The sequence below is a fragment of the Oncorhynchus keta genome, chromosome 31 (assembly GCF_023373465.1).
Source record: "Oncorhynchus keta strain PuntledgeMale-10-30-2019 chromosome 31, Oket_V2, whole genome shotgun sequence".
In the NCBI taxonomy this organism is placed as follows: Eukaryota; Metazoa; Chordata; class Actinopteri; order Salmoniformes; family Salmonidae; genus Oncorhynchus; species Oncorhynchus keta.
The window spans coordinates 18016621-18086193 of NC_068451.1; the positions used below are offsets into that span (position 1 = coordinate 18016621).

Genomic DNA, 69573 nt, shown 5'->3' on the forward strand with positions numbered 1-69573 from the left:
TTGAAACGCAGTCTGTCTAGCTGTGGTAAACAGTGGTGTGATGTGAAGTTGTTGTTGTTTTGCAGTAGATGACTCCAATCCTGTGACGTACTGTATGACGCACTCAGGTGGATTCCTACTAGTTTCTTCTTGTAATCACACTGAGGTTGGGTTAGGTCAGCATTTCCCAAACTCGGTCCTCAGGACCCCAAGGGGTGCTAATTTTGTTTTGTTGCTGTAACACTAAACAGCTAATTCAAATGATCAAGGCTTGATTATTAGTTGATTATTTGAATCAGCTGGGGGTGGAACTGGATCAGCTGCATATACAGTGCCCACATACAGAAAGTGTCTGGAGTTATACGTGCCTTCAGAAAGTATTCATACCCCTTGACTTATTCCACATTTTGTTGTGTTACAGCCTGAATTAAAAATGGATAAAAGTATCTAATTTACATAAGTATTCACACCCCTGAGTCAATACATGTTAGAATCACCTTTGGCAGCAATTATAGCTGTGTGGGTGTTTTGGGGCAAGTCTCTGACAGCTTTAAACACCTGGATTGTACAATATTTGCACATTACTTTTTTTTATTTTTATTCAAGCTCTGTCAAGTTGGTTGTCGATCATTGCTAGTCAGCCATTATCAAGTGTTACCATAGATTCCCAAGATTTAAGTCAAAACTGTAACTGGGTCACTCCGGAACAATGTCATCTTAGTAAGCAACTCCAGTGTATATTTGGCCTTGTGTTTTAGGTTATTGTCCTGCTGAAAGGTGAATTTGTCTCCCAATGTCTGTTGGAAAGCAGACTGAACCAGTTTTTTAATCTAGTAATTTGCCTGTGCTTAGCTCTATTCTGTTTATTTTTACCAACAAATAACTCCCTAGTCATTGCCAATGACAAGCATACCCATAACATGATGCAACCACAACCACCGTGAAAATATGAAGAGTGGTACTTAGTGGTGTTGTGTTGGATTTGCCCCAAACATAACGCTTTGTATGGAGGACAAAGTTAATTTCTTTGCAAACATTTTGTAGTTTTACTTTAGTGCGTTATCGCAAACAGAATGCATGTTTTGGAATAATTGTATCCTGTACACGCTTCCTTTTTTTTCACTCTGTCATTTAGGTTAGTATTATTGAGTAGCTACAATGTTGTTGATCCATCCTCAGTTTTCTCCTATAACAGCCATTAAACTTTGTAACTATTTTAAAGTCACCATTGTCCTGAGCGGTTCCTTAATCTTTGGCAAATGAGTTAGGAAAGATGCCTGTATCTTTGTGGTGACTGGGTGTATTGATACTTCCAGCAGTCACACATAGGACTAATGCCTCCATGTAGTGTATGCACTGTTACCGCAGACAAAGATGCTCTGATAACAGGGCCAGGACCAGACTTCTAAAATCAGCTGCAGTCAGACTCCCTACTATTCCCCCTTAAGAACTGTAACAGGCTAGACAAAGTCTATTGTAAGATCACGTGTGTTTCATTCATAAGAATTGAACAGACAAGTTCCTATGAATTTTTCTTTAAGACAAAACCCCCAATATTCCAGTCGACAAGAGGCCTTGTGTAACAGATCATTGTATTTCTTTATTCTTCATTATTTTACAGTCAACTCCATATTAACCCCTCAAAGGAGAGCCAGACAACAGCTCCATGAGTAACACAGAGAGGAGCTGTTTAGTCCAGCTTCACACACAGCCCTCTGTGGTCCATTGGATTAAAGGAAACAACCAATGGCGGCATGATATGGTAACCACCTAGAGAATTCTGGACAGAATACCACAGCAGTCCTTATAGCCTCTGTATTAGAGCCAAAACAATTCCCAAATGGGGAAAAATAAATCAACCTAAAACATAAAAATAATATATCATCCAATCGTACAAACATAAGAAATATTAGAAAACTATACACAATTTTTTTATGTGCATGACAAAATGTAGCACTACAAACTGTTTCCATCTCACGTAAATATATATAATTTCCAAGGCCTAAGATCAATTAATATGGTACTCAAAATGTATACAGCATCTTCAATTTCCAAAAATGTAACACGCCAAAAGTAAAGCGCCAGGATTCAGGAGTGATGAGTTTAAAACTAAAAGAAAAGTAGAATGCTGAAATACTTGTAGTCACACACTAATAAAGGCTCAGCAGTTCAGTTTAGCCAGGTTGGGTTTCCTTCACCAATCAAGAGTTCATATAATTTTCTATAAAAAAAAAGTTTTTAAAAAATGTAAGGAGTCCTTAACAAAACATGTTCTAGAAGCAGTTTTAAAACAAAACATGTTCTAGAAGCAGTTTTAAAACAAAACATGTTCTAGAAGCAGTTTTAAAACAAAACATGTTCTAGAAGCAGTTTTAAAACAAAACATGTTCTAGAAGCAGTTTTAAAACAAAACATGTTCTAGAAGCAGTTTTAAAACAAAACATGTTCTAGAAGCAGTTTTAAAACAAAACATGTTCTAGAAGCAGTTTTAAAACAAAACATGTTCTCGAAGCAGTTGTAAAGGTGAGGGGAACCAGGAAACAAACACATACCCAACAAAAGATCAGAATAAAGCAGCAACAGGTAAGTGTGCAAAGATTCAACAATTAAGTACAACATTGCATTTCTCAGTCAGAAAACACATTATACTGCAATTAATAAATCACCCCTTCCAATTAGTAGGTATTTTTTCCCCCATATAATTTCTTACATGTATATATAATATACAAAGCACTCGAGTTCAACTGAGCATTTTATATCAACGTCCAATAGCGTTAAGTCCAATGTAAGGTTAACCACCACCGATAAATAAAAAAAAAAGACTCCAGCAAAACAAATAAGTCATGACATCATAATAACTCATGGTGAGATGACGGGAAAAAACACAACTACAAAAGAACTCTGAGAGCCTGTGTTTTTATTCACCTGGAGATTGTTACAGACAGACACTGCATCACACAACAGATACTAGTCACTGAACCTAACCCGTCTGGCACTGTACTGTGGCTGGCTGGGGCGCTTCAATAAGGAGCACGCACACAAGCAGAACACTCCTCAACGTTACCCTAACGTTGTGTCAATCCTACCGTAACGTTGTTACAGATAAGCATAAGCCTGGCTGAACGCTATGCTGACTAATGCAGCAAGTGACATGCAGTGTTTCCCTACACAATGCATCTACATTACTGCGGTCAGTACGATGCAACTGGTGTTCTGTTATTCTAAAGTTAATATTGCAGCCAGGGTCAAGGAACTGAAAGACATTTCAACAGAATAAATAAGATTCGGAATCTCCAGGTCAACCATTGTCAATGTTATCATTGAAGAGAGACCCCAGAGAAAGATGTCCACCTGCTTTCCAACTTAAATAATAATGTCACTGGATACACACATCATCTTGACACAATGTACATCCTCCAACGAAAACAGTAGGCTGTCTGTAGCCAACTGTTCTCTCAGCTCTGGTCAAAGGGTACAAGAAGCTAGGAAATGAGCTGATACAGTCACTAAACCTCTTCAGGACACTAGTTGGGATATGAGTTTTACTTTGACTATCTGGTGAAATCCAGAGAATCCTCAGTCAAAATGCTTCATATCTTTTGTTTTCTTTTTGAAGACTGAAGAGGTAGTTTCACATTTAAAAAGGAGATATGGAGGGTGATTGAGACACCAGTGTCGTAATAATAATAATATCACAGGAAATTATAAAATAAAAAACATTTTAGGGAGTAAGACAAAATATCAGCCAACTCTTTCTTTCCTATGCCTACCATGTTAGGAGGCTGGCCACTGCACAGACGGTATAGTCTACCACTGCACAGACGGTATAGTCTACAATAGAAAGAAACAACCCACACGCTGCATACAGCTCCAGGAAGTCTCAAACACTAAGAATGAGCTGTCCTCAGTCAGTTTTTCAGTCAGTCAGGTTCTCTCTCTCTCATGCTCCCTCTCTCGCCCTTTCCAGATAGGGTGCTGTGGCAGGGCAAGGCTAGCCTTGCAGGAGAGGAAGATTTGGAGAGAGAGGTAGAGCAGGTGGGTCCAGTGAGAGAGGCGAGATGGGGTAGTGTCATCAGTTCAGGTCTAAACAGCCCTATGGAGACTGGACTCCCCTGGGGGGGAGTGGTAGATACTCAGAGGGGTGAAGGTCAAGGTGTGGTTAGAGCTGGAAGCCCTCCATGGGCCCGTCCTGTTGCTGGAAGATAAACTGGCCTTGGTTCTGGTCCACCAGCGGGGCGATGCTAGCATCCTCCTCCTCCACACCAAAGTAGTGCTCGATCAGGTCAAAAGCCTTCTGGTAGATCTCCTGATTCTCATGGCTCTGCAAGAACTCGATCTTGTCCAGACCTGACGTGGACATTTTTACATTTAGCAGATGTTATTATCCAGAGCAACTTACAGTCAGTGCATTCAACGAAAGTAGGTACGACATCTACACAGTCATTGCAAATACAACTTTCTCAAATAAAGCAGCCATAAGCTAAAATCAGTGCTTGTAAAAAAAAGCCAGCGGATACACATACGCACACAAATTAATATCAGGCCTCAATGACTCACATGACAATACTGAGTCATAAATCACTAACGAATGGCTGTTTAAATTTGGCAGCACGTGTCCTTGCATCTCATTAGATAAGAACTACAGAGTACACTATTCACTTCACAGCAACATTTCTACTGCCATCTAGTGGAACAGTGTGTGCATTCCACTGGCTAAGTGATTATCCATAGCCTAATGACATTTCTCCTTCTCCCTAAAGAGTGCAATTGTTCCCTTTGCCTCCTTACATCAGTACATTCCTTATAAATCCACGAGAAATTTGCAATTTCAGGGAAAAGGTGGAGAAACAGAATTGAGCGTACATCTATGGGTTGATGCCTGTCCCATTCTCTGATGGTGTGTGAATGTGTAACATACCATAGGCTTCCTCTATGAGGGCACAGTAAGGATTGATGCCGGTGCCGTTCTGCTTGGCCTCCTGCTCTCCCAGTCTCAGGATGTTCTCCAGGCCGTTCAGTGACACCTGCACTATCTTACTGTCCATCACTGTCAGCAGGTCACACATGGGCTTGATAGTGTTCAGACTAACCAGGTACCTACAGGGACAGCAAGACAGACAGATTTACTAAAATTTGTTACATTTGGTTTAGCAGATATAGGGTTATACAGGCCTGCTACACTGGGACAAAACTAGTCGAGCATGAGACTACTCACATTCATTTCATGAATTCTTGGTGTAAGCAACAAGTCTCCAAAATGATAGCCCCGGTTCTATTTTCAAGAATTTGACGTGCGTTATTACCTGATCTGCTCAGGAGTGCCCCCAGAGGTAGCGTTGGTTATAGCCCACGCTGCTTCCTTCCTGGTACGGAACTCTGCCTTCTGAAGAATCTCTATCAGCACTGGGAAGATGTTGGCATCTATCACCGTCTGACCAAGACAGAGAGATAGAACAGTGAGATGACATATTATATAGACCCCCCTCCCCCAGAACTACACAGTTCAGATTATTCCACATTCAGCTCTATCATCAGAGTTATAAAGCATGTAACTACATGCTTTTCATGATCAGTAATCATAAATTGATCATGGAATTTCAGATACGTGAAGGTAGACTCACAATATCGGCCACCATTAAGGGGATGATATAACAACCAAATAGTTAACATTATTTAACAATCCCTTGAAAACAGCATGTAGTTGTCAATGGTTTTTCCAGAGCTGGGAGTCTCCTTGACCCCAGGAGGCAAATTGAACGCTCTGCACCTTGTGACATTTTAGCAATAATGACCTACAGAGTGTACAAAACATTATGAACACCTGCTCTTTCCATGACAGACTGACCAGGTGAAAGCTAGGATCCCTTATTGATGTCACCTGTTAAAGGGGAGGAGACACGTTAAAGAAGGATTTTTAAGCCTTGAGCCCTGGATTGAACAAGACAAATGGGCAAAAGTATGGGCAAGACAAACGATGGGCAAAAGTATAGGCAAGACAAAAGATTGAAGTGCCTTTGAACAGGGAATGCTAGCAGGTGACAGGCGTACCAGTTTGTGTCAACAACTGCAACACTGCTGGGTTTTTCACGCTGAACAGTTTCCCGTGTGTATCAAGAATGGTCCAACACCCAAAGAACATCCAGTCAACTTGACACAACTGTGCGACGCAATGGAGTCATCATGGGCCAGCATCCCTGTGGAACGCTTTCGACACCTTGTAATGTGCATGCCCCAACGTATTGCTGTTGTTTTGAGGGCAAAAGGGGGTGCAACTCAAAATTAGGAAGGTGTTTAATGTTCTGTACACTCAGTGTATAACTCAATGATAAAAGCCCTCAGACAACTACTTAAAACACTGTGCTACCATCAAGCACAGGTACACACACACACACCTGGATCTGTGCTCTGTTCCCAGCTGTAATGTTAGACACAGTCCAGCAGGCCTCCTTCTTGATGGACTCCTTGGGACTGCTGAGCAGGTGTAATAGGCATGGCAACGCCGAGCAGTTCAGAATCACCTGGAACAATCAATGCACACAGCTAGGACCATGTGAAGGATCAAAACTTCACACACATCAGGGTGAAGAAACAAAGCCATTGGGGAGGTAGCAAGAAAATAAAAACTAGTTCTACCTGAGTCTGAATGTCATCTCCTGTCACTATGTTTCCCACAGCACGCAGCGCAGGAGAGACCACCTTATAATCACTGTGCCTGGGGAAGACCAAAAACACCAGTCAGTGTGCACCAACATCTCAATTTCTTGTGTGGTTTTGTGTCTAGTAGTACTTACATTAGTAGCTCCACCAGTCTGCGGCAGACCCCAGAGTCGATGACCGTCTGTATCTTGTCATTGGGTCCGTCAGACAGGTAAGAGAGGGCCCAGCAGGCATCAGCCAACACATCTGGGTCACTACTGAACAGCAGCCTGGACAGCACACTCAGACAGGGAGACACCTGGGAAGGAGAGCAAATAAGAAGAAAAGAGTGAAGGGAGGAAGACAGACAGAGGGATAATGGTGAAAGGAGAACATTAACTTTTTGCTAAGAGAATGGCTTTGAGAGAAACTAGTCAAAATCCCAGAGTGGTTTGTGCAATTGACAGGTGAGATCTGTTGGACTGTTAGAACTGCCCTCTGATTGGGCAGTGTGGGAATAGACCCTATTACCTTGGTGAAGTCTGGAGGGGGGTTCTTCCCTCTACATAGGTTAGACAGAGCCCATACAGCATTCCTAGTTGTGGTGAGACGGTTGGATTTAGCCAGCAGCCTGCGGGAGCAGAGAACAGTTTAGTACACCTTGTTTCTCTGACCACAATTAAACTGTTAAACCTGACTAATTGGATTATACAATGTATTAGGTAATGGTATGAAACTCTACTTCTCCTTGTTAAAACGGCATTGGCCTACAGATTGATAAAACCAAGTGTGCGCACACACACATACTGTTGTAATGAGGGCAGGATGCCACAGTTGAGAACGTAGTCTCTGCACTCTGCGTTGTCCCCGGCGATGTTCCCCAGGGCCCACACGGCCTGAAACACACCAATCACTCGTCACCTCTAACTCAGCAGCCATGCATATTGCCATTCTGTAACAGTGCAGCTATATTTGCATGCAGCTAGGAGCCATAGTATACAGTGCTGCAGCTAAGCTATATTTCCACACAAACATCAGCACCATATAGAGCTGGGCTTGGATGGCCATACCATATACTGCTACATAACCACACAGCTAGGACCATACTGGGCTGGGATTGCTTAGTGTTTGGCTACGTTAAAACCCATGGAAGGAGAGTGAATAAGAGAACACTTCAGGGAGAACGGTAGAAAATCAGAATGCAGCCACAGCGTTTATATTTAGGGAACGCAAACATAGCTGGTTTACTATTCAGATAGAATCTTCTTGGCGGGACAAATTCCATGACATCTTATTCCCATTCCTGCTAGCTATCACTGTGACCCATGTGTTAGTGTCCCATCCTGCTGCAACCCTGCCCCAAGGGCTTCAGCCCCCCCCAATCCTGCTGCAACCCTGCCCCAAGGGCTTCAGCCCCCCCAGGCTGTTCAGTCACCTGCTCCTGGACGTCCTCGTAGTCAGAGTTGAGCAACTCGATGAAGATGGGCACAGCTCCCGTCTCGATAACCACCTTGGTGTGCAGGAAGGTCCCAGAGGCAATGTTGGTCAGGGCCCAGGCTGCCTCAAACTGTGTCACACACACAGTTCACACCATGGTCACATGGGGAGCATAGTACAAGCCCTCATAGACAGATACACAGGCTGAAGAGTTATGATTGAAAGTGTCATAAAGAGTCAGAGGAAAGTTAACTAGCTATGTCTTTTGGCAGGGAGCAATACAATGCAGATGTCATGCAGACTGACTAATGCCAACAGGATGCGATATAACATTAAAGAATCTGACTTCATTTCATATATTCCAACAGCTTTCTGTTAGTGTCATTTTGTGTAGTGAATACATTTTACGATTTCTAACAGACCAAACCAAGAATTCCCAGCACTTCCAAATGACAGACAGACAGAGACCCAGCCACCTGACCCACCTGAAGAGTGCAGTTCTCACTCCTCTTGAGGAACTCCACAAACTTATTGACGACCCCTGGGGTGAGGATGACCTCATCGATGGGGGGGTTGGGCTCTGATGAGGAGGGAGAAGAGTGCATGACAATGACATCACACTACTAGCTTAAATACTTCCTGGTTCATGGCTGAAAACGTGTGATGCTAAAACACTCCAATACGATGTTGAGGGAATAGCATCAGGTCCAACAAAGGCATTACTTGCAGGCATTTGGAACGAACAACCCATCTTTGTTGTTGAGAAAACATACTATACAAGACCAAACTATGAGTCTGTCCCAAATGGAACCCTATTCCCTATATAGTGGGTCCAGGTCAAAAGTAGTGCACTAAATAGGGAATTGTGTCCCATCGGGGAATCAACCTAGATAATACAGGTGGCATGAGCCCTGCATTGGGGGTGTTATGAATTGAATGATTCACACAGACCTTTGGAGAGTAACTTCCTGAATTTCTGTGTGGCAATCAGCTGCTGGTCTGGATCCTCAGAGAAGATCATCTGGATCATGTCTGGAGTTATGACACCTTCCTACACACACACACAAGTCAACATACATAAAGATGTGAATGACATACAAAACCATGTACTCTGACACTACATACACATATTGCAGGGCAAGCGATGTAGGGCTACACCTGACAGGTTGATCACGTAAAGTGCACTTAGGACTAAAGACCTTCATCTAGTTTTAATCGCAGATTGCTTTGAAAACCAAAAATTCTTGTCTTGTTTGGATACTGAAGAGAAAAGACAAGTAACCATGTGTTTAAGAATATTTTGTTTCCCCAACATTCTTTGTACTTATTTTATGGTGTAATGGCATTGTCTTTCAACAGGTAACTAGTCCCTCGGTGCAGAGTGTAGACCACGAGAGTAAGAAAATGGGGCAATTGGAGTACTGGTCACTTACACCTGAGACTGGTGCAGTGGAGCTGATGTCAGGGTCCTGGACAGGGCATTCCAACATGGACTCATCGCCCGAGGGCACACACACATTCCTTCTCTTGAACAGCTGGGGGAAGAGGGAGAGGTAAGTGTTAGTCGGACACTGACTCACTACAACACAAACAAACCAAAGACAACTATAACAGGTCAATAAAAAAATTACTTATATCTGGAGAAGATTTACCATTCAAAAGGCATTTACATTGTCAAATTGAATGAGACTAGGTTTGTCTCCACAGAATCGCACGGCAGGCAGCCTAGTGGTTAGAGCGTTGGGCCAGTAACCGAAAGGTTGCTAGATCGAATCTCCGAGCTGACAACGTAAAAATCTGTCGTTCTGCCTCTGAACAAGGCAGTTAACCCAGTGTTCCTAGGCCTTCATTGTAAATAAGATTTTGTTCTTAACTGACTTGCCTAGTTAAATAAATAAAAATGGAGAGTAGCTGATTCAGTGGTCCAAGAACTAGAAGCACCCTACCTGCTCTTCTCTCTTCTGTTTGCGGAGTTGGATCCCCTCCTCCTCTCTCCTCCGGCGCATCTCCTGTGGGTTCAGCGCTTTGTTCTTGTAACTCTTCATTCGGTCATTCCCTGGGCTTGCCATCTCATCTGGGGAAATAAGGATAAACATAAAGTTATCCTAAACAATCAAATATACGGAACTTGTGAATTCACAGCAGCCACAGGCAGGCAAACTTGTTAACATAGGTGCTTAATGGAAATTTAAATAAATTAAATAACTCTCGATGTGAATTTGGATTGGTTGGCCAAAAGGGGATTTGAAGACAAACCCTGCCATGCACATCTTCACACGAAAACAGCAGTTGGGGTGAGTTTGATAGCTGAAGAAGACTGGTGATCAAAGAAATACAATATCAAATGTTTCTCTCTCGCTGTCATCATAATATAATCAACGTTAGATTAGTCAAGTTAAAACCAAAATAGCGTTCGATGATCTCATCTATTAGTAATCTTTGTGTTAGCTAGCGAGTCAAATAATGCCATTCCTGGCTATCTAGTTAGCTAGATAAAGATGACATGCGCATCAGCCAGCTAATGAATGTTAGCTAACATTAACCACTGTCTTGCTGCAGCGTCACATTGACATTGTTAATTGTATTTTCTGGGGGAATCAGTCGTCTTCGAGGCTGGATATCTCCAATCGCAAGAAACCGGGTTCCTCTCTAGCAAGTAGTACAGTACGGCCTAGTACAGTGGTTCCAAACCAGCGGTACTACCTAGTAGGACCCCTGGCCTGGGGAGGGGTACCTGGCCTATCCACAGGGGGTACTTGAGAAGGCTCACGAGACCTTAGGCTTATTGGTAAAATGCACATGGTGGGGTACTTCAGGGGTACTCCGGGCAGAGCAAAATTCAGTTGGTGGTACAAAACCCAAAAAGGTTGGAAGCCACTGGCCTAGCACACAGCAACTAGTAGTAGCATGCTGGCTACCTAGCTAATACATTATTAGTATTAATTTAATTAAATTACATGGTGTTCAAAAACCTAACGTATTCGTATCGTTAGCAAAATAATACTTAAAACAGCTGTAAAATCAATTTATAATAGGCAACGGTATCCAAAACTGCATTTAGACCCAAACCACACCTTTTTAAGAGAGTGTTCTTGCTAATAACACAGCAAGCGATAGCTAGCTATATCGTTAGCTCGCTAGCTCCTTTACACCCCTCTCCGGTCCCCTCGTTTAGAAACCATCGTCATGCCAAGTTACCAGATAATTCGTGATAAAAAAAGAAAACAACAATAAAAAGGTTGTGACGATTGTATTGCTCTTACCCATTTAAGATGAATAATGTCAGAAACTCCTAGGTATAGCTAGGTATTATTATTCCCTTCACGCAAACTCCCGAGTCCAGCTGAGAGCAATATGGCGTCTTGTATCGCTTAAAATTTCCCAGTAACCCTCCTTGGATCAACAACCAGTGACGTCAAATCCATCAGCTCAAACTGAAGGAGGAGAAGCCAACTGGGCCAGTAAAGTCAAGTTGTTAGCTAGCGAGCTAGCGTTGCTAAGATGGCATATGAATGAAAAGTGAAACAGAAACACATATATTTTGAAAGTAGTCACATAAGTCAAGCATTAGTACGGCACATCGTCGATATTCTTGAAATCGGTGAGTAATATGATGGTTAGATAGTTAGCAATCTTTCAGCGTTTTGAAGTCATGTTTTAGTCCATAGACTGACATGTTGACTAGCTAGACAAATTCAGAATAAATTATAATAGCCGAGTTAGAATTTGGCTAGCTATCTTAGCTTACAAAGATGGGAATTGCGTTGTTGCGTCTTGGCTGACAAAGCTGGGCATTGCGTTGTTTCGTTATTGGGTATATTTGGCGTAATTTGGATTGATATCCTTCCTGTTCATTCCTATTTATTTACTGACAATTAATGTTATCTTCGTTTATCTTCATTTCAGTGTTAGTGTGACAGCTGAGCACCAGAAACAACAAGCCATGCTGACGTGTGAGATTTGTGGCGAGGAATTGGTGTTGGACAAGGACATGAAGACCCATCTTCTCCTGAGCCACATGGAGAATAACATGGGCTGCCCCCTCTGTTCCTGGTCCGGAGTCGCCTACAACGAACTCCGCTTCCACATCAATACCACACACAAAGAGAAGCAGGACCATGACCGAGCAGAGGATAGAGGTGGTCACAGTCTTGTCAGGCCCAGCTTAAGTCCTACTCCCTCTACCACCATAGTGGACAGTCACTGCAAACAAGCCATTGGTTTGTCTAGGTCTGAGGGTTCTGAAAAAGGAGTAGCCAATGGGAACAGGTTTGACACCATTGGAAGAGGGGTCTCACTCAGGACATCCAATAGCACACTGGAGTCTAAGGAGCGAATGACTGTATCCCCCCAAACTTTTAATAGGGGGGACCCTGGTGGAGGGCGAGCAGTGGCCATTGTTGAACCCACCTCTTCAGTGTCTACGGGCTTTCTGAGATCAGCTCAGGACTCCAGTAGGCCTACTAGCAGACACTGTAATGCTGAGGACTCTGTGGGAGTGGGATCCGCAGAGCACACCACAGTCAAACAGAAGCGTTTCTCCTCCCCACTTAAAGGTTTATTTTAGAGGGTGTTGTTATATCTGTCCTGGTTTGTTGTACTGACTGATATTAGGTGGTTTGTCGTACTGACTGATATTAGGTGGTTTGTCGTACTGACTGATATTAGGTGGTTTGTCGTACTGACTAATAATAGGTGGTTTGTCGTACTGACTGATATTAGTTGGTTTGTCGTACTGACTGGTATTAGGTTTGTCGTACTGACTGATATTAGTTGGTTTGTCGTACTGACTGAAATTAGGTGGTTTGTCGTACTGACTGATATTAGGTGGTTTGTCGTACTGACTGATATTAGGTGGTTTGTCGTACTGACTGATATTAGGTGGTTTGTCGTACTGACTGATATTAGTTGGTTTGTCGTACTGACTGATATTAGGTGGTTTGTCGTACTGACTGATATTAGGTGGTTTGTCGTACTGACTAATATTAGGGGGTTTGTCGTACTGACTGATATTAGTTGGTTTGTCGTACTGACTGGTATTAGGTTTGTCGTACTGACTGATATTAGTTGGTTTGTCGTACTGACTGATATTAGGTGGTTTGTCGTACTGACTGATATTAGGTGGTTTGTCGTACTGACTGATATTAGGTGGTTTGTCGTACTGACTGATATTAGTTGGTTTGTCGTACTGACTGATATTAGGTGGTTTGTCGTACTGACTGATATTAGGTGGTTTGTCGTACTGACTAATATTAGGGGGTTTGTCGTACTGACTGATATTAGGTGGTTTGTCGTACTGACTGATATTAGGTGGTTTGTCGTACTGACTGATATTAGTTGGTTTGTCGTACTGACTGATATTAGGTGGTTTGTCGTACTGACTGATATTAGGTGGTTTGTCGTACTGACTGATATTAGGTGGTTTGTCGTACTGACTGATATTAGTTGGTTTGTCGTACTGACTGATATTAGGTGGTTTGTCGTACTGACTGATATTAGGTGGTTTGTCGTACTGACTGATATTAGGTGGTTTGTCGTACTGACTGATATTAGGTGGTTTGTCGTACTGACTGATATTAGGTGGTTTGTCGTACTGACTGATATTAGGTGGTTTGTCGTACTGACTGATATTAGGTGGTTTGTCGTACTGACTGATATTAGGTGGTTTGTCGTACTGACTGATATTAGGTGGTTTGTCGTACTGACTGATATTAGGTGGTTTGTCGTACTGACTGATATTAGGTGGTTTGTCGTACTGACTGATATTAGGTGGTTTGTCGTACTGACTGATATTAGGTGGTTTGTGTCGTACTGACTGATATTAGGTGGTTTGTCGTACTGACTGATATTAGGTGGTTTGTCGTACTGACTGATATTAGGTGGTTTGTCGTACTGACTGATATTAGGTGGTTTGTCGTACTGACTGATATTAGGTGGTTTGTCGTACTGACTGATATTAGGTGGTTTGTCGTACTGACTGATATTAGGTGGTTTGTCGTACTGACTGATATTAGGTGGTTTGTCGTACTGGCTGATATTAGGTGGTTTGTCGTACTGACTGATATTAGGTGGTTTGTCGTACTGACTGATATTAGGTGGTTTGTCGTACTGACTGATATTAGGTGGTTTGTCGTACTGACTGATATTAGGTGGTTTGTCGTACTGACTGATATTAGGTGGTTTGATAGCCCATTGATGAATTATCAATGCATCCCATTAACAGTCCATGCTATCTGGTGCTCGCGGGCTCTGCCTGCACTTTAATCCGTCTTCAATTGCAACACGTTTTTGTAAACCTCATCAGTTTCTGAGTGTACTGACATAAGTAGGACACATGACATCATTGTCACTTGAGAACAAACACTATCTCAGAGATGACTATGCATATTCAAGGGATGAGGCTAGCAGCATCTCTCGCATTGAATACAGGCGGTTAACGTCAACAACCCTTGTCGAATATTCAAAAAATTATTACAATAATCCACCAATCCAAAGAAAAGAGAGGCAGGAGCTAGACAGTCTGCCTTGCCGCTTTGTGGACAACGACTCCCATCGTTAGGGCAGGGAGACGTGTATTGTCAGTATATAATCTTTGATTTGAGTAGAGTAGCACTTTACTGATCCCAACTTGGGAAATAGTTTTCACTCAGCATCACTAATAAATTACAAAGACAATGACAAACACATGATAAAAATGAATTAGAAGACACCTAAGAATGCACCTGCATGGTAATAGCCATAAAAGATGGAGACAAGTTTAAGATCAATACTATTGTCTATCCTACTGCTGGGAAACCAGCAATAACAACATTCCTTTTAAGAAGGCACCATAAATGAGTCATTTACACTCGTTAAAAAGCCTCATGGCTGTGGGTAAAAATGTCCTTCTGAACTGCTCTGTGGAGCTTCTGGGGAGGATGAACCTGCTACCGAAGCTGCTCCTGTGCGGCATTCAAGTGCTGTGTGGAGTGGGTTGAAAAACTCCTCGCTATGGATTGCATTAGTCTTGTCATCATCCTGTGTCTCATTGTTATGTACAATATGTGTGTCTTTTGTAGAGAAGCAGTTTTCCTGTCCTATGTGTGCTCTGGTCTGCACAGATGCCTTCATCCTACAGGAACATGTTGAATTGCACTTGCTAGAAGAGAGCCCAGCTGAAGGTACAGTATCTACAGTTAGACCACACAGTTCAGCACAGAACACACTGTGACTGTAGAAACTCATGACAGTCCGAGTCTACACAGTTCAGCACAGACAGAACATGAGGCACAATCCATTGTGTTAAGTCTCTGACTCTGACATAATCTGTATCTGTCTTTTCAGAGGCTGTCCTGGGGGCCACATCATCAACCGAGGCAGCATCATCCAGCAACAGCTCAGGTTTGTCTCATGCTTTTCTTCATAGGAACAAACATAGTTCAACCAAACAGAGGAAGAAGCCTGCCTATGGCAGATCTACATAGGTTGAGGCTCTCTCTCTGCCCATGTCTTACTGATTCAGGTATAATATTTCCCCAAAAATCTAAATGAATTACAAGAGAGGTTTTATCTCAACAAGAATAACCTGGATGAATAATGATTTAAATACAAATGCCCCGTTGATATCCCTTTTAACCGCTGTGTGTGTCCCTGACCTCGTCCTCAGGTGGGAAGAGTTATGAGTGTCCCCTGTGTTCTGTGGTGTGTGGAGACTGCTACTCCCTACAGGAACATGTGGAGCTGCATCTTGACTATGGCACAGTTACTAGTGCAGGTATGGCTTGATTTAAACAATCATATGTGATGGGAACACAGGTTTAATTGGGATTTTGTGTTTACACTTGTGGGAATTGTCCTATAGGGTTGAATTGGAAGTGTATCTTAAGGAAAAAATATGAAAAGCAGATGAATAACCATGGTAGCAGTTGAAGGGGAACAGTTTGGCGATTATGGGGAAATTATTAGACCAAAGGTGAGTACACAACAGTTCACAGACTAAATCCAAACATTAGTGTTGTTTGCATGTGCATTTTACATTTACTTTCGCTGCATTTGTAGATAACGAAATCTGAATATACTCTGGATACATTCAGTAACATGATAAGAATATTCCTGGAAAATGTGGGCATAGGTGCAACATAAGACAAAATAAATACAAAAGTTTGAGTGAGAGGACTAAGTGGTGTCTCCTAGTGGCCACACACCTCTCCAAAGTGTGCAAATTTCCTAAGTAATTTCAATGCACTTTTGACTCATTGCACGCAGAGTCAGGGTATATGCAACAGTTTGGGCCGCCTGGCTCATTGCGAACTAATTTGCCTGAATTTTACGTAATTATGACATAACATTGAAGGTTATGTAAATGTAAATGTAATGTAAATGTAAATGTTATGCAATGCAGCAAGAATATTTAGACTTAGGGATGCCACCCGTTAGATAAAATACCGAACGGTTCCGTATTTCACTGAAATAATAAACGTTTTGTTTTCGAAATGATAGTTTCCGGATTCGACAATATTAATGACCAAAGGCTCGTATTTCTGTGTGTTATGTTATAATTAAGTCTATGATTTGATAGAGCACTCTGACTGAGCGATGGTAGGCAGCAGCAGGCTCGTAAGCATTCATTCAAACAGCACTTTCGTGCGTTTTGCCAGCAGCTCTTCGCAAGCACAGCGCTGCCTATCGGCCTAATGGCTGGTGTAACCGATGTGAAATGGCTAGCTAGTTAGCTGGGTGCACGCAAATAACGTTTCAAATGTCACTTGCTCTGAGACTTGGAGTAGTTATTCTCCTTGCTCTGCAAGGGCCGCGGCTTTTGTGGAGCGATGAGTAACGCTGCTTCGAGTGTGGCTGTTGTCGATGTGTTCCTGGTTCGAGCCCAGGTAGGGGCGAGGAGAGGGACGGAAGCTATACTGTTACACTGGCAATGCTATAGTGCCTGTAAGAACATCCAATAGTCAAAGGTATATGAAATACAAATGGTATAGAGAGAAATAGTCCTATAAATACTATATTAACGACAACCTAAAACCTCTTACCTTGGTATATTGAAGTCTCATGTTAAAAGTAACCACCAACTATGTTCTCATGTTCTGAGCAAGGAACTCAAACATTAGCTTTTTTACATGGCACATATTGCACTTTTACTTCTCCAACACTTTGTTTTTGAATTATTTAAACCAAATTGAACATGTTTCATTATTTATTTGAGGCGATATTGATTTTTATTGATGTATTATATTAAGTTAAAATAAGTGTTCATCAGCGCCAGCTGTGCCACCAGAGACCCTGGGTTCGCGCCCAGGCTCTGTCGTAACCGGCCGCGACCGGGAGGTCCGTGGGGCAACGCACAATTGGCCTAGTGTCGTCCGGGTTAGGGAGGGCTTGGCCGGTAGGGATATCCTTGTCTCATCGCGCACCAGCGACCCCTGTGGCGGGCCGGGCGCAGAGCGAGCTAACCAAGGTTGCCAGGTGCACGGTATTTCCTCCGACACATTGGTGTGGCTTCCGGGCTGGATGCGCGCTGTGTTAAGAAGCAGTGCGGCTTGGTTGTGTATCGGAAGACGCATGACTTTCAACTTTCGTCTCTCCCGAGCCCGTACAGGAGTAGCGATGAGACAAGATAGTAGCTACTAAAACAATTGGATACCACGAAATTGGGGAGAAAAAGGGGTAAAATTCAACAACAACAAAAATAATAATAAAAATAAGTGTTCATTCAGTATTGTTGTAATTGTCAAAAAAAACAGCAGATTAATCGGTTTTGGCTTTTTTTTGTGTCCTCGAATAATCGGTATCGGCGTTGAAAAATCATAATCGGTCGTCAAATCAAATCAAATCAAATTTATTTATATAGCCCTTCGTACATCAGCTGATATCTCAAAGTGCTGTACAGAACCCCAGCCTAAATCCCCAAACAGCAAACAATGCAGGTGTAGAAGCACGGTGGCTAGGAAAAACTCCCTAGAAAGGCCAAAACCTAGGAAGAAACCTAGAGAGGAACCAGGCTATGAGGGGTGGCCAGTCCTCTTCTGGCTGTGCCGGTTGGAGATTATAACAGAACATGGCCGAGATGTTCAAATGTTCATAAATGACCAGCATGATCAAATAATAATAATCACAGTAGTTGTCAAGGGTGCAGCAAGTCAGCACCTCAGGAGTAAATGTCAGTTGGCTTTTCATAGCCGATCATTAAGAGTATCTCTACCGCTCCTGCTGTCTCTAGAGAGTTGAAAACTGCTACCTGGGACAGGTAGCACATCCGGTGAAGAGGTCAGGGCTCCATAGCCGCAGGCAGAACAGTTGAAACTGGAGCAGCAGCACGGCCAGGTGGACTGGGGACGGCAAGGAGTCATCATGCCAGGTAGTCCTGAGGCATGGTCCTAGGGCTCATGTCCTCCGAGAGAGAGAGAGAAAGAAAGAGAGAATTAGAGAGAGCATACTTAAATTCACACAGGACACTGGATAAGACAGGAGAAGTTCTCTAGATATAACAGCCTGACCGTAGCCCCCGACACATAAACTACTGCAGCATAAATACTGGAGGCTGAGACCGGAGGGGTCAGGAGACACTGTGGCCCCATCCGATGATACCCCCAGACAGGGCCAAACAGGCAGGATATAACCCCACCCACTTTGCCAAAGCACAGCCCCCACACCACTACAGGGATATCTTCAACCACCAACTTACCATCCTGAGACAAGGCCGATATAGCCTACAAAGATCTCCGCCATGGCACAACCCAAGGGGGGATACCAACCCAGACAGGAAGATCACGTCAGTGACTCAACCCACTCAAATGACGCATACCTCCTAGCGACGGCATGGAAGAGCACCAGTAAGCCAGTGACTCAGCCCCTGTAATAGGGTTAGAGGCAGAGAATCCCAGTGGAGAGAGGGGAACCGGCCAGGCAGAGACAGCAAGGGCGGTTCGTTGCTCCATAGCCTTTCCATTCACCTTCAAACTCCTGAGCCAGACTACACTAAATCATATGACCCACTGAAGAGATGAGTCTTCAGTAAAGACTTAAAGGTTGAGACCGAGTCTGCGTCTCTCGCCCTGCCTCCAGCTGTTTGCTTAGAAATTCTAGGGACAATTAGGAGGCCTGCATCTTGTGACCGTAGCGTACGTGTAGGTATGTACGGCAGGACCAAATCGGAAGATGGGTAGGCGCAAGCCCATGTAATGTTTTGTAGGTTAGCAGTAAAACCTTGAAATCAGCCTTTGCCTTAAAAGGAATCCAGTGTAGGGAGGCTAGCACTGGAGTAATATGATCACATTTATTGGTTCTAGTCAGGATTCTAGCAGTCGTATTTAGCACTAACTGAAGTTTATTTAGTGCTTTATCCGGGTAGCCGGAATGTAGAGCATTGCAGTAGTCTAACCTAGAAGTAACAAAAACATGGATACATTTTTCTGCATCATTTTTGGACAGAAAGTTTCAGATTTTTGCAATGTTACGTAGATGGGAAAAAAGCTGTCCTTGAAACAGTTTTAATATGTTTGTCAAAAGAGAGATCGGGGTCCAGAGTAACGCAGAGGTCCTTCAGTTTTATTTGAGACGACTGTACAACCATCAACATTAATTGTCAGATTCAACAGAAGATCTCTTTGTTTCTTGGGACCTAGAACAAGCATCTCTGTTTTGTCCGAGTTTAAAAGTATAAAGTTTGCAGCCATCCACTTCCTTATGTCTGAAACACAGGCTTCTAGCGAGGGCAATTTTGGGGCTTCACCATGTTTCACTGAAATGTACAGCTGTGTGTCATCCGCATAGCAGTGAAAGTTAACATTATGTTTTCGTTTGACATCCCCAAGAGGTAAAAATAAATAGTGAAAACAATAGTGGTCCTAAAACTGAACCTTGAGGAACACCGAAATTTACAGTTGATTTGTCAGAGGACAAACCATTCACAGAGACAAACTGATATCTTTCCGACAGATAAGATCTAAACCAGGCCAGAACTTGTCTGTGTAGACCAATTTGGGTTTCCAATCTCTACAAAAGAATGATCGATGGTATCAAAAGCAGGACTAAGGTCTAGGAGCATGAGGACGATGCAGAGCCTCGGTCTGACGCCATTAAAAGGTAATTTACCACTTTCACAAGTGCAGTCTCAGTGCTATGAAGGGGTCTAACACCAGACTGAAGCATTTCGTATACATTGTTTGTCTTCAGGAAGGCAGTGAGTTGCTGCGCAACAGCTTTTTCTAAAATTTTTGAGAGGAATGGAAGAGTCGACATAGGCCGATAGTTTTTTTTATATTTTCTGGGTCTAGGTTGGGCTTTTTCAAGAGAGGCTTTATTACTGCCACTTTTAGTGAGTTTGGTACACATCCGGTGGATAGAGACCCGTTTATTATGTTCAACATAGGAGGGCCAAGCACAGGAAGCAGCTCTTTCAGTAGTTTAGTTGGAATAGGGTCCAGTATGCAGCTTGAAGGTTTAGAGGCCATGATTACTTTCATCATTGTGTCAAGAGAGATATAGTAAAACACTTGAGTGTCTCTCTTGATCCTAGGTCCTGGCAGAGTTGTGCAGTCTCAGGACAACTGAGCTTAGAAGGAATACACAGATTTAAAGAGGAGTCTGTAATTTGCTTTCTAATAATCATTATATTTTCCTCAAAGAAGTTCATGAATTTATTACTGCTGAAGTGAAAGCCATCCTCACTTTGGGAATGCTGCTTTTTAATTAGCTTTGCGACAGTATCAAAAATAAATTTTGGATTGTTCTTATTTTCCTCAATTAAGTTGGAAAAATAGGATGATCGAGCAGCAGTAAGGGCTCTTCGATACTGCACGGTAAATGTCTTTCCAAGCTAGTCAGAAGACTTCCAGTTTGGTGTGGCGCCATTTCCGTTCCAATTTTCTGGAAGCTTGGGTATTTTCTGTATACCAGGGAGCTAGTTTCTTGTGACAAATGTTTTTAGTTTTTAGGGGTGCAACTGCATCTAGGGTATTGCACAATGTTAAAATGCGCAATAATCAGTTAGGTGGTTAACTGATGTTTGTCCTCTGACGTCCTTGGGTAGGCAGAGGGAGTCTGGAAGGTCATCAAGGAATCTTTAGGTTGTCTGAGAATTTATAGCACGACTTTTGATGCTCCTTGGTTGGGGTCTGAGCAGATTATTTGTTGCGATTGCAAACGTAATAAAATGGTGGTCCGATAGTCCAGGATTATGAGGAAAAACATTAAGATCCACAACATTTATTCCATGGGACAAAACTAGGTCCAGAGTATGACTGTGACAGTGAGTAGGTCCAGAGACATGTTGGACAAAACCCACTGAGTCGAAAACCCACATGGCTCCGAAAGCCTTTTGGAGAGGGTCTGTGGACTTTTCCATGTGAATATTAAAATCACCAAAAATGTGAATATTATCTGCTATGACTACAAGGTCGGATAGGAATTCAGGGAACTCAGTGAGGAACGCTGTATATATGGCCCAGGAGGCCTGTAAACAGTATAAACAGTAACCAACATCGTTGGTGCCGACGTGGATAACAATATCCCTATACTCTCGACACTCGCCAGTTTTAGATTTAGCCAGCACCATCTTCAGATTAGCCTTAACGTCGGTAGCCCTGCCCCCTGGTAAACAGTAGAGATATACTTCTCAGGTAAACAAATTCCCGGATCGCTGGATGATTCGTTTTAATTATAATCCTGCGTGTAATGGAGTCGCCAATGACTAGTGTTTTCAATTTGTCAGAGCTAATGCTGGGAGGCTTCGGCATCTCAGACCCCGTAACAGGAGGAGTAGAGACCAGAGAAGGCTCGGCCTCAGAGTCCGACTCGCTGCTTAATGGGGAAAACCTGTTGAAAGTTTCTGTCGGCTGAATGAGCGACACCGGTTGAGCATTCCTACAGCATTTCCCTCCAGAAACCATGAGAAAGTTGTCCGGCTGCGGGGACCGTGTGAAGGGATTTATACTACTATCTGTACTTACTGGTGGCACAGACGCTGTTTCATCCTTTCCTACACTGAAATCACCCTTGCCTAACGATTGTGTCTGAAGCTGGGCTTGCAGCACAGCTATCCTCGCCGTAAGGCGATCGTTCTCCTGTATATTATGAGTACAGCGACTGCAATTAGAAGGCATCATGTTAATGTTACTACTTAGCTTCGGCTGGTGGACGTCCTGATGAACCACGTCCAGATAAAGTGTCCGGAGTGAAAAAGTTTAATGAAAAAAAGTTGAGTGAGGGAAAAACAAAAAATATAAACGGTAATTAAAAAGTAAAAACCGTAAAGTTGTCAGGTAGCAAAGTAAGGTTGGCAACAAAACGCACAGCAACACGTAAACAAGTCTGCAAGTTGTGCTTCCAACATGTTTTATCTCCTGCTTAGATGTAGCCACGTTATAACAACGGGTCTCGGTAGAGATAGAGGATGGTGTAGTACCCCGTATTTGATTTGCACATGCACTTTATTGCCAGCCAGCTCCTGATGTTGCAATATAATGATGTGTAATTTGTCCTTTGTGTGATCGGTTTTGAACTATGAATTTCCCTCTGGGGACTATAAAGTTTGAACTGAACGGAACTTATACAACCTGCCAGCACATGCTGCTGAGCTCTCACATGCAGCTGTCTTCACATCAGTTTTGTGACTACAAGATTGATTCCCATGGTGTGTGAGAGAGAGGGAATTGTGACTGACCCTGTATGTGTTGCAGTGAGCCCTGGCTCAGACCTGAGGCTGGCCAGACGGCTGCAGGAGGAGGAGAAGCAGAGGAGGAAGGAGCAGGAGGCCAAGAGGGAGGCAGAGGAGTTCAAGAAGCTGCAGGTTCTTATAAAGCACAACCATAATAACACTGGAGTAGTGGATTTGACCTTGCTGCATGTTGCACCATTTGACGCGTCTGTGATTTGTCACAGGGCTTATGTAGGAGTGTGTGGTTTATTTGTGTTTCTGCACGTAAGCCAGCATGATTTACAGTATATGTGTGTCTGCTTATGTATGCTGAGTGTGGTGGTGACCTCACCCTGACCCCTTGTTGTGTGTGTGTGTGTGTGTGTGTGTGTGTGTGTGTGTGTGTGTCTGTTTAGAGGCAGTTTGGTGTGGATGGGAGGGGGGGCTACCGCAAACAGATGGAGAGGACCATGGAGAAAGCCGTGTCTCGAGGTGTCATGTTGCCTGCTGACTTCCACAACAAGAGAGCAGAGATGATGGAGGCTCTGGCCTCAGGGGTCGACGATGGCAGGACCAGAACGCAGGGTGTGTGTGATTAAATTTCTTACCCGGATTTTGACTAACATAGCTCCCTCATTATTTACTATGTTCTCAAACTGAGTTGTTTAGATCACATCACGCTATCTGTTTATACAGCTGTCTATATACCATCTCTCAGGAAATTAAACCCTGTTTTAGAAATGTTTTTCCTTCATTTTATTTAGCCTGTCATTAATAACTGTCTTCTTTCAATTGAGGGGGGGCATCTCCACCTTAGCCCCCCCTTTCTCTTTCTCTCTGTCTTTGTCATTCTCTTTGTTTATTGTATTCCTCTCATTCTGTCAGGTGTGCTGGGTGCTTTGTATGTTTACTACCAGAGGGAGGTCAGAGACTGTGTCCACGTGTGGCTGAGTGCTGACACAGACCACTTCTGCTCATCAGAGGGGGATATGGGCTGGGGATGTGGCTACAGAAACTTCCAGATGCTCCTGTCTTCTCTGCAAAGAATGGAGCCCTACACTACCCGTCTCTCAGGTACACAGAGACAGAGACACATATTCCAAAACCTCACATTCCACAATTGTTTACCATTCTCTCAAATCCAGTAGCTGTCTGGATCACTTAATGAAACAGTTGAATGCAGCCCTCTCAAAAAGCCTTTTTACCATGTAATCTCCTAAACTAACTTTCTCTTAAATCTTCTATCATGTCATCTTTTCCTTGCCCCCCTCTCCCTCCTCACCCAGAGGGGTCAGTACCCAGCATCCCCCGGGTGCAGGTGTTGATAGAGGGGGCGTGGCGGGAGGGGTTAGACCCACAGGGTGCCACCCACTTTAACCAGCGACTACAGGGCACGCGGGCCTGGATAGGAGCTACGGAGATCTACGCTCTCTGCACCTCTCTCAGAGTCAGGTTAGAGCCCAGAGAGTCACACACAGAACGATAACATACTACACGCATTAGAACATAACACATTTGTGTAGCCAGCTATATTTGAATTAGATACACCTGAATGGACACACAGACCTGAGTATACAAAATAAAAATAATACCTACTCTTTCCATGACATGGACTGACCAGGTGAAAGCTATGATCCCTTATTGATGTCACTTGTTAAATCCACTTCAATCAGTGTAGATGAAGAGGAGGAGACAGGTTAAAGAAGGATTGTTAAGATTTGAGGCAGTTAAGACATGGATTGTGTGTGTGTGCCATTCAGAGGGGGAATGGGCAAGACAAAATATTGAATTGCCTTTGAATGGGGTATTGTAGTAGGTGCCAGGAACACCGGCATGTGTCAAGAAATGCGGAGGTTTACATACACCTTAGCCAAAAACATTTAAACAATTCCTGACATTTAATCCTACAAAATATTCTCTGTTTTAGGTCAGTTAGAATCACCACTTTATTTTAAGAATGTGAAATGTCAGAATAATAGTAGAGAGAATGATTTATTTAAGCTTTTATTTCATTCATCATATTTCCAGTGGGTCAGAAGTTTACATACACTCAATTAGTATTTGGTAGCATTGTCTTTAAATTGTTTAACTTGGGTCAAACGTTTCAGGTAGCCTTCCACAAGCTTCACACAGGCCTCCTTGCTCGCACACACTTTTTCAGTTGTGCCCACAAATATTCTATGGGATTGAGGTCAGGGCTTTGTGATGGCCACTCCAATACCTTGACTTTGTTGTCCTTAAGCCATTTTGCCACAACTTTGGAAGTATGCTTGGGGTCATTGTTCATTTGGAAGACCCATCTGTGACCAAGCTTTAACTTCCTGACTGATGTCTTGCTTCAATATATCCACATAATTTTCCTACCTCATGATGCCATCTATTTTGTGAAGTGCACCAGTCCCTCCTGTAGCAAAGCACCCCCACAACATGATGGTGTTCTTCGGCTTGCAAGCCTCCCCCTTTTTCCTCCAAACACAATGATGTTCATTATGGCCAAACAGTTCTATTTTTGTTTCATCACATCAGAGGACATTTCTCCAAAAAGTATGATCTTTATCCCCATTTGCAGTTGCAAACCGTAGTCTTGCTTTTTTATGGCGGTTTTGGAGCAGTCACTTCTTCCTTGCTGTGTGGCCTTTCAGGTTATGTCAATATACGACTCGTTTTACTGTGGATATAGATACTTTTGCACCTGTTTCCTCCAGCATCTTCACAAGGTCCTTTGCTGCTGTTCTGGGATTGATTTGCACTTTTCGCGCCAAAGTACATTCATCTCTAGGAGACAGAACGCGTTTCCTTCCTGAGCAGTATGACGGCTGCGTGGTCTCATGGTGTTTATACTTGCGTACTATTGTTTGTACAGATGAACGTGGTACCTTCAGGCGTTTGGAAATTGCTCCCAAGGATGAACCAGACTTGTGGAGGTCTACAATTTTTAGAGTCCATGCCCTAGCGAATTGAAGCTGTTCTGAGGGAGAAGGAAGGGGGGCTCAATATTAGGTGTTCCTAATGTGTTTTGTATACTCAGTGTACACACACACAGAGTCACTATAGAATGTACATGGTTGAAAATGGAGTCTGTTCTCAGTCAGTTACCTCTAACCTGTGTCCCCACAGTGCCCGTGTTCTAGACTTCCACCAGCCCACGGGCCCCGGGGACACCCACCCCCGCCTCTTTGACTGGGTGAAGCAGTACTTCTCCCAGACTGGTGGCGCCAGACTACCGCCCCGGGTGGTGCAGACCACACAGCCGCCCCTCTACCTCCAGCACCAAGGTAGTCTTAACATGGGTTTAGTGGATTGGATGGATTAGGTGATGATGGGTTACTGATATCCAATGTAGAATTTGTTTATGGCGTGTGTCTACTTTATGTTTTCTTGTGTCGTTTAGTGCTGAGTGATTAGTGCTTTTGAGGTCGGTTGTGTTTTGGTTCGATCATTCAAAAATAATCACGGATTTCGGTTTCAATATTTTTTTATATTAAATGCACTATACATTTTGTGGGTTGAATGCTGTAACAACACATACAAAAAACAATAAGTCCCATGATGGTAGTGACTGCCCATTACTGCTTATCACTTAACTGTCACTTATTCACATTTAATAAAATATTTCAGTTATTGTGTATATTACATTTGTTTAAATTGATGACTTTATTATTTAATTCTAAGTCATCTCGATAGAGCTGCTGCCTATGCTGTCTGCCAAAATCACTATTTTAGTGGTTCTTCAAAGTATATAAGACATACTTTAATGACTGCTGAATAGCAACTATCAATCACTTAGATCATGTATTTTCAGGTAGAGATACCTCTCGAAGTAACTACTTTCTATCTCACTTGATCACGCGTGCTCCATACAGACCGGACAAGTAGGCGGGCGCGCAATGGATTATAGTCATTGTAGTTAATTACCATGTCTGCTCCACACAGACCGGACAAGTAGGTGGGCGTGCAGTGGATTATAGTCATTGTAGTTAATTACCACGTTTTCTGCATTTAACTATGTTGAAAAATGACCTGGTGGAAGCTTAAACTCCCCACTACATCACACAGTTTGGGCTTGATCTGATTTATCGCTAGAGAAACTGCACATCGAGCTCACAGAACAGAAACGAATTAAATGGAATTAAAATAACTGAATCTGTCGGTCAATTAGTTGATTAAAAACTGAAATATAACTGAAATGTTAGTTAATCGCTCAGTACTAGTGTGTTTGAGATTTTGTTTTGTCTGTGTGTACAGTCGTGGCCAAAAGTTGAGAATGACACAAATATTAATTTTCACAAAGTCTGCTGCCTCAGTTTGTATGATGGCAATTTGCATATACTCCAGAATGTTATGAAGAGTGATCAAATTAATTGCAAAATTATTATTTGCCATGCAAATTAACCAAATCCCCCCCAAAAAAAACATTTCCACTGCATTTCAGCCCTGCCATAAAAGGACCAGCTGACATCATGTCAGTGATTCTCTCGTTAACACAGGTGAGAGTGTTGACGAGGACAAGGCTGGAGATCACTCTGTCATGCTGATTGAGTTCGAATAACAGACTGGAAGCTTCAAAAGGAGGGTGGTGCCTGGAATCATTGTTCTTCCTCTGTCAACCATGGTTACCTGCAAGGAAAGACGTGCCATCATCATTGCTTTGCACAAAAAGGGCTTCACAGGCAAGGACATTGCTGCCAGTAAGATTGCACCTAAATCAACTATTTATCAGATCATCAAAAACTTCAAGGAGAGCGGTTCAATTGTTGTGAAGAAGGCTTCAGGGCGCCCAAGAAAGTCCAGCAAGCGCCAAGACTGTCTCCTAAAGTTGATTCAGCTGCAGGATCGGGGCACCACCTGTGCAGAGCTTGCTCAGGAATGGCAGCAGGCAGGTGTGAGTGCATCTGCACGCACAGTGAGGCGAAGACTTTTGGAGGATGGCCTGGTGTCAAGAAGGGCAGCAAAGAAGCCACTTATCTCGAGGAAAAACATCAGGGACAGACTGATATTCTGCAAAATGTACAGGGATTGGACTGCTGAGGACTGGGGTAAAGTAATTTTCTCTGATGAATCCTCTTTCCGATTGTTTGGGACATTGGAAAAAAACTTGTCCGGAGAAGACAAGGTGAGTGCTACCATCAATCCTGTGTCATGCCAACAGTAAAGCATCCTGAGACCATTCATGTGTGGGGTTTCTTCTCAGCCAAGGGAGTGGGCTCACTCACAATTTTGTCTATGAACATAGCCATGAATAAAGAATGGTACCAACACATCTCGAGAGCAACTTCTCCCAATCATTCAGGAACAGTTTGGTGACGAACAATGTATTTTCCAGCATGATGGAGCACCTTGCCATAAGACAAAAGTGATAAATAAGTGGCTCGGGGAACAAAACATAAATATTTTGGGTCTATGGCCAGGAAACTCCCCAGACCTTAATCCCATTAAGAACTTGTGGTCAACCCTCAAGAGGCGGGTGGACAAACAAAAACCCACAAATTCTGACAAACTCCAAGCATTGACTATGCAGGAATAGGCTGCCATCAGTCAGGATGTGGCCCAGAAGTTAATTGACAGCATGCCAGGGTGGATTGCAAAGGTCTTGAAAAAGAAGGGTCAACACTGCAAGTATTGACTCTTTGCATCAACTTCATGTAATTGTCAATAAAAGCCATTGACAAATATGAAATACTTGTAATTATATTTCAGTATTCCATAGTAACATCTGACAAAAATATCTAAAGACACTGAAGCAGCAAACCTTGTGGAAATGAATTGTGTCATTCTCAAAACTTTTGGCCACGACTGTACATCTGGTGTCTACGTTATCTCTAAAGCCGTGTTCACATTAGCAGTTTGCTGTGACTCAAATCCTATTTATTTGCATATCCGATTCAAATCTGTTCTGTTTCCTGCGGTCTGAACTGCCAAAAAGCACATGGAATCTGATATTTCAAGCCACATTTCAAACCACCATCATAGGTGTTTTTAAAGTCCGATACAAATCTGATTCCCGGCCGTGTGACTTGTGTGAATGGTCAAACCAGATTTATTTGCCCTCAAGTGTTTGTTTTTTTTAGACTTTTTTGGTATATCTTGTTGGTTGCTAGCTACTCCGTTGACAGTTTGACAAGAACATGTGGTAGTAACTTGCTTGTTAATTGTTTACAAACAAATGAGTGAATATGCTAGAAAGCTAAACTGCTAGCTAGTTGACTGCTGTGGCTATCCAGATGATTCCATTTGAAAGTTGGATCATCTTATCCTTTTGAGGCTTTAAGTGTTCTTACACTATGATTTTTGAACATACAAAGCAACTGGGGAAACATCCATGGCAGGCATTGTTATTACCTTAGCTTGATACATAACTTCTGAGTGATGGGAAGCATGAGCACCACCACCAATCAGCCTACAGCACTGTGCACACACCCGTTGTTACTATGATAACTAGCATAGCCATGTCAGCAAAGGAATGCTATCTGAACACACACAAATCCGATTTGGTCACTTGTAACATGCTGTGTGGAAAGTCAGTAGTCCAAAATGCATTTGAAAAACAAAACTGATTTGGGCATTAAGGCCTGCAGTGTGAACAAGGCTTTAGTGTGTTTCCTCCATGTCTTCTATCGACATCCTCAGGCCATAGCCGCTCTATAGTAGGAGTGGAACAGAAGAAGAATGGCAGCCTGTGCCTGTTGCTCTTGGACCCTGGCTGTTCACCTGGAGATGTGAGGAAACTGATGAGCCAAGATGGCTCCACTGTTAGCACAGCTGTCCGCCGCATGAGGAAGTTCTCTGGCAACCTGAAACATAGGCAGTACCAGGTTGTGGTTGTAGATGGCGTGCTCTCTCCCGAGGAGAAACAGGTGAGTCCGAGTGGCTCTTAACTGCATACAGGTACAGTATTTGGTCATCTGGATGGTGTTCCGTAAGGATAAAACCCTTTGAAATGAAGTGAAACAGGAAGGTTGTACCTGAAATTCTCCAATAAGAACACAGGTTTTGACTTTAAATTGTGAAGTGTTTTGCTATGATGTGCACTGAACTGGGAATCAACTATTCGATTTCGATATTGATTTGTTTTTTGTTTGTCAGACCCGCGTTCTCAACTCAAGAACACTGCAAGCTGAGAGGATCCCTTGATGCTGGAATGCAGTTGTCGCATTCATTTTACTGTTAATGTAAATTTGTACCTGTCAAAAACATTTCATGTTGAATTTTCTTTTTATTAAGGTAATAAATGATGTATTTTTAATATCGCCTTTTTCTCTGTTCTGTTCAAATCCTCAACATATTCCTGTGTATAGATTTGGGACCTTGTAGAAGGCATAAGGACACACTGAGAATGGAACATCTATTCAAATATTTATTGAACTACCAGAAATGACTGTAACCAAACATTGTAGATTACTGGTAAATGACAAGAATTAACTGTTAAAAAAATTGTTTAAACACACACACACTAAGTTTGGGGTCACTTAGAAATGTCCTTGTTTTTGAAAGAAAAGCAAATTTTTTTTTGTCCATTAAAATAAATTGATCAGAAATACAGTGTAGACATTGTTAATGTTGTAAATGACTATTGTAGCTGGAAACGGATGATTTTTAATGAAATATCTGCAAAGGGACCAGGACGACTGATCCGTGTAAAGGAAAGAATGAATGGGGCCATGTATCGTGAGATTTTGAGTGAAAACCTCCTTCCATCAGCAAGGTCATTGAAGATGAAACGTGGCTGGGTTTTTCAGCATTACAATGATCCCAAACACACAGCCCGGGCAACGAAGGAGTGGCTTCGTAAGAAGCATTTCAAGGTCCTGGAGTGGCCTAGCCAGTCTCCAGATCTCAACCCCATAGAAAATCTTTGGAGGGAGTTGAAACTCCGTGTTGCCCAGCAACAGCCCCAAAACATCACTACTCTAGAGGAGATCTGCATGGAGGAATGGGCCAAAATACCAGCAACAGTGTGTGAAAACCTTGTGAAGACTTACGGCAAACGTTTGACCTCTGTCATTGCCAACAAAGGTTATATAACAAAGTATTGAGATAAGTATTTGGTCAATAACAAAAGTTTATTTTCCACCATCATTTGCAAATAAATTCATTAAAAATCCTACAATGTGATTTTCTGGAGAAAAAAAATCTAATTTTCTCTGTCATAGTTGAAGTGTACCTATGTTGAAAATTACAGGCCTCTCATCTTTTTAAGTGGGAGAACATGCACAATTGGTGGCTGACTAAATACTTTTTTGCCCCACTATATATATATATATATATATATATGTAATAAACTCATCAAAAAAAGAAACATCCCTTTTTCAGGACCCTGTCTTTCAAAGATTAGTAAAAATCCAAATAACTTCACAGATCTTCATTGTAAAGGGTTTAAACATTGTTAGCCATGCTTGTTCAATGAACCATAAACAATTGATGAGCATGCACCTGTGGAGCGGTCGTTAAGACACTAACAGCTTACAGACGGTAGGCAATTAAGGTCACAGTTATGAAAACTTAGGACACTAAAGAGGCCTTTCTACTGACTGAAAAACACAAAAAGAAAGATGCCCAGGGTCCCTGCTCATCTGTGTGAATGTGCCTTAGGCATGCTGCAAGGAGGCATGAGGACTGCAGATGTCGCCAGGGCAATAAATTGCCATTGCAACAGCTGATCATCCTCGCAGTGGCAGATCACATGTAACACCTGCACAAGATCGGTACATCCGAACATCACACCTACGGGACAGGTACAGGATGGCAACAGCAACTGCCTGAGTTACACCAGGAACACACAATCCCTCCATCAGTGCTCAGACTGTCCGCAATAGGCTGAGAGAGGATGGACTGAGTGCTTGTAGGCCCGTTGTCAGGCAGGTTCTCACCAGGCAACATCGCCTATGGGCACAAACCCACCGTCGCTGGACCAGACAGGACTGGCAAAAAGTGCTCTTCACTGGATTCGTGGTTTTGTTTCACCAGTGGTGATGGTCGGTTTCACGTTTATTGTCGAAAGGATTGAGCGTTACACCGAGGCCTGTACTCTAGAGCGGGATCGATTTGGGGGTGGTCTTTCATGGTCTGGGGCGGTGTGTTACAGCATCATCGGACTGAGCTTTTTGTCATTGCAGGCAATCTCAACGCTGAGTGTTACAGGGAAAACATCCTCATGTGGTACCCTTCCTGCAGGCTCATCCTGACATGACCTTCCAGCATGACAATGCCACCAGCCATACTGCTCATTCTGTGCTTGATTTCCTGCAAGACAGGAATGTCAGTGTTCTGCCATGGCCAGTGATGAGCCAGGATCTCAATCCCGTTTAGCACATCTGGGACCTGTTGGATCAGAGAATGAGGGCTAGGGCCATTCCCCCCAGAAACGTCCAGGAACTTTCAGGTGCCTTGTTGGAAGAGTGGGGTGACATCTCAGCAAGAGCTGGCAAATCTGGTGCAGTCCATGAGGAGTAGATGCACTGCAGTACTTAATGCAGCTGGTGGCCACACCAGATACTGACTGTTACTTTTGATTTTGACCCTCCCATTTGTTCAGGGACACATTATTCCATTTATGTTAGTCACGCCTGTGTCAAGTCTGTGGAACTTGTTCAGTTCATGTCTGTTGTTGAATCTTATGTTCATACAAATATTTACACATGTTAAGTTGACATTGAGGGGACATTTATTTTTTGCTGAGTTACACATACACACACACACACACACACACACACACACACACACACACACACACACACACACACACACACACACACACACACACACACACAAACATAAACGGAGTGCATTCATGGAGAGACATGCCTGGTGCATCTTTGTCCCACACTGTCTTTCACTAGAAGTAGGAATAGACCAGCCCCTCCTCATGTATTGTCAAATCAGAAAACAAGACAAGTAGTTCTCCCCTTTCTCAAACATGAGTCAGGTTACATGGGGAGATAGAGACCACTGATGATTTAGTGTTGAGTCACACTTTAACCTTCTGTCCTGTTCCAATTGAGGAGGAACATTCCGGCAACCTCAGCTTTTATCTTCTTATAGTATCTGGGGGCCGGGGCACTCTAGGTACGTGCGGCTTCGGTGGAACCGATACACACACATACACTGACATTCACTCACACACACATATACTCTCTCACAAACACAGATGACACACACCCTCCTGGCAAGTCACCTGGCAACACGATCACTACTGTGAGAATAGGACAGATAAATAAATAAAAAGTTGCTGGTGAGAAGGACTTTCTGTAATACATATTATTCCCAGGCCACCGACTGGAATGCTCTAATTACTATTGAACTGTTAGGACCGCAGTCTGTGGGTTGGTTGGAGGAACTTCTTTGGTACATTCTTTCCTCCACGCCTCTGTCCTGATTCCTGTCCATACCCTCTCAGCAATGTGACAGCTCACTGATAACTGACAGATGTGTGGATTGCGACTACCTATGTCCTTATCAGTTCTACAGAGAATAAATATGTATTGGACATATTACTGTCATATTAGAGAAATTTCACGAACTGGTGAAAGGTTATGCTTTGTTGCCCTCTAACAAAATATGAATCCATCAGAAGTATTAGGGTCCATGCATGACAGGGCCTGGCCAGAAAACGTGGAGAAATTACATTTGCCATTGACAATCACCATTTTTTATTCAGTTTAATAAAATATATCAACGCAAAACGTTAAAAAGAGGGGGAAAGTTTTGTATTTTAGACCGATTTGCCTCATGATTTGTCAACTCGGAAGACAAGATCTCTTCCAGTCACACTGGAGCGCTGCTACAGGCTCTTTACATGCCTTATTAACCAATCAGGTTCACAGAAATTGCAGGTCACGCGGGCTGGGCACAATGCACAAAGTTTAAGGCAGTCTCCACTTTCCGCTGGTACTTATTTAGCAAGCCTGATAACACATCACACCAGACAGACACAAAAAATAACTCCTCCGTAAATGTATCCGCCTATGCACTTAAACATTAGCGATCTGACATGCTGTATTGCATGGAAACAATATAATTGTTCAGTCTGATCACTACTATGTGCCCTGGCCAGGGTGAAGGAAGCAGTAACTTGGTGTATTTATAGCCAATTTGTTTGTGAGAAAATGTGAATTGGATGAAATTTGGTTTATATTCAAACTTTGACTGACTCGACTACCTAGGATTTTTCAATCCAAAAATGATTTACTAGAATTAATCAATAAACACAATAGCTAACAGGCTAAACCCGCATACAGAATGCTTTGTCCAATCATGTTGCTTTTCTCTGCTTTCTGTGTAAACAACCCAAGTCCTAATATAATTAATATGTAAACCACAAGGTTGCTGCAGTTTGACAGTGTTTTCATCTTTCCCTAAGGACATTCGTTTGTTTAAACCATGTGACCTGATTAGAACAACTCTGGTCCCAACATAGCCCATTTTAAACCTTAATACAACAGATTAATCACGGCATACCGTATAAGGTCCTGAGTTTTACCTGGTTAGGTTACCAGAACAGGAAAGACTACAGCCCCATAATACATTTTCACCACATCACTCTAGTACGTGTGGTGCCACCTCTGATGCACAGGGTCGAAAGTGTGTGTGAGAGAGTGAGTGCACCAAATGTTGACAAAACAAAAATAAATTTGGCCTCAAAAACGTTTCTCATTTAATTTTCTCAGTAAAAAAAACTAATTAAGAATACCGTATTTCCTCTCATCAAAATCGTTTCTCGTTTTTCGTCGGTCATGGGGGATGTAAAATATGGCACATTGCATGGAGTCTGTAACGCTGTGTTTAAAAAGTGCAAATTAATCTGAGGTGCGACCGCGCAGAAAACAAACCCTCCTGCTGCGTGCGCGAACGCGCTTAAATTGTATAGGCGGTCAGTATTCCTCGAGCACGACATGAATAAAAAAAAACAGCTGAAACGTGTGTTTGTCTTCCGCGTCTTCTATTTGGGACAGTAGGTAATATTCGGGTCGCTTTGGACACAGGGTGAATTTTACTTCGCTCTGCCCGCTATCCATCATAAAACCTTATTTTTAAGAATAGTTGTGAATTGACTGCAAAAAAACTACCTGGGGCCAAGGATTTCATAGTAGCTAACACCGACTGGATTTTGTCACATTGGCATACAATGACAACTTCCATCCGTACAAAGACAGGTAGGGAATACTGCGCGCTCTGTCCAGTGCGTGGAGTTATAGTTGGGAGTTCAAATGGGTTGCTATATTGCCTATTGCAGAATACAGTGCCTACCCTTGTATTGCCATTTTATCATGTTAATTGAATGTTAAACCAGAATCTGAGTGGCATAGTTAGAAACAAGTAATTACTTTGTTTTCTCTGTGTGATACATCCATAGCTGCGTAATTGTGTTATTGTTGTCATATTTGGAACCTCTCAGTGAGCTGTTTGCATGTCTGAAGTGTACATTACTGTCCACAGGCATATATATATATATATATATATGGGATAGAAAGGATTACATAGTGGTGACCAAGGCTTGAGCTTGGACACAAACTAGGCAACTTTTTTAAAACCTGTGATTCAGACCAGCCTGTGAACAGAACAACGTGCTCTTTGCCCCTCTGATTTACAGCTAGAACGGCATTGTTGTACAGCAAACCCACCATTTATCTTTACTGAAATATTTGCTAGTCCTTCATAGGAATACTTTTTTTTGTACCCAGACTTTGTTTATAGGTACTTGAATGTTATTAAATGTCTCCTTTTGTTAAAGGGGCAATCTGGGATTGTTACATACATTTTAGGACTTTTGAGTTAATGGCATGTAGCCATTGCTGCTTCATGAAGAATAGAACTTGTAAATGCCTCATGAGTTTAGGTCAACTGTTTTACCCCACCATAACCCAAAATAGTGTTATTTGTTTAGAATACCAGTTGTTTACCAGTTGTTTTTCCAATCCCAGATTTCCCCTTTAAACAGTTCCACTTGGCTTCCTCCTGGCTCCCTGTGATCTGATAGCTATATAAACATTTGTCTGGAATAACAACCTTATTTACTGGGCTTTTGGGGTGTTCAGATTTTTGTCTAATCAAGCACAGCGTTTCAACTCTAGATGAGTAGGACTTCGGCCCCGTGCCTTCTCACACGGCTGGAGGTGAATGGTTATTCCCTGTTGTGTGTTAATGCTTACATACATAGATCCAGATTGCTTGAATGAGTGGGCCTTTGACTATGTCTTGTCTTCTCAGATCCTTTGGATTCCACTGATCCCCAGGTTCTGGACTATATGCTGGTTCCTCACCGGAACTTCAACCTGATCAATGGGGTCCACTCTCCCGACGAGGTCGACCAAATCCAGAACTGGGAGATCCGAGACTCAGACATATTCGCCGTCACTTATCCCAAGTCAGGTGAATACTGGAGACAGCATGGATGTACTTACCTAGAATACCCAGTTGATTACCACTTTTAAAACATTCCTGCATACCTCTTTATCTCTATAAGATCCTCTTACACAGTTTCAGCTCAACTGAGTAGATCTCGTTCAGCGAGTTTACTTTTCTTATCTGTTAATGGGCTCTGTTCTCGACCTGTATCAGTCCAGCAGCCCAGATAAGTGAAAGAAATGTCCTAGTTGTTTTAAGCCAACAAAACTGGAAATTTTCGCTAATCTCCCTGCGCAGAATCTTGCCCGCATCCTTACATTAGGTGGAATGCTGCCATGCCCTGTTATTCTCCCTTGGCTGAAAACAATGGTTTAAACCAGGCTAGATTAAAGTGTAACAGACCGATGTCCCATAAGCATCGTATCAGAGCAGGAGTAGCACAGTGGTAGGCAGGACAATGTCCACATTCAAATACACTATATATACAGAGTATGTGTGACACCTCTTCAAATGAGTGGATTTGGCTATTTCAGCCACAGTTGCTGACAGGTGTATAAAATCAAACACCGCCATGCAACCGTCATAGACAAACATTGGCAGTAGAATGGCTTTACTGAGGAGCTCAGTGACTTTCAACATGGCACCATCATAGGATGTCACCTTTCCAACAAGTCAGTTTGTCAAATTTCTGCCATGCTAGAGTTTCCCCGGTCAACTGTAAGTGCTGTTATTGTGAAGTGGAAACGTCTCAGCTGCGAAGTAGTAGGCCACACAAGCTCACAGAACGGGACCGCCGAGGGCTAAAGTACGTAGCGCATTAAAAATCGTCTGTCCTCGGTTGCAACACTCACTACCGAGTCCCACACTGCCTCTGGAAGCAACATCAGCACAAAAACTGTTCGTCGGGAGCAACATGAAATGGGTTTTAATGGCCAGGTAGTTGTGCATGGTGATCTTAGACTTGTGTGCAATGCCAAGCGTCGGCTGGAGTGGTGTAAAGCTCACCGCCATTGGACTCCTGATTAGTGGAAACACCTTCTCTGGAGTTATGAATCACACTTCACCATCTGGCAGTCCGACGGACGAATCTGGGTTTGGCGGATCCCAGGAGATCGCTACCTGACCCAATGCATAGTGCCAACTGTAAAGTTTGGTGGAGGAGGAATAATGGTATTGGGCTGTTTTTCATAGTTCGGGCCAGTCTCCTTAGTTCCAGTGGAAGGAAATCTTAACCCTACAGCGTACAATAACATTGTAGACGATTCTGTGCTTCCAACTTTGTGGCAACAGTTTGGGGAAGGCCCTCTCCCGTTTCAGCATGACAATGCCCCGTGCACAAAGCAAGGTCCATACACAATGGTTTGACGAGATCGGTGTGGAAGAACTTGACTGGCCTTCACAGAACCCTGACCTCAACCCCAACGAACACCTTTGGGATGAATTGGAACGCCGACTGCGAGCCAGGCCTAATTGGCAAACATCAGTGCCCAACCTCACTAAGGCTCTTGTGGCTGAATGAATGCAAGTCCCCGCAGCAATGTTCTAACATCTAGTGGAACGTCTTCCCAGAAGAGTGGAGGCTGTTATAGCAGCAAAGGGGGTACCATCTCCAAATGAATGCCCATTTTGGATTGAGATGTTCGACGAGCAGGTGTCCACATACTTTTTAGTGTGAAATCCCTGAGAAACAAAAGTTCACTACATTTTCCCCAATAACAATAACCCCTGAATTGTCAGTTAAACAGTGTGTGGGTGTTATCAAATCATGGTAGTGCAGTGAGTTGAAAGGGCCAAGCTATCCAGTATTGTACATTGTATGGTAGGACTGACATTGAAGTTTAAATTGAATTGAAATGACCTCTGGGTGACCTGCAGTGTCCACTCTGCTGTGATTGACAGGGACGATCTGGATGCAGCAGATTCTGACTCTGATAGAAGCCAAAGGTGACGTCACTCCAAACACAGAGCGTCTCAACGCGCAGCGCGTCCCATGGATCGAGCTGATTGGCAGTGAGAAGGAGTTTAACGCTACCCCTTCCCCCAGGCTACGGGTCACCCACCTGCAGTACAAGTTCATGCCTCTCGCCATCAGACAAAAGAGGGGAAAGGTCAGTGGAATGCAAGGCTCATTTTGGTAACACTTGTGTTTTATTCTGTGGTATTAGCACTTCATAATTAGCACTTTGGTATTGGTGTTAGCCTGCAGGTATAATGCTTTATTACTTGTTATGTATGAGCCTTTTTAATGCCTTATAAGGCTTTTAATATTTTATATATCTCTGTGTATCAAAATACTCTAAATGGTCGGTATACATGCTGATTATAAGTCTTAGAATGCATAGTACCTGCAGGCTTTAAGTGTTACCCGAAGTCTATTTTCACTATTTGTCATTACCTTCAGGATTACTTTCATTAAATTGTTACTACTGATATTGATGGATTGTTTTTTTATAGTCAATCTATTGATATGCCGTATGATCTTGCTTCCCTAAGGTGATCTATGTGGCCAGAAACCCTAAGGATGTTCTCGTGTCCTATTACCATTTCCACAAATATGCAGCCATGCTGGAGACACCGAAGGACTTCAATGATTTCTTTGAGAAATTCATGGAAGGTAAAGGTAAGTAGAATGTGTGCCTTTGGTCCTGTTAAGGACTATGAATATCATACATGATGTGCAAAGCCAAGTGTTTCTTTTCTATGGGGAGTTGGCACTAGCCAACAATGCGTTACGCTTACAGTTAAGTCAGTTAATTGTGATTATTTTGAAATGAATGATGTCGAAAGCCTTCTAAACACTTTCATCTGTAGTATCCTTAGGTTCATCTATGCTTTCATGGTGGTAGGCTGGGTATGAAGCATCCATTTGAGTCTTTGCTGTGTGTGTTGCAGTTTTTGGGAACTGTTGGTTTGAGCACATCAAGACGTGGTACGCTAATAGAGACAACATGAACTTCCTGTACATCACATATGAAGAGATGATCAAGGTACCAACAGTGGCAACCTACCTGTCCATCTACTTGTCCATCCTGTCCTGTATTCGGAGTTGGCTTGTGAGTTTACATGAGTTTCAAAGTGTGTGTGTGTGTGTGTGTGTGTGTGTGTGTGTGTGTGGCAGGACCTGCGCTCCATGGTGGAGAGGATGTGCAGGTTTCTAGGGAAGGATTTGACAGAGGAGCAGATGGCCAGTGTGGTGGAACACAGCACCTTTAGAACCATGAAACAGAACCCACAGGCTAACTACGAGACAGTGCCCGACTCCCTGCTTGACCACAACAAGGGCACGTTTATGAGGAAAGGTATGCACGTCACATTTGAAGTCATAATATAATGTGATAACAGAATGGTCACCTGTCTCCTTATCAATACACTTTGGTATGAGGATTGCACAAGCTGCAAATTATTTCAGTCTTAATCAAGCCAAGGGCAACCACAAAGGCCTTACAGTACTGTACTTGTAACACCAGGCCCCCACACATTTACACTGAACCAATGTTCCGATAGGTATACAACCATCCGGATTATAATCTGTGCAAACCTAAAGAACAATTAAATTGATCATTTTTGATCTTATAGGGCAATTCTGCCACTTTTCAACCTCATATTCATGATCTCTGGAATCATACCTGTGTCTACATATGTGAAAATGGTGAGTTAAAAAGCTAAGGTCCTATTCTTTTTTTAAATCTGTGACATCACAGGGTAGGATTAAAAGTAAGAAACTGTGATTTACAACAAGTTTCTAGCCAGAGGGAGGGTATTTTCTTGCTCCGCACGTCACCGCGAATCACCTAGTGTTTGATGTTCTCGGGTAGAACTTTAACCTTAGATGTTTTTATACGAAATGTAGAAATGTGCCATTTTCACATACTGTATGTACACTGGTATTATGCTGGAGATAATGAAAATGATGTTGAAAAGTGGTGGAATTGCCCTTTTAATACTCTTTTACATTATTGACTGATTTCCATCCACACTCTTGACAGGGACCATTGGGGACTGGAAGAACCATTTCACTGTTGCACAGAGCGAGAGATTTAACAGTGTCTTCCAGGAGAAGATGAGGGACCTGCCCCTCTCCTTTACTTGGGACATCAATGACGTCACTAGTGTCACGTGATGACATCCTAGTCACGTCTTGCAGGGATGTTTTTAATCCTTGGACGGGCCCCCTAAGCATTTTTTCAGGTCACCTAAATCCAAATAGTGTAAAAAGAACTTATTTTTTTTAGGATGGAAAAATGCTTTTACTGTAAACTTAAATGACTAAATGCCTTTTTTTTTATACCACAACATTGTTGAATACTTGTTTATGATGTACAGAACGTGGGCATTTATCCCTTACATAAAATAACCTTTGAAAGCTAACAGTCACCTAAATAAAGAAAGTCAGGGACAATTGAAAAACCCATCAAACAATTAATTTAGCACTACATATTTCATGTTTGAGCAAAATAACACAGAATTAGCCATCGCATAATGCATAGAATTGAAGACAATTTGCTTTAAAACGGAAAATGTTTCTCGGCTCCATGGCAGAATATGTAGAATCGCAGGGAATTTGCTTTAAAACGGCGAAGATGAGGGTCTCTAAAATGTTCTCTAAAATTCATGCCCCTGCCACGTCCACCACCTAAGCCCATTATTGATCCAGGAAAAACACTGCCTTGGTTACAAGTTACCCTAGATAATTTAATAAGCTAGTTATAAGCTATACTGAACAAAAATGTTTCATGAGTTGAAATAAAAGATCCCAGAAATTGTCTCTTTATTTTATTCATTGCACAAATGTGTTTACATCCCTGTTGGTGAGCATTTTACCATTTGCCAAGATAATCCATCCACCTGTCTTAAATTGAGGGAGTGTGCAATTGGCATGCTGACTGCAGGAATATCCACCAGAGCTGTTGAATGTTAATTTCTCTACCATAAGACACCTTCGTTTTAGAGAATTTGGCAGTACGTCCAACTGACCTCCCACCACGTATAACCACGCCAGCCCAGGACCTCCACATTCGGCTTCTTCACCTGCGGGATCGTCCGAGACCAGCCAACCAAAGTTTAATTCTGCACTGTCGGAAATCATCTCGGGGAAGCTCATCTGTGTCCCAACCAATTTCTTGACCTGACTGCAGTTTGGCATCATAACCAACTTCTGTGGCCAAATGCTCATCTTTGATGGCCACTGGCATGCTGGAGAAGTGTGCTCTTCACAAATTAATGGTTCAATTGTACTGGGCAGACAGCATATATATCGTTGAGTGGTTTGCGGGTGGGGTTATGGTATGGGCAGGCATAAACTACAGACAAGAAACATAATTACATTTCATCGATGGCAATTTGAATGCACAGAGATACCATTACAAGATCCTGAGGTCTACTGTCGTGCCATTCATCCACCGCCATCACCTCATGTTTCAGCATGATAATACACAGCCCCATGTTGCAAGGATTTTCATTCCTGGAAGTTGAAAATGTCCCAGTTCTTCCATGGCCTGCATACTCACCAAACATGTCACCCGTTGAGCATGTTTGGGATGCTCTGGATCAACATATGACAGCGTGTTCCAGTTCCTGCTAATATCCAGCAACTTCACACAGCTATTGAAAAGAAGTGGGACAACATTCCGAAGGCCACAATCAACAGCCTGATCAACTATGCGAAGATGTTGCTCTCTGAGGCAAATGGTCATACCAGATACTGACTGGTTGTCTGATCCACACCCTTACCTTTTGAAGGTATCTGTGACCAACAGAATCTTCTCTGTATTCCCAGTCATGCAAATCCATAGATTAGGGCCTAATGAATTTTTCAACTGACTGACTTCCTTATATGAACTGTAACTTAGTAAAATCTTTGAAATTGTTGCATGTTGCATTTATATTTTGGTTCAGTGTCGTAGCCATCAATCCAAAATGTATATTAAGTTATCTATTTTACAGAGGGAAAAATAGTTTTGCAAGTGTACAGTAACTTCTCATGCGCTGTACCCACAGTTTCAGTCGGTTTTTAATGTGTATAAAAAACGTATTCATAAAGTTAATAATTGAAATATCTATTTTTAAAAGCAATTGTCTTGACTCATTTTAGCTATATGGTGATAGAATAAATAAACAGTGAATTCAACCAGTGTCTTTTGAAGGTTGTTCTGTAACAAAATGTGCTGCTGCCCTCTGTGGGTCAGTCAGGGTTTCTACAACTGCCTTGTGAATTCCAAGCCGGCAAGCACTTATTCTCTATTTTTCCACATTCAGATTATCTAGATGGCAATGTAAAGTCCTTAGTCCCCCACATCCAAGAAAAGTACTTAACACAAAATTCACAAATGCTAGTTATGGATCTTTCATTCACATTGAAAGCAAGTCTAAGAAGCAGTAGATCTGTTCTATGTGAGCTATTTCTATGCTACCGGTTTATCTTTTGTTTTGTACACCAGCTTCAAACAGATTTTTGTTTATGGAAAAGACATATCACAGAGGTTTAGATGGTACAATGATTCTCTACATTATACTTGTTCTGTCAAACTGAAATTAAGCAAACTAGAATATTTGTGACCAGGAAATGGTGAAGAGATTTCTGCATAGTGCATCTTTAATGGCATCCGGGTATAAATCAACTCGTTGACAAGGGTGTATAAATGCCTTGAGGTGATTCTGTGTTTACAGTCAACTGAAGTTATAGTTCACGATTAGAACAAATGTGGGTGTTATTGGTTGTCTTCTCTGTGCTTGGTCAGATACGGTGACTCCCCTTCCTGTGATGATTCCCTCCTGTTAGTATCGGTTGCGTTCAAAGTCGTAAATACTAGTCGTGCTACGCATCTCAGAAGAATTCTATATCTCATTGATGTCATTCCTGAGATGCAAAACACTTCCACAGGCATTGGGTGATCTGAATCTGTGCGGCACAACGTGACTGCAATAAAGATGATCTGGGACCGGACCTGGTTTCAAATACTATTTCAAATAATTTCAAATGCTTTCTTCTGGGCTTGATTGAGCTTGCCAGGCGCAATGGAACCAATAAAATAGTCAAGACACTGCAATCCCCATTCATCTGGCACCCCAGGCAGGCTAGAGCAAATGCTCAACGTATTTTAAAGATTATAAATAGTATTTGAAAACATGTCTGCCTGGAACACGCCCATGGCATCTTTCTCTTCTTCCTAGTTCAGTCCTCATCACTGCCCAGTGCCAGAGGGTCAAAGTCAGGGTCTTCTTCATCCAGGTCAAGTTCCTCAAGGTCCTGGAAGAGGGACTCGTCCACTTCAACACTGTTTCCAGCTGAACGGGAGGGAAGCGCAAAGTCATTATACAACCTTTTACAGATCCCCCTCGCTAATCACCATACTTCTCTTACCTCAGACATACTGAGGCAAACGCGCACACACACACACACACACACACTACAGTTGTATAACTCCGCTATACTTACAATCTTCCAGGAACTGTATATCTGATGTGTCAAGATTGTGATCGGTCTCAAATAGCTTTTTTCCTGGTAGAGAAAAAAAGTGTTAATCATGTACAAATGCCAAGACGCTCACCAACCATTGAGAACCTTGTCTCAAATGGTGGACTGGACCTCACTTTACATGCACTGACAGCTACATTGGTATGTGTTCATATAAAGTAGAGGTCGACCGATTAATTAGGGCCGATTTCAAGTTTTCATATCAATCGGAAATCAGTATTTTTTTTATACCTTTATTTAACTAGGCAAGTCAATTAACACATTCTTATTTTCAATGACTGCCTAGGAATGGTGGGTTAACTGCCTCGTTCAGGGGCAGAACGACAGATTTCCACCGTGTCAGCTCGGGGACCCAATCTTGCAACCTTCCACTTAACTAGTCCAACGCAATAACGACCTGCCTCTCTCTCGTTGCACTCCACAAGGAGACTGCCTGTTACGCGAATGCCGTAAACAAAGTTAAGTTGCTAGCTAGCATTAAACTTATCTTATAAAAAACAATCAATCATAATCACTAGTTAACTACACATGGTTGATGATATTACTAGATATTATCTAGAGTGTCCTGCGTTGCATATAATCTGACTGAGCATACAAGTACCTGACTGAGCGGTGGTAGGCAGAAGCAGGCGTGTAAACATTCATTCAAACAGCACTTTCGTGCGTTTTGCCAGCAGCTCTTCGTTGTGCGTCAAGCATTGCGCTGTTTATGACTTCAAGCCTCTCAACTCCCAAGATGAGGCGGGTGTAACCAATGTGAAAAGGCTTGCTAGTTAGCGCGTGCTAATAGCGTTTCAAACGTCACTCGCTCTGAGCCTTGGAGTGGTTGTTTCCCTTGCTTTGCATGGGTAACGCTGCTTCGAGGGTGGCTGTTGTCGTTGTGTTCCTGGTTCGAGCCCAGGGAAAAGCGAGGAGAGGGAAGGAAGCTATACTGTTACACTGGCAATACTAAAGTGCCTATAAGAACATCCAATAGTCAAAGGTTGATGAAATAATGGTATAGAGGGAAATAGTCCTAGAATAACTATAACCTAAAACTTCTTACCTGAGAATATTGAAGACTCATGTTAAAAGGAACCACCACCTTTCATATGTTCTCATGTTCTGAGCAAGGAACTTAAACGTTATCTTTCTTACATGGCACATATTGGACTTTTACTTTCTTCTCCAACACTTTGTTTTTGCATTATTTAAACCAAATTGAACATGTTTCATTATTTATTTGAGGCTAAATTGATTTTATTGATGTATTATATTAAGTTAATAAGTGTTAATTCAGTGTTGTTGTAATTGTCATTATTACAAATAAATCAATAGTAAAAAAAATATATATTTTTTTAAATCGTCCGATTAAATCGGTAGCGGCTTTTTTGGTCGTCCAATAATCTGTATCGGCGTTGAAAAATCATAAAAATCGGTCAACCTCTATAAAGTCCTTCTGGGCAAACTCCCTCTACCTCTAGCCTGTTCTCCTTCACCACTAACAGTTACAGACATGGTCTTCAATATGGTTGCTACTTAAAGTCCCCAGGGCCATTACCAAGTTAGGACTACCTTTTCCTACTGTGCACTAGAGGCATGTAATTAAGTATCTATGTTCAGGAGGAGTGTAAATGTTTCCTGTAGGCCGGATCGTGTTGTGCTGATTGTATGTTTTACATTTTGTAATGTTGTATTGACAGCTGCCGCTTTCTTGACCAGGTCTCCCTGTTAAAAGAGACTCAATGGACTTCTCCTGGTTAAATAAAAGAAATGCAGAAACTTGAAGCACTTGAGTTCATGTTTTGACTGTACATGATGGCGGAGATGTAGCATCCAGATTAGGGTTTAATATTTCCCAGGTATTTTCCAAATGTTCCATCCTGAGAATAAATAATTTCTCTACCGGTAACCAGGTATTTCCCACCAAAACTGGAAGTGCCATTCAAAAGCATATAAATAGGCCTGTCTGGATTTGATTGAAAATTCAAGCCTGATGCTACCTGAGCCTGATGAGCCATACATTGAAATACATTGTAGGCCGCATGTGCTGCTCAGTAAAAGTTACAAGTATAGGCTAGCGAATTTGATCGAAATATAATAGGGTCTGTTTGTATAATTAGTAGGCTGACGCATATATACACCTTTCATAATATTTCCCCAAATGTTATTAGCCTACTTCTTGTTGATTCAATCCTTCCTCACTTTCAACAGTTAAAGTTGGCATTATCTTCATTCTAAAGACATCCTTGAATAATACAGGACTAGAATTAGAATTAGCGGCACACTGATGAGTGCTGATTGCGCAAGAGACCGAGGCTATAAGTTAGAAGATTATTATGCATAAACCATCATTAATTAGCTAAATATAAGGCTAATACTGAATTGAATTTATTACCTGAAAGAGGTAGGCTAGGACATCTAGAACAGGATTATCTATTTTGGATGCAATTTGAATGAGGTTGATGGAGAGAGAGACTGACAAAGTGCACTGATTTAAAGCAATGATTTTCGAGATGGCTGCTGTTTTAAAACAGCCTGAAAAAAATAAATAAGCCAGATGGAGATGGGTAAATTAGACATCTATTTGGTCTTTATATTACTGAAGCATAGACTATGCAAATGTACCTGTCACTAGAAGAAAAGTTACCATGATGAAATGATAGGTCTACATGCATTGTGAACTGTACTCCATACTAAAATGGGCAGTCTGTCCCCACCCTGAGCACAGATGATTTATCATACAGAGGCCGTAGAGAAGCCACATTTAGACATTGCATATAATTTAACAGTTCCATTTCAAGCCAAGCTGTTCGTATAAATAATTGAATATATTTATCAGTGTCTCGCAGTTATTTATCCTGGGAAAACGGAGTGATTTTGGGCTGTAAATCCCAGTAAATCTCCGTAACCAGGTTCCCGCCATTCAACCCTAATCCAGATGGCTCTTGGCTGGGGATGAATAGGGGTTTGGGGGGGTAGACACATACCTGTGAGTTTAATCTTTCCAGCCTGCTGTTGTTCCTCCTCTTTCTGCCGTTTCCTCCTCAACTCAGCCATCTCCAGCTCAAACTTGGCTTTCCATGACAGGAAGTTCTCGATGGTGACCACTGTTCCTTGGAAGAGCACCTTCTCAGCCTCTTCCGCTGCCTCCTCTTTTCGCCTCTTCTCTTCCTCTCTTCTGTTTTTTATCTCGTCGACTAATTCGTTCAGTTTGTCCTGAACTGCTGTAACTAGGGTGAATATCATCACCATTCCAAGGTTTTCCTCAGCCTAGAAAAATTTAAAAACACAGATGTACGGGTTGTCATTGCCGAGTAAGGCTGAATAGACAGACGGAGAGAGACTGACGGACAAACATACATACAGAGCTGCAGTAAGGCGAGAATGATGAATCAGACCGTGAGTGAGTAGGGCTGTTAGCCAGTGATTGTAAAGCAAATGACTGCCGGTCTCGCGGAAATTGACCGTTAACAAACATTTAGCATCTCCCGTCTTCCACGCATAGCCTACAAGCAAATGACGCAGACCCTTGAAACATCTACATTTGAAAAATGGCTATGCCATATGGCTGTGGGCTACACTAGTTCATTTAGCATTTGCTTAGAATTGTGTGGCATTATTTTAAAATATGAAGAATACAATTAAACAAAGCTGAATGAAATAGAAAGGGTATTTTCTCCAAACTATTTGAGGGAATGTGCACATGTGGCTATTCTGTGATGAGGGGTTAACAAAGAAACAGGTCCTCCTATATGTTGAATTTAGGGTTATTTATGTCACTTTAGTTGTGATATGTTTAGATTTTTTTAATACATTCTAAGGCTGCATGATGCGACTAAAGATGACTTGAAAAAAGTTGCATTAAAGGCATGAGCTCTGCTTTGTTTTTTTTGTGCAGGCTGTAAACACGTCATCAATCTCTTTCACAATTTGCCTTGAATTTCCCAGCTGCATCCCCTTTGTGTGGCCATAATGATGCCCCTAAAGAAAGTCCATGTCTTCTGTGACCTCCAAATGTCTGGTTCATCCCTGGGAGAAATGTCCAAACGCCTGAAGGTACCACGTTCACCTGTACAAACAATGGTACGCAAGTATAAACACCATGGGACCACGCTGCCGTCATCCCGCTCAGGAAGGAGACGCGTTCTGTCTCCTAGAGATGAACATACTTTGGTGCGAAAAGTGCAGAACAGCAGCAAAGGACCTTGTGAAGATGCTGGAGGAAAGAGGTACAAAAGTATCTATATCCACAGTAAAACCAGTCCTATATCGACATAACCTGCAAGGCCGCTCAGCAAGGAAGAAGCCACTGCTCCAAACCTGCCAGAAAAATGCCAGACTACAGTTTGCAACTGCATATGGGGATAAAGATCAAACTTTTTGGAGAAATGTCCTCTGGTCTGATGAAACAAAAATAGAACTGTTTGGCCATAATGACCATCGCTATGTTTGGAGGAAAAAGGAGGAGGCATGCAAGCCAAAGAACACCATCCCAACCGTGAAGCACAGGGGTGGCAGCATCATGTTGTGAGGTTGCTTTTACTGCAGGAGGGACTGGTGCACTTGGCAAATAAATGGCATCATGAGGAAATAAAATGATGTGGATATATTGAAGCAACATGTCAAGACATCAGTCAGGAAGTTAAAGCTTGGTCATAAATGGGTCTTCCAAACTGACAATGACTCCAAGCATACTTCCAAAGTTGTGGCAAAATGGCATAAGGACAACAAAGTCAGGTATTGGAGTGGTCATCACAAAGCCCTGACCTCAACCCTATAGAAAATGTGTGGGCAGAACTGAAAAGGTGTGTGCTAGCAAAGAGGCCTGACTCTGTCAGGAGGAATGGGCCAAAATTCACCCAACTTATTGTCGGAAGCTTGTGGAAGGCCACCCGAAACGTTTGAGCCAAGTAAAACAATTCAAAAGGCAATGCTACCAAATACTAATTGAGTGTATGTAAACTTCTAACCCACTGGGAATGTGATGAAATAAATAAAAGCTGAAATAAATCACTAATATTATTCTGACATTTCACATTCTTGAAATAAAGGGGTGATCCTAACTGACCTGAGACAGGGATTTTTTACTATGATTGAATGTCAGGAATTGTGAAAAACTGAGTTTAAATCTATTTGGCTAAGGTGTATGTAAACTTCCGACTTCAACTGTACATACGGTCACTGTGGGGACGCCATCGTCGATGTACTTATTGATGAAGCTGTTGACTGAGGTAGTGTACTCCTCAATGCCATTTGATGAATCCCATAACATATTCCAGTCTGTGCTAGCAAAACAGTCCCGTAGCATAGCATCCGCGTCATCTGACCACTTCTGTATTGTGCGCGTCACTGCTACTTCCTGCATTGCTTGTTAGCAGGAATCCGGAGGATATAATTATGGTCAGATTTGCCAAATGGAGGATAGCGGAAGAGCTTTGTATCTTTTGCATCTCTGTGTGTGGAGTAAAGGTGGTCTAGAGTTTTTCCCCCCTCTAGTTGCACATGTGACATGCTGGTAAATATTTGGCAAAACTGATTTAAATTTGCCTGCATTAAAGTCCCCGAACACTAGGAGCGCCACTTCTGGGTGAGCATTTTCTTGTTTTGCTTATGGCCTTAGAGTTGGTTGAGTGCGGTCTTAATGCCAGCATCGGTCTGTGGTGGCAAATTGACAGCTACGAATAATATAGATGCACTCTTACAATACACTATTGGTAGATATGATAAGTTGTAGACCACACTAAGGTGCAATTCCTCGATTAGGTGCAATACTTCTTTAGTATTAGACATCGCCCACCAGCTATAATTGACAAAAAGACACACCCCCACCCCTCGTCTTACCAGACATAGCTTCTTTGTTCTGCCGATGCATTGAAACTCCCTACAGTTCTATATTACCCGTGTCGTCGTTCAGCCATGAGTGAAACATAAGATATTACAGTTCTTAATGTCCCGTTGGTAGGACAATCATAAGTAATTCATTTTATTTTCCAAAGATTGCATGTTAGCAAGTAGAATTGATGGCAGTGGGAGATCACTCGCTCGCTTTCGGATTCTTAAAAGGCAGCCTGATCTGCGTTCTCTTTTCCTCCTTTTCTTCACTCAAATGACGGGGATCTGGGCCTGTTCCCAAGGGAGCAGTGTATCTTTCTCGTCAAACTCGTTAAAGGAAAAAGCTTCTTCCAATTCGTGGTGAGTAATCCCAGTTCTCATGTCCAGAAGTTATTTTCGGTCATAAGAGATGGTAGCAGCAACATAATGTACAAAATAAGTTGAAAAATAAAAAAGTTACAAAAAAAAAAAATAAAAAAAAAAATAGCACAATTGGTTACGGCATGTAAAACGACAGCCATCCTCTTCGACGCCATCTTACCACATCATTCACAAGTGATAGGCTAATATTGTCACCCATCACAATATTCTTGATGTAATTTAGTCTTTAAATATAGTAAATAATATGCGTGAAATTTGTTTTTAAATTGACCATTATGCATGCACCGGTCTTGAAACAGGGGCAGCGGGGGAAAAAATATGTCATCTTTGCACTTAAATAGCGAATGGATAGGGTCCTTCCCGTGGTTCATTTTCATGCCAGCCAGGTAGGCTATACGCCTGTTTTAAAGAGAAGCAATGTGCTTAATATTAGGAAGATGGAGAAATAAATATAGTAGGTCTAGCCTATAGAAAGCTGATGGGATCCTCCTCTATTTATTAGAGGCCATTACTCTGTTTTTTCACACAATTGCATAGCCTATAGGAATTTTGCGCTCATCAGCTCTCATGAAGTGTTTGATTTGATTTCCAATTACATTTGCGTTGATGTCAGTGATTTGAGGGACAATAGAGTGCGGAGTACCAGGCAGTTAGCAAGTTTGGTAGGCTACTAATGACCATGAGCAGCATCAGAGCTTGGAGAAGTCTAATTACAGTGACTAAACTGTCACATGGAATTTGACTGCCATCATGACTCGGTAATACAGTCACCGTAACAGCCCTATAAGTGAGTGTGTGCACATGCGTGTAACAGACCTGCTGCTGCAGTAAGGTGAGGATGCCCTCTGCGTCTGAATCCTCCAGGTTCTCCTGGGAGTATATCTCCCACAGCGGCACCTCATCGGGATACTTCTCCACATAGGTGAACTGTAGAGTCACTTCAATCGCTACAATAACACAGAGGCATTAGGTTAACAAATAAACAAACAATAAATGTAGTAGAACCCTAGCCTGGTCCCAGATCCGTAAGTGCTTTAGCCAACTCGACTGACAAGTCATGTCATATGGGACCAGGCTAGTGTAACTGAACAGATCTACACAAGACTCGGGCAAGAGAGTGATAGGTTAGGTTACTTTCATCGTTTTCCCCTGCGTCCGAGGTCACAGTGATGGTGAAGCTGGTGGGAACCTCTGATAGCACTACAGGAGGGCCAAAACAAATATGAAAGTCAGCAGAGCAGTCACATCATTGTTATGCAAATTGATAAAAAATCAAAACGTTGCTCTAAAATAATTTCGCTATTGAAAAGTGGAAGATGTTGACTATGATCAACTCACCTGCTGGAGAGCCTGACTAACTGTATGGCACTGTAAGTGCAGTTGAGTTTGTTTAGCTAGCTAAAGAGGACAGTGGCACTGACTAACTTTGAGTGTGTGGTGATCGAGGGCGTTTCATTATGTGATCGTTAGCTAAAACAATTTATCCTAGATATTGAGGGTTGTTGGGTTGCTAACTAGTTAGCCAGCTAAATTGGCACCACACTGCTAACCTGCGTTAGCCACCTGGCTAGCTAGCGTTTGCCAGCTTGGAAACCAACCGAGACAGACTCGTAGAAAACTAACCTGTAAACGAGTCCGGGTAAATTGACTCTATTGCTTCCAGCTCGTTTCGCTGCTCCTCAGCGTAATCTGTCATTTTCTTCTACTATGGTCCATCAATGAGCTAGCAAAGTTAACCAACCGGGCACAGACGTGTGCGTGCTCAAAGAAGGGCCCACCAAAGACTTTTATATAACCAAGATAAACCTTAGCTTGTCATTTCCAATGGGAACAAAATAGTCATAGTGGGCAGAACAAGCAAGGAGGCGGGCAGAGCCAAGCAAGCGCTAGCGCTATCCTATTGGCGCGTTCTAGTTTATATTTAGCATATTTCCGTTAGGGAACGCCTACCCTGTGAAGTACTCGTGTGCAATAACTCAATTCGACGTTGCACTCCTAAACAGCGTGATTTTGTAAAACGTTTGCAAATGGCGGAGTCTACAAGACTTAGTCTGTTCTGTTCATAATATATTCTAGTTTTGGGAACAGAAAACTATATTGAGATCAAATGTTTATTTGATGAGAAGATTTGCAGAATTTCGGCCAAAATCCATCTCGTTACATCTTCTCCCACTGCGCGCCAGTGGGTTTCCTCTCACTACCATATTTGGTAGTGAGTGGAAACGTCAACCGGATGCTTCACATTTATACATCCACTGAAATATCTGTCTGTGGGCCCGCTGTTGATCGACTACATCGGCAATCCTTTTTAGTTCGCACTCTTGAGTCGCAGAAGGTTGGTTTGATAAAGTTTACTCATCGAATGGCTATTTATGCAATTATATTTGTTAGATACGGATACATTTTCCATTCAAATCTCTTAGGTTATTATCTACTCATTAGTATTATTAGTTCGGTATCAAGTATGAAACGTTTTATACTTTTCTTCAATAGATTATTTTAGTCTAGTATATTCGTAAAGGGCCATGACATTGGCCTTTTCCTTTATACTGTAGTCATTGGCATTTCCTCAATTGGTTTGCTTTAAATCCTGCATCCTCTCTCCTCTGTCCTCTGCAGTGGTGTAGTGGAGGGTATATTACTGTATTACCATATACAAACTTATTTTTCAGTGGGCATTGGGTATACAAAGTAATGGAGGGATACGCCATATCAATTTATAAAGCTAAAAGAACAGATCAGAATGTTTAACTTATAATGTTGATAAACTATTATTTATTCATATTTTAGGTGCAGCAATGTGCACACAGCAGTAAGGAATACACGCAAATGTTCCTAAATGCAATTTACAGGAAAACACCTTTCTTAAATGCACATATGAACAGAGATGAAAATATCATAGAAATGTAGAAAGAGGGGAGATCTAAAGATGCAGGATCTATAATGGGATTGGTTTCTAATATGACTAGAATAATGCCTTTAGCCGCTAGACAATGAAAGAAAGTTGAAAGAAAACCAACAGAACAGCGGAACACATATTAGGAAGTCTTTATAAAATGATTGCCTCCATGTTTCTATGGTGAAATTTTGACTATAGGCTACATCTGCTTACTAAAGAATTGGCACTTCCTCGACCACTCAACCACTTATCGGTTTCCAGGTCACAGAGGAGAGAGGCTGGAGGAAAGAGGATGGACTTTTACTCAAATGAGAAAAGCCATTGTGAAAGTGTGTGTGTGTGTGTGTGTGTGTGTGTGTGTGTGTGTGTGTGTGTGTGTGTGTGATGCACCATCGAGAGTAGCCCCAAGGTCCGCTGAGGGCACTATTACTTGACGTCGGGATAATAATAGCACCCTCTGGCGGACCTTGGAGCTGCATCAAGAGCATTATGACTGACTGCATCATCGCCTGCTACGGCAGCTGCACCGCACTCGGACGTGGATCTACAGAGGGTGGTGAAAACTGCCCAGCCCATCACTGGGGGCGAGCTCCTAGCCCTACAGGAAATTTACACCAGGCGGTGTCTGAGGAAAGTCCGGAAGATTGCCAGAGAATGCAGTCACCCCAGACATGGACTGTTTACTCCCTTACTGCCTGGCATGCGGTACAGGAGCATCAGGGCTCAGAAACCGTTTCTACCTTATGGCCATTAGACTGTTGAACAGCTAAACCCTGGCGGATGTCCACCTGCACCTTTTTTAAAATTATTATTATTATTTACTTTAAATGTGACTCCCTTTTCTCCCCAATTTCATGGTATCCAATTGTTAGTAATTACTATCTTGTCTCATCGCTACAACTCCCGTACGGGCTCGGGAGAGACGAAGGTCGAAAGCCATGTGTCCTCCGAAACACAACCCAACCAAGCCGCACTGCGCACATCCAACCCGGAAGCCAACCACACCAATGTGTCGGAGGAAACATTGTGCACCTGGCTACCTTGGTTAGCGTGCACTACGCCCGGCCCGCCACAGGAGTCGCTGGTGCGCGATGAGACAAGGATATCCCTACCGGCCAAACCCTCCCTAACCCGGACGACGCTAGGCCAATTGTGCGTCGCCCCACGGACCTCCCGGTCGCGGCCGGCTGTGACAGAGCCTGGGCGCGAACCCGGAGTCTGCGATGCAGTGCCCTGGACCACTGTGCCACCCGGGAGGCCCCACCTGCACCTTAAGACTATTTGCACAGAATCTCTGCATTCCCACTTCCCTCTCCCTCTCACACACATACACACACATACCTATTTATTAATTAACTGCACACTGACATACAGTAGTATATTCACAGTATTTTTTTATTACCTTATTTTTTTTTTATTGACATAGTATTTTGGACTTGTTACGAGAATTTTCAATTCCAATGATGATGATTCAACTATTTCATAACTTTGACCAATTCCCAGAGGTTTGTAAGACCCTGGGTTTAATAATAATTAGGCAAAGTCTCAGCAAAAGGTTCATTCTTTATTCAGAGAGCTCTGAAGTCAGAAATGCAAAAACAGTCATTTTATAACCCCCCCCCACACACACACACACAGTTTTATCACTTTTCTACCAGCCTTGGCAGTTTCTCGCTGTTCCTCTCCTCCCTAGATTAGAGAGACCTTGGAAGGGCCCTCTTTCCTGTTGTCAGTTTTCAGAGTTACAACAAGGTCATCTGTATTTCAGTTGTCCTTTGTTGTCTCAACTCTCACATTGCTACATAATAACACAATGGCCTAGTCACACACACATTTCATACAATTATATGGTTTCAGGGTGGAATTCTTTAGTCATTACTTTAAACATATAAATTCCTTTATCAGGACTGTGTTAGTTTTACAGCTCATTTTATTATTTCTTCAATGTTGAGGAAGCTCGCATGTAAGCATTTTATTTCACCGTTTACGCTGTATACTGTGCATATGACGAATAAAATATGATTTAAGTGTGTGTGTGTATGTGCGCAAAAAAAAATAGGATTTTGACATAATCCATTTTTACCTTTACATTTTATCTTCCTACACATTCACTGTAAACTTAATGAAATATACAAATACACATAGTATGTTCATCTCTATTATCATTCATTCAAAAGTAAGATTATTTAAAAGTTGAGGGTCGGTTTCCAGGACCCAGATTAAACATATTCCTTAAAAAAAGGATGCTCAATGGAGCAATCAGTTGAAACAAATTCATTTTAGTCCAAGACTAGGATTTCTACATCAATGAAACTGGTCTTATTGTTCAAACTACATTTAAAAAAATTACAACATTGAGTGAAAATCAACATTCTGTACATACCCTTCAAATATACTGAAAGCAAACATTTGGGACATAAAAACTTAGCATGGGTAATGCTCACATAGAAAGTTACACTTTCACTATGCAGTGAAAAGGTGCCCAAAGCCAAAACACATGACATTACCAACTATCAAACAATGTGGGCTTCTTTGACACACAATACATTCTAAGAAATTACAGTGAATCACATACATTTGGACACACCTACTAATTCAAGCGTTTTTCTTTATTTGTACTATTTTCTACATTGTAGAATTATAGTGAAGACATCAAAACTATGAAATAATACATATGGAATCATGAAGTAATCAAAAACGTGTTAAACAAATCAAAAAATATTTTAGATTTTAAATTCTTCAATGCAGCCACCCTTTGCCTTGATGACAGCCTTGCACACGCTAGGAATTCTCTCAACCAGCTTCATGAGGAATGCTTTTCCAACAGTCTTGAAGGAGTTCCCACATATGCTGAGCACTTGTTGGCTACTTTTCCTTCACTCTGCGGTCCAACTCATCCCAAACCATCTTAACTGGGTTGAGGTCAGGTAATTATGGAGGCCAGGTCATCTGATGCAGCACATACTCTCCTTCTTGGTCAAATAGCCCTTACATAGCCTGGAGGTGTGTTTTGGGTCATTGTCCTGTTGAAAAACAAATGATTGTCCCACTAAGCGCAAACCAGATAGGATGGCGTATCGCTGCAGAATTCTGTGGTAGCCATACTGGTTAAGTGTGCCTTGAATTCTAAATAAATCACTGACCGTGTCAACAGCAATGCACCCCATCACACCTCCTCCATGCTTCATGGTGGGAACAACACATGCAGAGATAATCCATTCACCTACTCTGCGTCTAACAAAGACACGGCAGTTGGAACCAAAAATCTCAAATTTGTACTCATCAAACCAATGGACAGATTTCCACCGGCCTACTGTCTGTCCATTGCTCTTGTTTCTTGGCCCAAGCAAGTCTCTTCTTCTTATTGGTGTCCTGTAGTAGTGGTTTCTTTGCAACAATTAGACCATGAAGGCCTGATTCACGCAGTCTCCTCTGAACAGTTGATATTGAGATGTGTCTGTTACTTGAACTCTATTTATTTGGGCTGCAATCTGAGGTGCAGTTAATTACCGATTTCTGAGGCTGATGAACTTATCCTTTGCAGCAGAGTTAACTCTGGGTCTTCCTTTCCTGTGGCGGTCCTCATGAGAACCAGTTTCATCCTAGCACTTGATGGTTTTTGCAACTGCACTTGAAAAAACTTTCAAAGTTCTTGACATTTTCCTGGATTGACTGACCTTCATGTTTTAAAGTAATGATGGACTGTCGTTTCTCTTCGCTTATTTGAGCTTTTCTTGCCATAATATGGACTTGGTCTTTTACCAAATAGGGATATCTTCTGTATACCACCCCTACCATGTCACAACACAACTGATTGTGTCAAATGCATTAAGAAAATTTATACCACAAATTAACTTTTAACAAGGTACACCTGTTAATGTATATTCATTCCAGGTGAAACTGGTTGAGAGAATGCCAAGAGTGTGCAAAGCTTTCATCAAGGCAAATGGTGGCTACTTTGAAGAATCTCAAATATTAAATATATTTTGATTTGTTTAACACTTTTTTGGTTACTACGTGATTATATATGTGTTATTTCATAGTTAATGTCTTCACTATTATTATACAATGTAGAAAATATTTTAAAAAATAAAGAAAAACCTTTGATTGAGTAGGTGTGTCCAAACTTTTGACTGGTACTGTGCATGCTATGAATAGAAGGGCTATGGTACTGTGCACTATACCCCCAACCTACAGTCCACTCCCTTTCAGTCATGAGCCTCTGGCTCCACCGTTGGAGCCTGCTCTGTGTTCATATTGTTCGGTTGAGACTGTGCAGGGGTGTCCCCATTGCTTCTGGAGCCGTACAGCTCATTGTCCACCATAGGCTGCTGGGCTTGACTTAAGGGTCTATTGGGGACGGGTGGGGCAAAATGGGATGGGGGCACAAAAGGCTGGTAGATGCCCACCTCTGGATGTTCAGAGACTGTCCCCAGAGAGAGGGGCTTAGTCTCTGTGGGCCCAGTAAAGCTCTGGTACACATCCACAGCCGGGTCTCCATAGACACCCATCTCTGCCCCATCTCGCAGGAGATGGCTGTATACAAGTGTGTCCTCGATCGAGGCGTAGATGTGGGACTCGTTGTCTTTTCGTGATTTGGGGAAACTCCCGTTGTGCCCTGGCAGGAAGCTGGTACCGTTGGGGTTGTAGGTGGACACTTGGTGAGACAGCTGCCTTTTCTTCTTCCTATTCAACAGGAGGGAGATCAAAACACATTAACACACACAAGGTAGGCTACTGTAAAGAGAGCAAATGATGTTGTCTTAAATAGTCACACTTATTAAGTCCCATAATTATATAAAGACCCTATGTAGGTGTGCACTTAGCATGACACATCAAATGAAATGTTATTAGTCACATGCGCCGAATGCAACAGGTGTAGTAGACCTTACAGTTAAATGCTTACTTATGAGCCTCTGACCAACAATGCAGTTAAAAAAATATGGATAAGAATAAGAAATAAAAGTAACAAGTAATTAAAGAGCAGCAGTAAAATAACAATAGCGAAACTATATACAGGGGGTTACCGGTACAGAGTCAATGTGCGGGGGCACCGGTTGAGGTAATATTTACATGAAGGTAGAGTTATTAAAGTGACTATGCATAGATGATAACAACAGAGAGTAGCAGTGGTGTAAAAGAGGGGGAGAGGGGAGGCAATGCAAATAGTCTGGGTAGCCATTTGATTAGGTGTTCAGGTGTCTTATGGCTTGGGGGTAGAAGCTGTTTCGAAGCCTCTTGGACCTAGACTTGGTGCCGCGGGTATAGCTTGCCGTGCAGTAGCAGAAAGAACAGTCTATGACTAGGGTGGCAGGAGTCTTTGACAATTTTAGAGCTTTCCTCTGACACTGCCTGATATAGAGGTCCTGGATGGCAGGAAGCTTGGCCCCGGTGATGTACTGGGCCGTTCGTACTACCCTCTGTAGTGCCTTGCAGTCGGAAGCCGAGCAGTTGCCATACCAGGCAGTGATGCAACCAGCCAGGATGCTCTTGATGGTGCAGCTGTAGAACCTTTCGAGGATCTGAGGACCCATGACAAATCTTTTCCGTTTCCTGAGCGGGAATAGGTTTTGTCGTGCCCTATTCACGACTGTCTTGGTGTGCTTGGACCATGTTAGTTTGTTGGTGATGTGGACACCAATGAACTTGAAGCTCTCAACCTGCTCCACTGCAGCCCATTCGATGAAAATGGGGGCTCTTTTTCCTGTAGTCTAAAATCATCTCCTTTGTCTTGATCATGTTGAGGGAGAGGTTGTTGTCCTGGCACCACCCCAGGTCTCTGACCTCCCTATAGGCTGTCTCATTGTTGTCGTTAATCAGGCCTACAACTGTTGTCATCTGCAAACTTAATGATGGTGTTGGAGTCGTGACTGGCCGTGCAGTCATGAGTGAACAGGGAGTATCCAGGATCCAGTTGCAGAGGGAGGTGTTTAGTCCCAGGGTCCTTAGCTTAGTGATGAACTTTGAGGACACTATGGTGTTGAACGCTGAGCTGTAGTCTATGAATAGCAGTCTCACATAGGTGTTCCTTTTGTCCAGGTGGGAAAGGGTGGTGTTGAGTGCAATAGAGATTGCATCACCTGTGGATTTGTTGGGGCGGTATGCAAATTGGAGTGGGTCTAGGGTTTCTGGGATAATGGTGTTGATGTGAGCCATGATCAGCCTTTCAAAGCACTTCATGGCTACAGACATGAAGAGCGTGATCACACTGTCTTTCCGCAACAGCTGGTACTCTCATGCATGTTTCAGGGTCATTTGCTTTGAAGCGAGCGTAGAAGTAGTTTAGCTTGTCTGGTAGGCTAGTGTCACTGGGCAGCTCTCGGCTGTGCTTCCCTTTGTAGTCTGTAATGGTTTGCAAGCCCTGCCACAGCTGACGAGCGTCAGAGCCGATGTAGTATGATTCGATCTTAGTCCTATATTGACGCTTTGCCTGTTTGATGGTTCGTTGGAAGGCATTGCAGGATTTCTTATAAGCTTCCGCGTTAGAGTCCCACTCCTTGAAAGTGGCAGCTCTAGCCTTTAGCTCAGTGCGGATGTTGCCTGGCTTATGGTTGGGGTATGTACACACTGTCACTGTGGGGTCGACGTCATCAATGCATTTATCGATGAAGCCAATGACTGATGTGGTGTACTCCTCAATTGTATTTTTTATTTTACCTAGGCAAGTCAGTTAAGAACAAATTCTCATTTTCAATGACGGCCTAGGAACAGTGGGTTAAGTGCCTGTTCAGCCTCAATGCCATCGGAGGAATCCCGGAACATACTCCAGTCTGTGCTAGCAAAACAGTCCGGTAGCTTAGCATCTCCTTCATATGAACACTTTTGTATTGATCTAGTCACTGGTGCTTCCTGCTTTAATTTTTGCTTGTAAGCATGGATCAGGAGGATAGAATTATGGTCAGATTTGCCAAATGGAGGCCGAGGGAGAACTTTGTATGCGTCTCTGTGTGTGGAGTAAAGTTGGTCCAGAGTTTTTTTCCCCCCTCTGGTTGTAAACATTTAACATGCTGTTAGAAATTTGGTAAAATGGATTTAAGTTTCCCTAGCTACTAGGAGCGCCCCCTCTGGGTGAGCGTTTTCTTGTTTGCTTATGCCGGAATACAGCTCATTCAATGCTGTCTTATAGTGCCAGCCTCTGACTGTGGTGCTATGTAAACAGCTACAAAAAATACAGATGAAAACTCTCTAGGTAGATAGTGTGGTCTATCATGGGACACTCTACCTCAGGCGAGCAATAGCTCTAGACTTCCTTAGTAATCACGCACCAGCTGTTATTTACAAAAATACATAGTTCGCCGCCCCTTATCGTACCAGACTCCGCAGTTCTACCCTGCCGGTGCTGCGTATAACTAGCCAGGTTTATTTTGATAGTGTCGTCATTCAGTCTTGACTCCATGAAGCATAAGAAAATACAGTTTTGAATGTCCCATTTGTAGTTTAATTTTCCGAGTAGGTCATCCATTTTATTGTCCAAAGATTGCACGTTTGCTATCAGAATGGAAGGAAGTGGGGGTTTATTCGATCACCTACGAATTCTCAGAAGACAGCCTGTCCTCCGGACCCTTTTTCTCCGCCTCCTCTTCACGCAAATCACGGGGATCTGGGCCTGTTCCCGAAAAAGCAGTATATCGTTCGCGTCATTAAAGGAAAAAAAGGATTCTGCCAGTCCGTGGTGAGTAATCGCAGTCCTGATGTCCAGAAGTTATTTTCGGTTGTAAGAGACAGTAGCTGCAACATAATGTACAAAATATGTTTTTAAAAAAACAAAGTTACAAACAAGGCAAACAATAAAAACAAAAAACACATTTTACTGGCGGCACTTGTATGACTACAATGTCAAACAAGTAATCCCTTATTACCATTTTTCGAAATTGAAAATACCTCGGAGTGTAGCTATATTAATATAGACAAGCTAAAGTACAAGTAAAATACACATAGCCTTGTTAAATACAGGTTAAATAAAAAAATGTATCTCCACAACAGTCCACCGTCACTGTTGCACTCCACTCCAGCAGGTGGTGATGTTGTAAAAATGTGTTTCGAAAAAGAGCATGTGGAACTGGAAAAACACTTGCTAGCAGCTACTCAGCTAGTTATAACTACAGAATGTTGCCTAACATAAAATCATTGAGAATGTTGCTTAATATGCGATTAAAAGAGGCTGTCGATGAGCTATTCGGGGCAGTTGAATCAACGATAGCAGAGTACCAGCAAGAATTATACCGTTCAAAAGAGGAGAAAGACCGAACGATAGCAGAGTACAAGGAAAAAGTGTCCCGTTCGGAAGAAGAGAACGCCCGGCTACAGAGGCTGCTGGATTTTGTTCTTAAACCAGAAATAAGGTTACAGAGACTTGAAGGTGCGTTACTTATTAGCTAAGCCCGTAACAACCATCATTTTATACAGATACCTAATGCATCGGGGGCGGCAGCGTAGCCTAGTGTTTAGAGCGTTGGACTAGTAACCGGAAGGTTGCGAGTTCAAACCCCCGAACTGACAAGGTACAAATCTGTCGTTCTGCCCCAGTGGTTTAACAGGCAGTTAACCCCCAGGCCGTCTTTGAAAATAAGAATATGTTCTTTAACTGACTTGCCTGGTTAAATAAAGTTTTAAAAATGTTGGTAAATTCAATTTGAGTCGTCACTAAACTTTCATCCAATTGATTTTCATGCGTTTTTCATTCTAAAATCCGCATTAAGAAAATTCGAATTTTCCCCACCAGTAGCGTTTCCACAAAACGGTGTACGTGACGTAGTGCACACAATGTACTTTTTCGTTTAAGGTTTCATGTACCGAATAAAAATCTAAAGTTGGGATACATGTTCAACTCTACCAATAGTTTCGTCACAAACTGTCCAGTTAAATAGCAAATGTGCCTACTCTGGTTATGGCACGTGTGTTCTAGCCAACAGCTCGCATAAAGCCTACACTAGGCTGTGCGGGAAACTAGTCTACATGAGATTATTATGGAAAACAGCGATAATATAATTATTTGTAAAGTCATTTGCACCGCCTTTTATCGCATAATTTATTTTACCAACGCAAAAAGATCACACTGTCAAACGGAAATATTATCTGTAGGCATTTATACAACTACCGAAATGTCCCGTTTCCATCACAGTTATAGTGTTTTATATATATATATATATGGTATGACTTCCATAAAACTGTCTGGAAATGTGGTTACTGTGTAGCTCAAAAGTTACATGTATCTGGCTAGAACACATTTCTTGTAAGCCAGCATCTCAGCATTTGAGTGTATTAGCCAATGTACTAGCTACGTTTGTCATGCTCTTTTTCCCACAGACCTCCAGCAGCTCACTCTCTCCATCTCTGAAGAGGAGGTTCCCCTTGAGCAGCAGCACTGCAAGCAGGATTGTAGTCCCGGTCTGGGGCAGGGGGACCCTTCCCAGATTAAAGTGGAACAGGAGGACCTATGGGTCATCAATCAGGGACGAGAGCAGCTTCAAGCGATGGATTATGATACTGATGACACAGATGATTCTGCTGATACAGAAGCCTTCATATCTACTGCCAGAGTCAAATGTGACTATAATCAGAACACAAATCAGTCCTCTCATTTTTACCAAATATTAACCCAACGTGAAGAAAACACAGAGAGGGATGAGCTACCCAGCACCACAACGCAAATTGAACAGATAAAAACGGAGTTCCTCAGTGACTCTCAGCCCCCCTCTGCAGTCAATTCAGACTGGTCTGAAACTCAGAGTGAGAGCGGTGAAAGTGTTGATCGGATGGAGAGTGAAGGACCTCTACTCAAGTCAAAGAGAACACAGACTAAAGCTGGACCAAGCTTCCATGTCTGTTGTCACATCTGAAATCCCCTATCTCCAGTAATGCTGTTAGTCATTGTAGAATATGTGCAAAACCTTATCACAGTGACGTATCTAGTGATTCATGCCCATAGACATGCACAGCTATTTCGGTGTGGTATCTGCGGAAGAACCTTTGAGTCTGTAGAAAGTTTTAAAGAACATCTACATTTTCATGTTGCAAGTACAGGATCACTTTCTTGTTACATCTATGGTATATGTTTCACAGAGGATGAGGAGGTTTTGCTGGAAGAGCAATCACAAACTGAAATTGGATCGCTGTCTTGTGTAAGAAACGTTTTGAAACTCGCCAGGGTCTGACATTGCATATCAGGACTCTTGAAGACCGCCCCGACCTGGGCTTATGACCTGCAGCCTGAGCCTGTCCATATTATGCCTTTACAAGCAGTCTTTTTTTTATTTTGAAGTTGTAAAAACAATGTGAACGTGAGGGAGGCGTAACCTATATTGTCGTAATCAAACTTGATTAGAACACTACAGCAGTTTTTGTTGAAGAAATGACTGATAAAATGCTCCAGTTCCATATCCTAGTAAAGGAGGCCTGAGTGAGGCCCATGCACGTCTGCTGAAGGTCTGTGTATACTGAAATTCATTTTTTTTTAAAATATCAAATAAACTATTGAATGGAGAGTGTCACGAGTCGGCTTCTCATGCATAGTTGCCATATGTACTCAAAAGGACGGTTTCTCAGACAGATTAAGCCTAATCCTGGACTAAAAAGCACTTTCAATTGATATTAATCTCTAGTTGAATAGGAAAAATTATAACCACAAATCTGTGCTAAGTGGTATAAAGAAATCAAAGGCCTGACACTTTGAAAGTTAAAAATACCTTCAACGTGGGCTAAAACACAAAAATACACCAATGCGTATTGGCATAGGCCTTCATCAGGGTGTCCTTAGCACCTAGTTGTGGTTATAACTTTTGCATTACCATTCCTCTGCAAGAGCACTTGTGGTTGTTTTGGAATACGCTCCTGCTACTTTTTCTTCTTGGAGATGAATCTGTCTGAGAAATCATCCCAACATTTATCATGAAGGACTAGAGAAAAGGTAGCTCACTTACTTGATCACCACACAAACCACAGCCAACACAACCACCATGAGAACCAGCAGAGCTGCCACCGCACTCAGAATGCTGGTCAGAAGCAGGTCTTAGGAACAGGAACACACACAGGTCAATATTCACTGATATCCCATTATCAACCCACTCACTAACATAATAATGTTTCAAATCCGGAGGCTGATAACACTTAATATACAAAACATTAGGGACACTCTTTCCATGACACAGACTGACCAGGTGAATTCTGGTGACAGCTGTGATCCCTTATTGATGTCACTTGTTAAATCCACTTCAATCAGTGTAGATGAAGGTGACAAGACAGGTTAAAGAATGATTTTTAAGCGTTGGGCAAGAACAGGGTATAGTAGTAGGTGCCAGGCACATCAGTTTGTGTCAAGAACTGCAATGCTGCTGGGTTTTTCAAGCTCAACAATTTCCCATGGTTATCAAGAATGGTCTACCACCCAAAGGACATCCAGCCAATTTGACTCAACCAGGGCCGGTCCTTGCCGTTCTGCCACCTGTCGTAGAATTACAACATGTTAATCACATCACTTTAATATTAGAATGTATCCCTATATTAGTACATTCACACTGTCTGTTATATCTAATAGGCAACAGAATAGTGTTCCTAGAACTCTGTCTATGTGTCTGAGAGGAGCCGCTGAGATTTTAACACTGACAGTAGATTTATGATGGCTTGGTGATAAGACAACATTCCATCCCATGATTACTGTCTGTGTGCCTGTCTGTCGGTGCCAGGGAGACCCTATCTCATTTTTCTCTCCCATATGGCAGATGAACACTGAACTTAATCATTTGAGGGAATGACCTAGTGTCTATGTTACATTAGTATTTCTGTATAAACAAGCAGTAAACGACCTTGAGACAGAAACCTGTTGCGATGTAATTGCGATGTTTGTTGCATGAGAGCACAATGTACCTTTGTATAAATTCTCTCATCTGTGATTCGTCATGAACATCCAGGAGGATAGACTTTGCTATAAAATGCTGTGGCTTTGTTCTGCTGGTTGAGTTCTCAGGGATCACCTCCAGGGTGGTTACTGACCAACTCCATTACTGCACTAATTAAATAATAAAGTTAAATTGTTTTGAAGAAATCTAAAAGTCCGTTGATTAGAATAATTCCACCACACACCCTAGGCGAGACCAAAACTACAATACTCCCAGTAAGCAAGAAAAAATGTCTAAAAGATTTGGTCTGTATTGGATCAAAAATCAATGTCCATGGATTTGTAAATCAAGGCTGATCCGGACTGCACCAAAAGATGAAACACAAAAAGAGTTGGTCCATGCTTCCGTGCTCGCTGAGGTGTAGCCTGAAATTGAATTCTATGAATGCCCATCAATGTGGTAATCCTAATGTTTGTAAAACACACACAAAAAAAGACTTCCAAAAGATGTCAGCTTGTGCTTACTGGGGTGTAGCCTACCATGTGGCCCCCAATGGAATTTTTTGAATGCCCATCCATGTGCTAGGTAGGCCCACTGTTTGTCAAACAGGTTGTTTCATTTGCTTCATTAGTACGGATTCCTGTGACTAATCAGCTACCAACTTTATCAGGAGTTATCGTGAGCCTATTTGCACAGCCTGAAATGCAAAAGTACTTTTTTGCTATGATCAGCTTGTCAAAAATGGAGAGATACAAACTTGAAACCACTGATCATAACAATGGGGTGAAACTCCTGGACAACAGTTGTGATTGTCCCTTCCATATTGTCCATTTAACTTTGACCTGTCCTGTTTTTAGGATATGTTGTTTGTTAACATGACAACACATTTTTGATTTGATTGAGCTCCATTTAGGTTAGGCTATTTAATGGGAGAAACCTGTATAATGTAAAAAGTGTCCGTCTCATTACATTATCATCTGCCGCCATAGGCAGCTGCCTAATCCTACCTAATGAGTGAGTCCAAGCTCCAATGAATTCTGTTTGTTCTGAGGGCAAAATGGGGGGAGTGCAACTCAATATTAGGAAGGTGTTCCTAATGTTTGGTATACTCAGTGTAGTAAGACCAGAATGAACTAAATATTAGAATGGTATAGAGAAATGCTGAGAAACATGGAGCGTTAGATTTTCACTGCAATTTCAAATTCACTTTAAACAAACAACCTATGGAGAGGGCCAGAGGAAGAAGGGAGTGAGAGGAGAACAACATTGCTTATCATGATGACTGCTGCACATGGTCGGTCACTCACTCTTATCCTTGTGCAGTGTGATCCGTGTGTGCATGCTGAAGTCTCCTCTCTCAGGCATACAGTTGGACATGTTGAGGTAGAAGCTCTCTGAGACAATGATCTTCCTGCCTGCCTCCTCGTCCTCCCGCCGGCTGTACATCTCCTCCAGGGAGCCCAGGATCTGCACCCTGATCAAATCAAATGTATTTATTTACAGCACATCATAAAGTGCTTTACAGTAATCCGGCCTGGACCCCAAGACCAAGCAAGGAAGAAGCAAGACCACAGTGGCCAAGATAAACTCCCTAGAATGAAGAAACATAGAGAGGACGTCTCAGAGGGGTACCCCATTCTATTCTAGTTGTACCTGATGCCCGTGTGGCGGTTGCTGCACTTGGGCTGGCTGATGTTGTCGAACATGAGGTGGGCTTCCAGCTTGGAGGGGACATTGATGATCCAGGACACAGTGGAGTAGGGCTTCATTCCCACAGGCCAACTAGGGCTGGCAAGGAGAGTTGGTACTCCTTTCATTGGGTATACCGTGAATATGTATCTCTCTGTGTGTACATCAGGGGGATAATAACATATGTGCAGTTATAGTACTACTTTTATGTAAAACAATTAATTAAAGTTGTAACTTCATGGCCAAAAGTATGTGGACACCCGCTCGCCAAACATCTCATTCCAAAATCATGGGCATTAATATGGAGTTGGTCCCCCCTTTGTTGCTATAACAGCCTACACTCTTCTGGGAAGGCTTTCCACTAGATGTTGGAACATTGCTGCAGGGACTTGCTGCCATTCAGCCACAAGAGTATTAGTGAGGTTGGGCACTGATGTTGGGCGATTACGCCTGGCTCGCAGTCTGCGTTCCAATTCACCCCAAACATGTTCGATGGAGTTGAGGTCAGGGTTCTGTGCAGGCTAGTCAAGTTCTTCCACACCGATCTCGACAAACCATTTCTGTATGGACCTCGCTTTGTGCACGGGGCATTGTCATGCAGAAACTTTGCCACAAATTTGGAAGCACAGAACCCTCTAGAATGCCATTGTATGCTGTAGATTTCCCTTCACTGGAACTAAGGGGCCTAGCCCGAACCATTAAAAAAAAAAAAAAAAAAAACGTTGGACTGCCAGATGGTGAAGCGTGATTCATCACTCCAGAGAACCCCTTCCCCTGCTCCAAAGTCCAATGGCAGTGAGCTTTACACCACTAGCCGACGCTTGGCATTGCGCATGGTGATCTTAGGCTTGTGTGCAACTGTTCGGCCATGGAAACCCATTTCATGAAGCTCCCTACAAACTGTTCTTGTGCTGACATTGCTTCCAGAGGCAGTTTGGAACTCACTTGGCAGTGAGTGTTGCAACCGAGGACAGTCAAAAAAATGTATGCGCCACGTGCTTCAGTACTCTTGTGGTTACATTCTGTAAGGTTGTGTGGCCTACCGCTGAGCTGTTGTTGCTCCTAGATGTTTCCACTTCACAATAACACAGTTAAACCTTTAATGAAAACATGTTACCTGCAATCTCCCTGGTGAAGGAGATGTTGAGTAAAGGATGTGAGAATGGCCACCTCTCTTTGCCTCCCATGGTCGAGGCTGAAGCTGTGATGGACACATTGGTGTGGACCTGGACTTTGTGTATGGCTCCCTGAGGGCAGAACTGACCCACGGTGGTGCCGTCATCGTCCTCGGCAACGGTGAGTGTGAAAGAGCCGTTGCAGGGTTGTTCTGGAAGGGACTGCCTCAGGTTGCCAGTAGTGGGCAGGAGCTCTACCGTGCCATGCTGAGGGGGACGGAGGATCCAGGTGACACTGCCCAGGGGGGCGGGAAGACACCTCTCCAGGACGGGCACCGTCAGAGGGACAGGGGCTGCTGCTGCTTTGCATCCCCTCCACTGACGGCACTCTGAGAAGTGGAGAGGAGGTAAAGGATACAAACCAAAATAAAGTTGAATATATACCATTAGTTTGTGGTGCCTTAAGATCTCAAGAAGGACAAAGTATTTGTTCATCCTAATTGTCACACTCCAGATATTGTTTCAAGTGTAAGGGAAGCCAAAAATGTAGCATTGAATTGCAGTGATTGTTTAGTTAGGGCTTAAGGCCACAGTCACACACATGTTGAACGGTCTATCATGTTATTCTTCTACGACATCAAGCCAGACCAACACAATGAGAAGTTAGTGACTGGGCGAGCAGCATAGTGTTAATAATAATGCTTATGGTTGTATAACTCAGAGCAGAGCAGTGTTGCTCGTTAGTTACCTATGATTCTGGTGGCGGTCAGTCGCAGCTCCTGACATGGGCAGTCCTGGAAGGACAGCTGAGAGATCTTCCCTGAGGGAACAGTGATTTTCTTCTGGATGACAGAGTTCAGCTTCAGCTCACAGTCAGACATGAGGTTAGTCTTCTCAATATGGAGGGAAAGCCCCCGCTCTTTCCTCAGGTCCACGTTGCACAACACTGCAAAGTATGTCACAGTAAGAAATCATATACATGTAGCTGCACATCCACTTCCACTGACTAACTTACTATAACTCATGCAGGCACGCAGCAAAATTAATACAAGGATTTCACATTTAGGAAGAAGAATAGCAAAAGTCTGCCCCAGTGGCATCTGCAATGTTAAAAGCTGTATACAGTTGAAGTCGGAAGTTTACATACACCTTAGCCAAATACATTTCAACTCAGTTTTTCACAATTCCTGACATTTAATCCTAGTAAATATTCCCTGTCTTATGTCAGTTAGAATCAACACTTTATTTTAAGAATGTGAAATGTCAGAATAATAGCATAGAGAATGATTTATTTCAGAAGTTCACATACACTCAATTAGTATTTGGTAGAATTGCCTTTAAACATTTTGGGTGGCCTTCCACAAGCTTCCCACAAGAAGTTGGGTGAATTTTGGCCCATTCCTCCTGACAGAGCTGGTGTAACTGGGTCAGGTTTGTAGGCCTCATTGTTCACACACGCTTTTTCAGTTCTGCCCACAATTTTCTATGGGATTGAGGTCAGGGGTTTGTGATGGCCACTCCAATACCTTGACTTTGATGTCCTTAAGCCATTTTGCCACAACTTTGGAAGTATGCTTGGGATCAATGTCCATTTGGAAGACCCATTTGTGACCAAGCATTAACTTCCTGACTGATGTCTTGAGATGTTGCTTCAATATATCCACATAATTGTCCTCCCTCAGGATGCCATCTATTTTGTGAAGTGCACCAGTCCCTCCTGCAGCAAAGCATCCCCACAACATGATGCTGCCACCCCCGTGCTTCACGGTTGGGATGGTGTTCTTCGGCTTGCAAGCCTACCCCTTTTCCCTCCAAACATAACTAGGGTCATTATGACCAAACAGTTCCATTTTTGTTTCATCAGATCAGAGGACATTTCTCCAAAAATGACGATCTTTGTCCCCATATGCAGTTGCAAACTGTAGTCTGGCTTTTTTATGGCGGTTTTGGAGCAGTGGCTTCTTCCTTGCTGAGCGGCATATCAGGTTATGTCGATATAGGACTCGTTTTACTGTGGATACTTTTGTACCTCTTTCCTCCAGCATCTTCACAAGGTCCTTTGCTGTTGTTCCGGGATTGATTTGCACTTTTCGCACCAAAGTACATTAATCTCTAGGAGACAGAATGCGTCTCCTTCCTGAGCTATATGATGGCTGCGTGGTCCCATGGTGTTTATATTTGCGTACTATTTTTTTTACAGATGAACGTGGTACCTTCAGGCATTTGGAAATTGCTCCCAAGGGTGAACCAGACTTGTGGAGGTCTACAATTTATTTTCTGAGGTCTTGTCTGATTTCTTTTGATTTTCCGATGATGTCAAGCAAAAAGGCACTGAGTTTGAATGTTGGCCT

The 69573-nt window shown here is 42.6% G+C and overlaps 8 protein-coding genes across 42 annotated transcripts in view; 4 read left to right on the forward strand and 4 right to left on the reverse strand.

Moving 5' to 3' along the window:
- Nucleotides 1–1554: 1554 nt before the first annotated feature.
- Nucleotides 1555–11464, reverse strand: LOC118364580 (importin subunit alpha-6-like). The gene is made up of 14 exons (XM_035746244.2): nt 11316–11464; nt 9999–10126; nt 9486–9587; nt 9004–9103; nt 8538–8632; nt 8051–8182; nt 7423–7511; nt 7147–7246; nt 6771–6934; nt 6613–6691; nt 6372–6497; nt 5283–5410; nt 4898–5076; nt 1555–4326 (listed from the first exon to the last, which is right to left on the reverse strand). The coding sequence occupies exons 1-14, from the start codon at nt 11317–11319 to the stop codon at nt 4139–4141; spliced, it is 1614 nt and encodes a 537-aa protein (XP_035602137.2). The 5' UTR covers nt 11320–11464; the 3' UTR covers nt 1555–4138.
- Nucleotides 11465–11503: 39 nt separating this feature from the next.
- LOC127914308 (uncharacterized) lies at nt 11504–12720 on the forward strand. The gene is made up of 2 exons (XM_052489857.1): nt 11504–11653; nt 11959–12720. The coding sequence occupies exon 2, from the start codon at nt 11996–11998 to the stop codon at nt 12617–12619; it is 624 nt and encodes a 207-aa protein (XP_052345817.1). The 5' UTR covers nt 11504–11653; nt 11959–11995; the 3' UTR covers nt 12620–12720.
- On the reverse strand, nt 12629–14396 carry LOC127914234 (uncharacterized). Its single transcript, XM_052489090.1, has 3 exons — nt 14374–14396; nt 13946–14218; nt 12629–13838 (listed from the first exon to the last, which is right to left on the reverse strand). The coding sequence occupies exons 1-3, from the start codon at nt 14394–14396 to the stop codon at nt 12629–12631; spliced, it is 1506 nt and encodes a 501-aa protein (XP_052345050.1).
- Nucleotides 13046–29918, forward strand: LOC118364579 (zinc finger-containing ubiquitin peptidase 1-like). 31 transcript variants are annotated; one of them, XM_052489848.1, is made up of 12 exons: nt 13046–13281; nt 13525–13767; nt 14094–15212; nt 15376–15432; nt 15698–15805; nt 22719–22828; nt 23092–23260; nt 23561–23749; nt 23962–24127; nt 25793–25950; nt 29303–29529; nt 29759–29918. In XM_052489848.1, exons 3-12 carry the CDS (start codon nt 15131–15133, stop codon nt 29804–29806), a joined length of 1314 nt encoding a protein of 437 aa, XP_052345808.1. In that variant the 5' UTR covers nt 13046–13281; nt 13525–13767; nt 14094–15130; the 3' UTR covers nt 29807–29918. The 31 variants fall into 31 exon arrangements, with proteins under 31 accessions (XP_052345808.1, XP_052345783.1, XP_052345785.1 ...); XM_052489823.1 differs by having other exon boundaries at nt 13096–13281; nt 13525–13740; XM_052489825.1 differs by having other exon boundaries at nt 13096–13281; nt 13525–13713.
- Nucleotides 29919–34468: 4550 nt separating this feature from the next.
- LOC118364581 (amine sulfotransferase-like) lies at nt 34469–40780 on the forward strand. Of its 4 annotated transcripts, XM_035746247.2 has the most exons (8): nt 34494–34824; nt 35707–35784; nt 35879–36040; nt 37916–38124; nt 38510–38636; nt 38909–39003; nt 39135–39315; nt 40003–40780. In XM_035746247.2, exons 3-8 carry the CDS (start codon nt 35917–35919, stop codon nt 40134–40136), a joined length of 870 nt encoding a protein of 289 aa, XP_035602140.1. In that variant the 5' UTR covers nt 34494–34824; nt 35707–35784; nt 35879–35916; the 3' UTR covers nt 40137–40780. The 4 variants fall into 4 exon arrangements, with proteins under 4 accessions (XP_035602141.1, XP_035602139.1, XP_035602140.1 ...); XM_035746248.2 differs by lacking the exon at nt 35707–35784 and having other exon boundaries at nt 34469–34622; XM_035746246.2 differs by lacking the exon at nt 35707–35784 and having other exon boundaries at nt 34491–34824; nt 38510–38630.
- A 1228-nt stretch (nt 40781–42008) lies between these two features.
- Nucleotides 42009–51487, reverse strand: LOC118364582 (RWD domain-containing protein 1-like). Its single transcript, XM_035746249.2, has 6 exons — nt 51309–51487; nt 50820–50885; nt 50502–50632; nt 46460–46742; nt 43452–43514; nt 42009–43300 (listed from the first exon to the last, which is right to left on the reverse strand). The coding sequence occupies exons 1-6, from the start codon at nt 51379–51381 to the stop codon at nt 43188–43190; spliced, it is 729 nt and encodes a 242-aa protein (XP_035602142.1). The 5' UTR covers nt 51382–51487; the 3' UTR covers nt 42009–43187.
- A 1422-nt stretch (nt 51488–52909) lies between these two features.
- LOC118364583 (CUB domain-containing protein 1-like) overlaps nt 52910–69573 on the reverse strand; it is a 23296-nt gene continuing 6632 nt past the window's right edge. The window contains exons 5-10 of one of the 2 annotated variants that reach the window (XM_035746250.2): nt 67971–68168; nt 67225–67611; nt 66072–66261; nt 65726–65892; nt 63504–63591; nt 52910–57270 (exon numbers count right to left, since the gene is read on the reverse strand). In XM_035746250.2, the coding sequence (XP_035602143.1) occupies nt 56793–57270; nt 63504–63591; nt 65726–65892; nt 66072–66261; nt 67225–67611; nt 67971–68168 (1508 nt within the window). In that variant the 3' untranslated portion in view covers nt 52910–56792. The other variant, XM_052489860.1, reaches the window with a different exon arrangement.
- On the forward strand, nt 60571–63068 carry LOC118364584 (uncharacterized). Its single transcript, XM_035746253.2, has 2 exons — nt 60571–60943; nt 61891–63068. Exons 1-2 carry the CDS (start codon nt 60691–60693, stop codon nt 62421–62423), a joined length of 786 nt encoding a protein of 261 aa, XP_035602146.1. The 5' UTR covers nt 60571–60690; the 3' UTR covers nt 62424–63068.

Bases quoted from the DNA above. Each gene is read 5' to 3' on its own strand.
- LOC118364584 (XM_035746253.2), top strand. From the start codon at position 60,691: ATGTTGCCTAACATAAAATCATTGAGAATGTTGCTTAATATGCGATTA. The intron at 60,944-61,890 runs GTGCGTTACTTA...TTTTTCCCACAG, and splicing joins AAGGTTACAGAGACTTGAAG to ACCTCCAGCAGCTCACTCTC.
- LOC127914308 (XM_052489857.1), top strand. From the start codon at position 11,996: ATGCTGACGTGTGAGATTTGTGGCGAGGAATTGGTGTTGGACAAGGAC.
- LOC118364579 (XM_052489848.1), top strand. From the start codon at position 15,131: ATGTGTGCTCTGGTCTGCACAGATGCCTTCATCCTACAGGAACATGTT. The intron at 23,750-23,961 runs GTACACAGAGAC...CTCCTCACCCAG, and splicing joins CTACACTACCCGTCTCTCAG to AGGGGTCAGTACCCAGCATC. The intron at 24,128-25,792 runs GTTAGAGCCCAG...GTGTCCCCACAG, and splicing joins TGCACCTCTCTCAGAGTCAG to TGCCCGTGTTCTAGACTTCC.
- LOC118364580 (XM_035746244.2), bottom strand. The intron at 8,633-9,003 runs GTCTGTGTGAAT...CCTCCTCATCAG, and splicing joins CAGGAAGTTACTCTCCAAAG to AGCCCAACCCCCCCATCGAT. The intron at 7,247-7,422 runs GTATGTGTGTGT...CTGCTCCCGCAG, and splicing joins ATCCTGCCCTCATTACAACA to GCTGCTGGCTAAATCCAACC.
- LOC118364582 (XM_035746249.2), bottom strand. From the start codon at position 51,381: ATGACAGATTACGCTGAGGAGCAGCGAAACGAGCTGGAAGCAATAGAG. The intron at 50,633-50,819 runs GTAACCTAACCT...GTGTTATTGTAG, and splicing joins CGCAGGGGAAAACGATGAAA to CGATTGAAGTGACTCTACAG. The intron at 43,301-43,451 runs GTAAGTATAGCG...CCTCCCGTTCAG, and splicing joins TATACAGTTCCTGGAAGATT to CTGGAAACAGTGTTGAAGTG.
- LOC127914234 (XM_052489090.1), bottom strand. From the start codon at position 14,396: ATGATGTCATGTGTCCTACTTAT. The intron at 14,219-14,373 runs GTCAGTACACTC...ACCTAATATCAG, and splicing joins ATGTCATGTGTCCTACTTAT to TCAGTACGACAAACCACCTA. The intron at 13,839-13,945 runs GTACGACAAACC...ACCTAATATCAG, and splicing joins AAACCACCTAATATCAGTCA to TCAGTACGACAAACCACCTA.
- LOC118364581 (XM_035746245.2), top strand. From the start codon at position 34,797: ATGACAACTTCCATCCGTACAAAGACAG. The intron at 38,637-38,908 runs GTAAGTAGAATG...TGTGTGTTGCAG, and splicing joins GAAATTCATGGAAGGTAAAG to TTTTTGGGAACTGTTGGTTT. The intron at 39,316-40,002 runs GTATGCACGTCA...CACTCTTGACAG, and splicing joins GGGCACGTTTATGAGGAAAG to GGACCATTGGGGACTGGAAG.